Here is a 72089-nt window from a genome sequence, read left to right on the forward strand (position 1 = left end):
ACTCCTTCCCCCATCTGTCCTGTCCCAGCCGGGTACCAGGATGCAGCTCCCTTGATGAGCACAGACAGTTCCTCAGTCCTCCGGGTACAGAAGCTGTGACTGCTCACAGAGAAAGGAAACATATTAAAGAAAGAAACTGCTGCACTAGTCGTTTTCCAATTCCCCACTCAGAGAGCTGGCTTCTTTGGAAAATAGGTCACTTAAATGAAAAGCACCTTTATTACAACACCACGGCAGCAATGGCTTGGGAGACACTTTCACACCAAGCCCCTGTCTTCAGGCACCTAAAAACAATGACGTTCTGTGGCACCTTTAGAGACTAACAAAAATATATATAGCATCATGAATTTTTGTGGGCACAACCCACTTTATCAGATGATCAGCTGGAGAGAAATAATGGAAACTAAGCATTTTATAACAGGGAAAGGAAGAGAAAAAACCCTGTCAATTGCAGGACCAATGCTAATGATGCTAATTAAGCAGGCACTTAGACATTTCTGGGAAACTGACCCTTTGGGCTGCAATTTCTTATGCTTCTCAGCCCACAAGGTGAATTTCAGAATTGTTCTTTTTAGGAGTGAGCTGAGTGTGGGGAAAAAAAGTGTTATACTTATATTCTTAGGTGGCTGTTGTCTGGGAAGGAGCTAGTTTTCTAGAGGAGGAGGGTGGGACATTCTTCTAGCAGGGATGGGTCAGAATTCTTGGATAAGTCAGGGCTAATGCTTCCTAGACCCCTGTGAGACATTTGCTTTCCTCATGCACCTTACTGTTGGTTTGAGTTTTCCCTCAAGACAAGAGCCAGCATGTCCATGGGATTAAGAGGGGTGTGAGGAGATCAAGGTCATCCCAGGAAGAACTGACCCTGATCCATGAGAATCTTCATGCATGGAGGTGGCCAAGGTATGCAATGTTGGGAGCACGTGGCCATTAGGCTGCTGGGCAAGCTGCTAATGCAGTGGTCCCCAACGCGGTGCTCGCGGGCACCATGGCACCTGTCGGGACATTTATGTGCACCCGCTGAATCATCTGGGCCGGCCCTGCCCCCAGCACATGGCACATGCGCGGTGCTGGCCCCGGGCACGTGGCGCAAGGGTGGTCCCTACCCCGGGCGCGCGGCACATGTGCAGTGCTGGCCCTGGGCACGGGGCATGTGGGCAGCTCCTGCCCCGGGTGCACAACGTTGGCCCCGGACATGCGGCACATGTGCAGTGCCGGGCCTGGCCCAGGCACGCAGCACATGCATGGTCCTGCCCCCGTACGCCCAGCTGCCCCGAAAGGTTGGGGATCACTGTGCTAATGGGAAGGGTTTCTGCAGCTCAGCACAGGGGGTGGGTGGTAGAGACATGGAAGGGGAAATCTCAGTGTTGATCTTTGAGGGAGGGAATTGGGCTGGTCCACATCTGAGTTCACTCCCACTCAGCATTCAAAGGGGCAAGAAATATTTCTGAAGCCTTTTGGGTATTTGGCTCACTCCAAAGCAACATCATTTCTAGGACATCAAACTGTCTCCGGACAGTAGGAGGTTCTGGCATTCAGGAAGCTATTTGGGAGAGAAATCTCCAAGTGCCAAGTGTCTGCAATCACATCAAGCACTGACATGGAACACAATGTTCTGCCTGCGTTTTAACTGAGTCCCAGAGGTCTGGAGAGCCAAACAGTGTGACCGGATCTTTTCCCCAGCTCCTCCATCTCAGCCTTGCTGGACCTGGACATGTTGCTTAGTCTTGCCTACTTCCTCTGTCCCCCTCACACCCACCCAGCAGCAGGAGATTGCTGTTATAACCTGTGCTGTGGGCGGTCTTGTGGATAGAGCAAGAGTTCAGTCTACCGGTTAGAGTTGGGCCCAGGGTAGGCAGCGTGCAGAAACAGGCCCAAGGTCAGTGCCAGAGGCTCAGAAGCCAAATGCCAGAGCTGCAGGGTACCCATAGCTCAGAGGCAGAGCCAGGAATCAGACCAGAGAGGTGGGCTATGTCTAGACTGGCATGATTTTCCGCAAATGCTTTTAACAGAAAAGTTTTTCCGTTAAAAGCATTTGCGGAAAAGAGTGTCTAGATTGGCCCAGACGCTTTTCTGCAAAAGCACTTTTGCGGAAAAGTGTCCGTGCCAATCTAGACGCGGTTTTGCGCAAGAAAGCCCCAATCACCATTTTTGCCATTGGGGCTTTTTTGCGCAAAACAGTTTTCAGCTGTCTACACTGGCCCTTTTGCGCAAAAGTATTTCCGGAAAAGGGCTTTTGCCCGAACGGGAATGTCAAAGCATTTGCGCAAGAAGCACTGATTTCGGACAGTAGAACGTCAGTGCTTTTGCGCAAAATCAAGCTGCCAGTGTAGACAGCTGGCAAGTTTTTCCCGCAAAAGCCGCTTTTGCGGAAAAACTTGCCAGTCTAGACGCAGCCATAGGAGTCAAGTGCCAGATTCAGAGGACCAACCAAGTCACAAATCAGTGTGGATCTGAGGGTCACTCCCAGAGAGCCAAGCACGAGAACCAGGGGTGGAGCAGAGCTAGGACTGGAGCAAGCACACCTGCAAACATGATACCAAAAACTGTTGCTGAATTTAAAAATTAGCCAGGTGCCCTTCTTGACCAATCAAAGGGTGCAGTTAATCAGAGAGCCTGCTGCAGGCCAACTGTGCTTGCTGGGTTGCCAGGAGACTGAGTGTTGTTGTAGGCCCTGATGCCCCACAACTGCATGTTTAGGGTAGCTTTTTCTGGGGAATAGGACCTAGGGAGAGAGGGGGTTCATAGGGAAGGGTAGCATGGACCATGGGCTAGGGAACAAGAGCAGGACAGAAAATGAGAAGGTAGCAGGCTGGACAGTGGATCCTGGGAAGAAATGAAGTGGGCAGGAAGGAGGACCAATGTTCCTTATAAACTGTGTGGCTGTAGAGCTTCACAGGTGATTAATCAGTCCCACTCAGTGAGCCTCTGATTGGGCAGAGCTGATTAATCACCTGTGAAGCTGTGCTGCCCTGCAGCTTAGAAGGAACACTGGGGAGGATGGTTGTAAAGAGGGCTGTGTGTGTATGGGGGCAAGATGGAGGTACAGAGAAGTGACAAACCAGTAGCCAGGAAAGGGGTCTAGGGAGAAGGCAGGGATGAAGGAAGGGGCAGAAGGAAAATGGGATTGAGGATTAGATCACAGGAAATGTGTGAGTTGAATGAATGCTTAGGTTAACTGTCCATTAGTCTCTGCCTGCGTGCCAGCACCAAAGCCTTACATGCCTTGCTTTTGAGGTGCCCTCCCATGGCAATGGAGCTTGCCTTCCTACCACTGTCCATGGAAGAGCTAAATGCCTAGCAATGAGGATGTGCATCCAGACAACATTCGCAATTACTGCTGCAGTTGTGGAGACAGGCAAGTAAGTGTAATTTACATAGCAAGAGCTGAGAGATAGATGGCTCTTTAAACCAGATCTGTCATTCCTAGCTCTTCCCTTCCTCTCTGTCGCTTTGATGTTCCTCTTTGAAGAGCTCTCCTCGCTTGCTATTCCCTGCTCCCTTGGTACTGCTCCATCTCTCCAGATGCCCTCTTTGCCTTTGCTGCTGCACTCCGTTACATCTGCCTCTTGGCAGGAAGGACGTAGAACAAATGACAGCTGGCACCCTGAAAGTCAATTCAGGCAGGGGCTGTGGGGTACTCTGTTAGGCACAGCAACAGGGGTTCAATGTAAAATCTCATACGGCAGCAAAGAGTACAACATAAAACAGCTATGCTAATAATGCTTAAAAGTTCAGTATTGCCATACAGTCGTTACTTTTAACGCTCACAACAGCCCTGAGAGGTAGGTTAGTATGTGTCGGTTTCTAGCGGAGTGCTCCAAGGATCGGTTCTAGGGCTGGCTTGGTCAAAATCTTTATTAATGACCTTGATGAGAGGATGGATTTGAGCCCTCAACAAGTTTGCGGATGACACAAAGCTAGGGGGAGAGGGAGATACGTTGGAGGGCAGGGATCCAGAGTGACCTAGACAGATTAGAGGATTGAGCCAAAAGAAATCTGATGAGGTTCAACAAGGATAAGTGTAGAATCCTACAATTGGGATGGAAGAGTGCCAAGCATCGTTACAGGCTGGGAACCAAATGACTAAGTAGCAGTTCAGCAGAAAAGGACTGGGGGATTACAGTGGATGAGAAACTGGCTATCAGTCAGCAATGTGCCCTTGTAGCCAAGAAGGCAAATGGAATATTAGGTTGTGTTAAAAGGAGCATTGCCAGCAGATCTAGAGAAATGATTATTCCCTTTTATTTGTCTTGGTGAGGCCATATATGGAGTATTGCGTCCAGTTCTGGGCCCCTCACTATAGAAAGGATGTGAATGCATTGGAGAGGGTCCAGCGGAGGGCAACCAAAATGATTAGGGGGCTGGAGCACATGACCTATGAAGAGAGGCTGAGGGTTTGGGGCTTATTTAGTCTGCAGAAGAGAAGAGTGAGGGGGGATTTGATAGCAGCCTTCAACTTCCCGAAGGGAGGTTCCAAAGAGGATGGAGAGAGGCTGTTCTCAGTAATGACGAATGGCAGAACAAGGAGCAATGGTCTCAAGTTACAGTGGGGGGAGGTCTAGGTTGGATATTATGAGAAACTATTTCAGTAGGAGGGTGGTGAGGTACTGGAATGGGTTCCTTAGGGAGGTGGTGGAATCTCTAATGTTAGAGGTTTTTAAGTCTCAGCTTGACAAAGCCCTGGCTGGGATGATTTAGTTGGGATTGGTCCTGCTTTGGGCAGGGGGCTGGACTTGATGACCTCCTGAGGTCTCTTCCAGCCCTAGGATTCCATGATGTCTCCACCCTACTGGAGAAGAAACTGAGTCACTTATCCAGGGTCACACATGAAGTCAGTGACAGAGCTGGGAATAGATCCCAGGAGTTCCTGATTTTTCAGCCTGATTTTCTCTGTCCTCTATACCCACAGTACCCTGGTACCTTCATTGTGTATGGCACCTCAAAGAAGTGAGTCAATGGAAGATGAAATGAAGAGTAAATAAGGAAGAAAAAATTATTCCAGTGGCTGAAAATTGCTAAGAGATGGTTAGTCAGTAAAGTGGGGATAGGTATTCCAAGTAGTATGAGATACCCAGAAGGACGTTTATGTACTGGGAATGGTCCGCTTACAAGGCAGGACAAAGGCATCTGACACAAAATGAGCAGAAAGGGAGCAGAGAGAGGTGAGGATGGTTGGGTTATGTTCTCTGAAGGCCTAAAAAACCAAACGCGTGTCTAAACATGAAAGTTAATTTGGATTAAACTAGGGTGTGACTAAAGCATAATAAGTACTCTAGAGTAATTCCATGTGTCAGCTAGATTCTTACATGGCTTGGGAGACAGTGAAGTTACTTGAGGGTCGGGATATTTGAATGTATTGTAACAAAGGAGGCCTTGTCTAAAATTTTAACTAGTCTAGTTATGCAGGGTTTTTATTTATATACTAGCCAATAGCCCATCATAAGACGGGATTTTCTGGTCTCTCCTCCATGTCCGTGTCTTTCTCTCCTCCTCCTACTGCCTCCTCCCCCCCACCTCTCCTCTGCCTCCTGCCTCTCTCTCCATCTCTCTCTCTCTCTCTCTTCTCCTCCCCCTCCTGCCTCTCACTCGGGGGACTGAGGAGCCCAAACAGCTGCTTGCTCCCACGAGGCGGCCCGGCTGAGCGGCGCAGAAGTCAGCCAAGCACCACGGCGGGAGGCAAAGGGGGGCGGGGCAGTGGTGTTCACAGCCAGGGGTGGGTCCTAGAGCCACTGTCATGCTGCACTTCACCGCCCCACACCCCTGTGCTGCATGGGGAGCGCGAACCCCGAACAGCCGCTTGTGCTGCTTGCTCCCGCGCGGCGGCCCGGCTGAGTGACACAGAAGTCAGCTAAGCGCCACGGCAGGAGTCAACAGCGCTGCCCAGAGGGAACAGCCAGCATTTCAGCGTTACAGTCTCACGGACATTGAGCTACTATATATATGATATATGTCTGTAGCCCTCTGGGATGGCACAATTTTTCCAGATTAAAAGAGCAGCGTTTTGTTTAACTTAAATACCTTCCCAAGCAAGGCACTCTTTTAAAAAGGCACTCTTGTTCTGGAAAACATACAGGGAGTTGTACCAGTATAAAATATAGCACTTAAAATCATACCTTGGGTTATACTAAAGAAAATGTCTCGTGAGACAAGGTCTAAAATAGCGTGACAGCATTTTGCAGCCAAAAGATCTAATTCATTCTAGGAATGTGTGACTAATAAGAGGGACCGTAATCTGGACAGTCACACTAGGATAGCCGTGTGCTTATGTGCTTAGCAACATCTAGCTGGCTCCCAAAATAATTTACATCTGTCCACGATGAAAGCACTGTTCTTAGCACAATAATAGCCATCAGTACATAATTATAAATTAGCAAAATCATTGCTTCTAAAGTTAAAGCATCCTAATGCAGTAAATGGACCATGAATACTGTAATCCAACCAGACACTTCACAAGCATTCAGTCTTGGACCATATAATATAATCCCTGGTCCACACAAGTTCTAATGCTAAGCCCCTTATGGCAAAGACTATGTCGTCTTGTTGGTTTGTCCATACAGAGGCTACCGTATGTCTGACAGTACAGCATTTTCAAAAGTGGCCTCTGACTTTATATGCCAGGTTCCAGGCATATTAAACTTGGTCTCCAGTGGTGCTGAGCATCTGATGATCCCATTGTCTTTAGCTGGAGTTGTGGGCACTCAGCAGTTCTGAAAAATACAGGTCTGTGTTGCCTCAGGACGACCACCCAAAATAAGAGGCCACTTTTGAAACTGTTGGCCCATGTAAATAAATAACAATTCTAGGCTTATGTAGCCCTAGTTAATTTTGCTATGGGACATTTGTAGCTTATGAGAAAACATCGTTTAGTTCAAACAGCAAATCAAGAACACAGCTCCTTTGTGGCAGATTTACAGGTGCACCATATCTAGCACTTCAACATTTTTCCCAACTGGTAACTTATATGTGGAGATTGGTTTGTTTATTTGTTTGTTTTTTAGTTCTGCAGAGGGAAGTGAGCTGTTCCACTTTAATGACACCCTTGCCCCCATATAATTCTATATTATACAACCCTGGGTTCCCATTTCTTACACTGGCAGCTCGCTGGAATTCTGAATGGTTCATGTTACAGAGTGGGTCTGGGAGCCATTTACTTCGGCTGAACTGTGTCCTGGAAAGTCTGTTGTACTGTATCTTTTTATCAGACTTGGGTTTTGATTAGGGATGTAAACGAGTAGTCGACTATACGATTAAATGATAAGCCTAGGCTTAATGGTTAATCTAGTCGGCTACTCTCATCCCCCCCTTGTTGCCTCTGTTTCGGAGGGGAAGCAGGAGCCAGTGCCACCTGCTCTCTCTCCTCCCCCTGTGCTACTGCTTCTATCAGAGTCAGCAGGCAGAGGAAGGGGAGGCTGCCATGAAAAAGCCTCAGCCAGCATTGGGCCCAGGCTCACTGAGGACAGAGGCTGTTTTGTGGCAGCAGCCCCTCTCTGAGGGGATGGGGGATCCACGCTTCCCGGAAAAAGAGACTGCTGCACATCCCACAGACCAGCCTCTGTCTGCAGCAAGCTTGGGCCTGCCATGGAGAGAGGCTGGTCCCTGGCAGCAGCCCCTGTCTGTGGGGAGCTCAGAATCCCTGAAAACAAGAGCTGCTGCTACCTCATGCTGCTGCCCCTGTATCAGAGGCAGCAATGCAGGGCAGCAGGCAGCCAGTTTGCATGGGGAGCTGGTTTTTAAATTGCCTCCCCTTGTGGACTGGCTCCTGCCTGGCACCCCATGCTGTTGCCTCTGATGCAGAAGCAGCAGTGTGAGGTGGCAGGGGGCTCCATGGGGGTGGTACCAGAGCACACTGGCTGCTGGCCCTGCCTTCAGAGACTATAGAATTAATTGAGTTACCTGACTATATTCTATTACCCACAATCTAACATCCTTAGCACAGCTTTCATTACAAAGGCAGTTTGATCTTTTGTTGCAAGTGAGCCACTTCCCGTCTTACTCTGTCTCATGGCCCTGTGTATTGGGCACCGTGCATCCCATCACAGGGGAGGCCAAGATTAAATGAGCAGTGTTGCTCTGGGAACTATTGGAAGGTGCTCCATCCATTAACCACCAGTAGGTTGAAAGCAGTAAAAAGAATGGGGTGCCCATGTTTACAGCATAGAATTCCGTGTATGGTCTCATCATTCACTCAAGGCTATTTACACTCAGGGATTGCTTTCATCATATAATCCGCAAACATAAGCCATGTGCTGGCTGGGAGTGGGCACTCTCAAACTAGTGCAGGTGCAGCAAGTAGATTCAAGCCAAAATACTGCAGCTGGTCTCTAGTGTCAATTTAGCTGTGTGTGCCTGTCCTCCAGCAGGGCAAAGGTCAGCACCGCAAAACAGTTGGTAAACGAGATGAGATGAACTGCTGTTGCTTAACACTCGGGACATTAGCATCCGGAACAATGGGCTAAATTCTTTCCGTTATATCTAGGCAACCTCATTGCCACCAGGGAGGGGGTGTGGGCGTCACAAAAGGCAGAAGCTGGCCTTGTGATGTCACAAAGGAAAGTGAATGTTGCAGCATGTCAGTGCAACATCTTATCTTACTCTTATTCTCGAGGGTCAGTTGTTTCATTTTAGGCCCAGTCCTGCAGTGGGATTAGAGTGAAGCTTCATTGTCCCAGAGGAAGCTCAGGGAGAGATTGTTCCTCCAAAGTTACTCCCCAGCATGGCACAGATCACACAGGGCGTCTGTGTGGCACAGCATGGAATTTCACCTGGGTCTCCTCTTAGTCCCAGCTCAGTGCCTTAATTGCAGGGCTATTCTTCCTCTACTCTTCTGTCCTGCCACTTCACTCTGGTACATAAATCCTCAAGTATAACATGTGTCAAGGCTGTTCCCCCACTCTGACACTCGGAGTGCAGAAGGTGGTGGCCCGCAAGAGACCTTAAATACCTTGCCTCTCTCAAGCAGGAGTTTTGCCTTTTGCAAATGTGCTGGTGCAAAAGACAAACCTGCTTCCCCTGAATATTCATTGAAAACAAATTAAAAAGCTGGGAATGTTATCAAAGCAAATCCATGTTTCTTGGTCAAGCAAAAGCTCCCAAACGCTTTCTGTGCATTATTGCCTTGCTCTAGTCTGCAGGCCCCCTGAGAAATTAATTTAGCCTCTGCCATTGCAGACTCTATTTGACTAGCAATAAGTACATCTTGCTATACAGTTAGTTCTGGTTCAGTAGTAATTGCTTATGCGGTAAAGCTGTCTTCTCCATAAGCTGCTCTCAGTTCATCTCATCTGACATATACCTCTAATGCCATGTAACAAATTCGCAGAGAGTAGCAGTATATTGGTCAGTAGCCTCACACCCGCTTTCTACTGCCACATTCATTTTAGGCATGAAAAATTACTGAAAGCTTCAAATGCAATAGTATTATGGGTTGTCAGGAACAGGGAATGTGTAAACTGCTCACTGCCCTTCAGTACACAAAGAAAGCACCAGCAGAACTTGCCTGGGACTTGGGAGATCATCCCACAGTTATAATGGGGCTACAGGACCAGATCTTCAGCTGGCATAGAGCAGCATAGCTCCACAGAAGTCTGCAGAGTTATGGAAAATTTTTCACCTGAGAATCTCGCCTACAATTTTCTAACCTAAAAATCCAGTTAGTATTGGGCAATGCAGATGCACTAGAGTACGGCAGATATGCACAGCATCAAACAGCTAAAGCAGATTGTTTATGCCAGGAGCACCCAGCCACCAATCAGAATTGTTCTCCTGTCACCTTGACACGGAAGCACCCCACTTGGGCAGGAGCTAATGCATGTCAACATATCAAAGCTGGGCAAAGCATCACAGCAAGCAAGCAGATTTTCTTGAGAGCTGGTCAAGAAGGGGCTTTCCTCTGATCTCAACCAGTTCCACCAGTGCTCCACACTTGCCCCATAAAAGAGGAGAGGACGAAGGAGGGGCCATGTCAGTGGCCCTGAGGAATGAGAGAGGAAAAGGAGGGGCATGAACATCATCAAGAGATGACAGACAACTGGACAGGGGACAAGGTGGAGCATGACTGACTGACTTACCTATTGATCAGCTCATTGTCTTCTACATGAGAGGACACCAAATAGTCCTAGCATTTAATGTGGTTGGAAGGACTCCCCAACCAAGAGAAAAGTCAGGAGAAGAGGAGCATAGTGAGGAGAGACTGCATCTCTGCTGTCATAATACCACATGCTACCCAATAAAGAGCTTTTCACAGGGATCAGGAAACAGAGGGTTCTCCTTTCCTGTAGACCTCACTGGGTCCACAGGAAGGAGCAGATTGTTCTCATGGTTTCTCCACAAAGCCCCTGATGCTTCCAGTCACATTCCCTGAAGATCCTCTCACATCTACATCAGCTAGATTTTCTTCCTGAAGCCTTTAGGGGACTGGATTTGGGCCAGAACAGGGAAAATTGAAAATCTGGGGAGCATTTCCCTTTTCCTGAAGACTTGCTGAGGTGAACAAGAGAGGAGAGCTCTCCATGAGCTGTGGGAAGCTAATGACTCCATCCCTTCTGCAAGCATTTTTGTTGAAAGGTGTAGCTGGACACAGCACCTCTCCACCATTTGCTCTTTCAACTGCAGTTTGAACAAGGTTCCTGTTATGCTTAGTAGCTGCGGGAAATCCCCATAATGTTAGATGCTTCTTATAACCACATTGCCTTTAATAAATCAATTTTATTCATACTCATGAATATGTAACTGTCAATGTAGGGAGTGCATGAGGAAGCATGAATGAGAAACAGCCAATCATAAACTAGTATAGCATATGTTAGCTTTTATGGCCATGAGGAAGGATCCTGCAAAGTGCATAAATTGATGTGATAGGCAGTGAGGTGGGGGTCTTTCTCCTCAGCGAAGATGTAACAGCATGCCAAACTCAGGACTGGAATGGAAATAGTAAAGCCATCTCGCAGATCCAAAGGGCCTTTTGGGACTCTAGTCTCCTCATGGCCAATCTCTGAGAAACTGTCACCTGGCTAGCCTCAGCCCTCTGTGAAACTGAAACTAACTCTCACCCTGCTTGCAGCCTGCCTCAAAATTACCAGCATGAATGAGATATATATGTATGAGTATTGATGTACCATTAAGAATTTGTACAAATAAGCCTCAGTGCTGCTCTAGTTCACCATTTGTCTGGACTTATTCATTGGCTGATTCCAAGGGCAGGTAACACAAGGTTCTCTTGTTTTCATTGGGAACTTTAGAGGGTAGGGTACATGGCAAGCTCTCAAGAGAGCTATAGCTATGTATCATCAATTTATATGTAGCCAGAGAGCTTTTCATTCCATTACAAGTAAAGTTAAACTGGCACAACTCCCTCAAACAGATGAGGACTCAGTATCCAGCAGCTAAGTGACTATCTACATTAATCCCCTCTTCAGTTACTGAGATGTTGGCTAATTAACTGAAGAGCTTCAGCACTAGAGCTCATCAAGGGAAGACAAGGAAAAACATTTTTACTTCCTTTTTTAAAATTCCTTTTGCTATAAAAAAAGGAAAAGAAAAGTCAAGAAGTTCCAGAATTCCACTTTAACCAATCTAGTTTTAGAGTCTAATACCATGGACCCTTTTTCTGATCCACTTCAAAGGAGATAGTGTTGTGACTTTTGCCCTTTATTCAGTACATGTAATGTGTGAAGGATCCACATGGGTGTTAAGGAGTCCACATGATCATATATACTCACTTTAATCCAAGGCCTAACTATGTCTGCAGGCTTCTGATGGATTCCAGAATACAGGGAACGCCATTAGAGGTCTCACAAATGATTTAAAGCAGGCCTGGGCAAAATATGGCCTACAGGTCGGATCTGGCCTGCCAAGCCACTGGATCCAGCCCATGGATGCTGGGGGGAGCCCCAGACAGGCTCCCCACTTGCCTCGCCCCACCCACACACTGCTCAGAAATGCAGTACTGAGGTGGTGTCACTTTAAAAATTGAGCCCGGAGGGGAGGGGAAAAGCTTTAGGAGCAGCTCCTGCCCCCAGCACAATCCCATTGGCCAGCTTCTGGCCAGCTGTCCAATGGGAGCTTCCTGTTTCAATAACAGGCAGCCACGAAGCACAAGGGGCTCGTAGTTATTCACAGAGCACATGGCTGCAGCCTGTGCGGGGGTGGGGGCAGGCAGGGAAGCTGATTCAGGAACAGGCTGCTAGCCTTTGGCACCCCAGCCTTTCCCTTCCCCAACCCTCTGCCTCCCACTCTTACCGCTCTTCTCCACATACCCAAATTCTCTGCCCCCCTGCCTGCACCCATACCTCCTCCCAGATCCAGCACCCTAATCCTCTGCCCCAGATCACAGTCCCCTCCTGCCCTAGCTCACAAACCCCTGCATCCCCTCCTGTACCCTAATTCCCTGCCCTAGGTCACAATCCATTCCCCTGTACTCCAGTCCAGTACCCCAAGTCACAACTGCCTCCTTCACTCAAACTCCCTCCCTTACCACCAGCTCCCTTCTGTACCTAACCTTCATCCCAGAACCCACACCTCCTCCATTAATATCATGGAAGAGTGCGGCCCTCGACCACTTTCCAAATTCTTGGAGTGCCCCCCCCATCAAAAATTATTGCTCAGCCCAGATTGAAAGGGATACAACATAATTCCTCTACATTACAGATAGAAAAATTCTACCTCACTCTCTGAGCTGGTCTTCCCATTTTGAGGCCAATATGACTTTTTTTTATGGATTTCCAATATGAGGATTAAAGTCAGGCGTATAAGAGAAACTCAGTTGCAATCTTTACTCTGGAGCGAGTACCCTTGCTTCATATCTATGCCAATTGTACTGAAAAAATCTGACGCGCTAACTGTATAAGGAGCACCCAGGAGTCTGCTTTTATGAATCAGTTTTCCTTCCTCATACAAATGCAGTTTATAATACAACCTCCACTTATTGATGTAGTGACTTTAGCAATAAATGATGCATGAACTATCTGAAGAGTTACTGGAAAGAATCCCTAGGTAAGCTCTAGGGAAGAATTGTTGTCTCACTAATGGAGGAAAAGCCTAATTACTTCCTAAATCAATTAACCTGAAAGGCCAAACTACACACACACGGCTAAGTGCGCACATGGCAGTACTCACAATAGTACATAAACCCATAATATACATAGCCACACTCATTGCCTCCTCACATGTTCACTGCTGTGTTTATAGGCCATGAGTTACACTCCCTACTCAGCACACACTCACTTGCCCCTTGTTTGTGCCTCTCTTGTGTACAGACATAAATACATACTCACTGCTGAGCGTGTGCACACACAGTTACACACAGACATGCACATCTAAGTCCCTGGTATGTTATGCTTGCTCCTCTGTACCTGACTCATAGTGACTGAGATTATTACAGCTCACTGCTCGAGAAGCTGGCTTTTTAGCTCAAGCCATAGAGACTAGTGCTTTCCACTCTGGGGCTATGTCTACACTGGCACGATCTTGCGCCAGAGACATGCAAATGAGGCTAAGTGTGGAATATTGCCGAGCTTCATTTGCATATCTAATGAGCTGCCATTTTGTAGAAGAGGCTCTTGCGCTAGAAGGAGCTGTCTACACTGCCCCTTCTTGCGCAAGAAAAACCCTCTTACGCAATGCTGCTACGCTGATTATTTTCAGGAATAATGACATTGCGCAAGAGGGTTTTTCTTGCGCAAGAAGGGGCAGTGTAGACAGCTCCTTCTAGCGCAAGATCCTTTTCTGAAAAAATGGCGGGTCATTAGATATGCAAATGAGGCTCAGTGATATTCCACGCTTAGCCTCATTTGCATACTTCTGGCGCAGCAACCCGCCAGCGTAGACATAGCCTGGCTGGCCCCACTTGAAGCCTGCATATCAGCCAAGATGGTGCCATCATATACTCACATATACTGCCTCTCTAGTCATGCTTATGGCACTGCAAAGGGATTACTGGTGCATGTGGGGGAGAGGTGTGTGTGCAGGGAGGGCCATCCAGGGGGACAGGGAAGCATGCAGAGACACCCCATTTAGCAATTAAAATTTTGGCAGAGACATGAAGGGGTGATGTATTTCCTGAGTGCTACCACAAGTCATCTGTGGCAGTGCACACTTGCCAACAGTCATGACTATCATTAAAAGTAAATGGGCAGTAAACAGAAGTTATCTCCATTCATCCTGGGGAGCTAAAAGGAAGTGTTGGAATAGCAGTGAAACAAGTAAGCATGAAGATGGCTTGTCTAATTGTCCTTTAGCAAGTACATACCATCCTGAGTTATAGACCATTGGAAAGCCCAAAGGTCAGCGTATCTCCATCCTGCAGGAGTAACGGTAGTCCGAATTAGGGGCTTTAGTTCGAACTACCTAGTCCATGCCACGTGTAGACGCGGGCAGGGGGTTCGAACTACCGGGCATTTAAAAATGGCGGTGCCTGGGAACATGCAAATAAAGCCCGGGATATTTTAATCCCGGGCTTCATTTGCAAGTTCAAATGACTACATTAGCCACCCTAGTTCAAACTAGGGTGGCTAGTGCAGACATACCCCAAAAGAATGAGAGAAGGGTCATAACAGATACTAAGTGAGGAGGTTCTAGGACCATACGAGTGTTAGTGTCCTATCTGGTGGGGGAGAAGGGGAGGTTTTTGGTGCTGGAGTAGGTCTTTGAGAGGGAATAAAATAGAAAGGGGGAGGGGCAGTGTAGGAGCTGGGATGGTTGTCTAATAGAGAGCCCCAGAGGTGGAGAGACTGGGATAGGCTTGCAGCCTCACACAGTATGCTGTCATTCATCACCAAACACAACGGCTACGTCTACACTGGCCCCTTTTCCGGAAGGGGCATGTAAATTTCACCTATCGTCGTAGGGAAATGCGCGGGGGATTTAAATATCCCCCGCGGCGTTTAAATAAAAATGTCCGCCGCTTTTTTCCGGCTTTTAAAAAAGCCGGAAAAGAGCGTCTAGACTGGCCCCGATCCTCCGGAAAAAGTGCCCTTTTCCGGAGGCTCTTATTCTTACTTTGAAGTAAGAATAAGAGCCTCCGGAAAAGGGCACTTTTTCCGGAGGATCGGGGCCAGTCTAGACGCTCTTTTCCGGCTTTTTTAAAAGCCGGAAAAAAGCGGCGGACATTTTTATTTAAACGCCGCGGGGGATATTTAAATCCCCCGCGCATTTCCCTACGACGATAGGTGAAATTTACATGCCCCTTCCGGAAAAGGGGCCAGTGTAGACGTAGCCAACAGGACTGACCTCGCAGCTGAGTAGGGAATTTCCTTCAGAAATTTGCAATTGAAACATCCTCCCAGCCTTTCACCCCATAACATTAAAGAGACAATAAAAGACAATGCAGACCATTGTTTATGTAGGGGCTACACTATTTTGGTTCAGCATTACAAGCCTCCTGGGCACCAGTGGTGTGTCTGATGGTTGGAGGGATCTTCAGGAGGCAGATGGGGATGGGCTTGGGCTCAGGTTCTGGGCCTGCCACTGCTTGGCTACAATTACTGTACCAGGTGATGCACTGAGTGAGTGATACAATACCAGTTGTCTCATATCAGACCAGTGACCTCCCTCTGGTGGGTAGCAAATCCACCTGTGTGTGCACAGTGAGGAACAACATCCTTTTGTGTTCATAGTTCATTGCATTGTGGTCTGGCATGCTTTGGCTTGTTGAATAGCATCATCCGGGGAGATATAATTCAGCATGACACGAGGTGCACTAACATGAATGGGAAATGAGCCCTGCTTTGCCACCGTGATGGGCAGAAGCCCAAAGAGAGCGTGGTACAGACATCTCTCTCCTTGTAAGTGTACAGATGCTGCTGGAGAGCTGGCTCAGGAAAGACAAGCTAACTAGTGAGCCCTATTCCCAGTGCTGTGGCACTGGCGTCCTGGCAGGCACCGAAGGCAGCTGAATCGCTGTATTATAATTTCAAGCTCCATTAGAGAAACAAGGGGGTAGCAATCGATGCTTGCTGAACAGAAAAGAGCAACACCTGAGGGGGAAGAAATGCTGCTCTCAAACTCTTATGGGGTCATTACAAGCATGGAAGTGATTAAATGAAACCCCTGAGAATGTCTCTTTGAATCTAGTGAGCTTTGTTTAGTCCAAGCTGAAACTGACTAGCTGAAGTCTGACTACACAGTCCCAGCTGAGGTTCATGGACAGATGAAAACTCCGGTTGGAGGATTAACATTGGGTTTCCCTCCCATTCCAGCAGGCTGTCCTCTGGCTGGATATCCCAAGCCCTACAAAGAACATCCTGCAAGGAGTTTGGCAGGTTCTTGCTCTTACCCATGCTTGATTGATCCAAGTGTTAAACATGTCAAATGGTTTGCACTATAGAAGTAGAAATGGCCCCAGAGAACATGCCCTGGAGTGCAAAATGGGACATTTGTGATGCAGGCAACCATTAGAAATGAAGCCAAAGCAGCATCATTGCCTTGCACAGGCACAATAGGGTTTCTTAAAGGGAGAGGGGACAGCTATATAGTGATGGGGGGAACCACAAAAAAGTCTGGGTTACATTTGGGTTTTTTTAAGTCACAAAATTCCACTGTTTCTCATCTCACCCTGTGATCTTGCTAGCACTTGTAAACTAATCTGGGGCGGAGTGTGTGTGGTGGGGGTATCATTTGAATGGGAGACAAAGGAAAACCAGTTTGCTCCAGGATGTTCTGTTGTTAGTTTGATTCCATAGGTAGGACTCTTCCCTTTGATTCAATACTCAGCAGAGACCCAGCCTGCTAGGAGGGGCACTGTGCTACTGTGGAGCGGCTGTAGCACACCAGAAATGTTGCTGGTCATTAACAATCCCATAGCAAATGTTTGACACATAATGACGTTAGCCTTGGTGGTCAAATTCTAATTGTGTGATTGCATTTTTCTTGCATCAAATCCCTTTGCCATTTTGGGTGCAATCCAATTCCTAACCCCTGCTGTTTGTTGTAATCCCTTGCTGCTTATGTCTGAGCTAGACATTATGTGCTTCAGGACAGAGCCTTGCTTCTCAACTTGCTGTGAATGCTCCCCCACACGAGTGGTGCTATACCAATAACAAAGAACCATGATGGTGGGAGGCAGGGTTTGCCATGTCATTTCTTGAACTGTGGTGGGGTGCTGCTGTGTGCTTTAAATCAACCACCTTTTGCCTCTGGTAGTCTTGGGTGATTCTGGGGTAGTGGTGGTGTAAATTAGAGCAGCTTCAGGGCAGCAGCTTTGCAGCCTAAAGGCCCATTAGGGAGCCATGGGAAGCAGAGAATAGGCAGTGTGGCATGCTCTGTCCACACCCTCAGAATGCCCTCTCTCTCCTCTGCCGTGCCCTCTATGTGGGGACAGACAGTGGGTTTCATAACACACTTAAAATGACCCTGAGAGGGGGATATTCCCTAGCAGCCACGCCCACCAACTCTCTGCCCTCTTTGTGCTACTGGAGCAATGTAAGGGAGAGGCTCACACTGGGGAATTGAAGCTTAAATATTCATTTGAGACCTGCTCCAGTTTTGGAGTTCCTATTAATTTAGAGATGGGTTTTCCTAAACTAATGTCATGATTTCTAGGCCATCTTTTTATGCTGCGAATATATATATAAGACCAACATCTCTTGGAACTCTTGAAAGGGGGGAGGGTTAAATGTAATTAAGGGGCTGCCTACTTGTTTTCAGAACTCCCGCCCTTCAAGGAATGGGTGGGCACACTCTGGGGAGATGCCTTATATAGGCTGTGGGAACTTAGTGAGAAAAAGCAAAGGGTCGGATTGTAAACTCATGGGTGAAAGTATCACAGCTGACTAAGAGGTTTAGACACTCAATTTCTGTTAAAAGTAATATCCTATGCTATGTGCATGCAACACTCAGCACAATTGCATGCAGAACCTGATGGGGGGGGGTCCTGGGCACTACTATAACAAATAAATAATAACAACAATTCTAATAAACTGGAGTGAGTGCTTGCAGGGGCGAGAGCTCTCCCAGGTTTTATAGTGAATAGTTTATGTAAAGGGGAGTGAGCATTAAGAGCCCAGCTGTCACAAACCAGACCAATTAGCTGGAATACCTGCCTCGTGTGGGTAGCAAATCTGGCTGCGTGCGTATAGCTAAGAATGGCATGCCTTTGTGTTGGGGGTTCATTGCATTGTGTTCTGCTGCTGTTCAGCATATTGAATAGCATTGCAGGAGGTGACATAATTCAGCGTGACACTAGGTGATATGAATACAGGCAAACACTACTTTGCTGCTGAGGTGGGCGGGACTCCAAGGAGAGCATAGTATGATAGACACCCCCTCTGTCTGTGCGTAAACACAGAAGTGCATATAATAACAGACACCCTGCAGCGTCTATTATGCAGCTATTTACAGCACTACTATTCAATGCTGCCAATTAAAATTGTTTCAGATTAAAATCTCTTTTCCCTTTTTAGGCTCCACAAATACAGCCCTAGTGCCTAATGAGAGTTGCCCGAGGGCTGTCGTTAAGCAATAAGGCACAACAGGGGTTACTGGGAGGGCACAGGGATGAGTTTACAGGGCTGTTGCCAGGAGGTTGCTGGTTTGGATGCTTGAGTTTGCAGTCAGCCTGAAACAATAGTTCTGAGAGCTGTGAAATGGCCTACCCAGCTCAGGCGCTCTTGACTGTGAAGAGAAATGTCAGCACTGTTACCACCTTTATGACTAGTCCCGTGAGCCAAAATGTTCTGCTCATGGGCTTAGCCATTGTTACTGGAGGCAGTGGTGGAGCTAGGTGGGGATAGCGGTCGTCTACCATCAGTTTAGATGGGAACATTTGTTATAAGTGGGAGCATGATGAAATGCCGTGCTGTCTTGCCTTCACTCCTAGGCCTGATGCTCCAGTACCTGATGCTACCACTCACACCGGCACGAGAAAGTAGAATGCTGCCATTTTGGGCTGGCAGCATTTTGCCCCAACTTTGCAGTCATGGTGCAAAAGGCTGCATAGCAAGGGTGATTTTGGCCCTGGAACTGGCTGCCTTTTAAGTGAGTTCCCTCCACCCCTTCCCACAAGCCAGAGTGAAGGGTTCAACACAAGCTCTATCATGTTGTATTTTGTCCTCTGGCCACTAGAGACCACTCTTGTGGCTACTAAACAGCAGTGGAACAGTATCCATTCCTCCAGTGCAATTTCCCCCACTTACTGCAATATGATGGGGTGCCACAATAGGAGAGAGAGTGAATTATTAGAATTATTCAATGTTAGTTGGTATTACCATAGTGCCTTAGAGTCCTAGTCACGATTCAGCACCCCATTGTGTTAAGTGCTATATAAATACAGAACAGAAAGACAGTCCCTATGCCAAAGTGATAGAGATGCAGCTGTGTTAGTCTGGTGTAACAAAAGACAGAACTATGTAGCACTTTAAAGACTGACAAGATGGTTTATTAGGTGATGACCTTTTGTGGGCCAGACCCACTTCCTCAGATCAATATGTGGAAGAAAATCGGCACAACCATATATACCAAAGTGATACAATCAAAAAAATGAATGCATGTGAAATTGACAAATCAAATTTTAGAAAAGAGTGGGGGTGAGAGGGGAAGGTTAGTTTCTGTGAGGTAATGACATTGGGGTGATAATTGGGGAAGCTATCTTTGTAATGGGTGAGATAATTAAAGTCTTTGTTTAAACCCATACATAAAGTGTCAAATTTAAGCATGAATGATAATTCTGAAGCTTCTCGTGAAGTCTGGAGTTAAAGTCTTTTTAATTTTTAATAATAGAGATTGCCTATCTCCTAGATCTTCTCCTGGAACTGGAAGGGACCTTGAAAGGTCACCGAGTCCAGTCCCCTGCCTTCTCAGCAGGACCAAGTACAGGCAGTCCCCGAGTTACGCGGATCCGACTTGGTCCGACTTATGTCAGATCCGCACTTACAAACGGGGCTTTCTCGCCCCGGAACTTGCAGGCAGCGGGACCGCCCAGAGCGCAGCGGTCCCGCCACCTCGACCTCGACGTGCCCCTGGTCTGCTGGGGACCGTCTCCAGCAGACCAGGGAGACATGGAGCAAAGCCCCAGGCCTGGCCTGTGGTAGAGCGCTGCTGGGTTGGTCCAGCAGCACCCCAGCCCCAGGCATCCCCAAGCCTGCTGCTGCTGAAACTGACCAGTGGCTGACTACAGGAAGCCCCTGCCCCCCTGCCCTGCCCCAGGGTTCTGGGAATCAGCTGCTGATCAGCAGCAGCAGCAGACTTGGGGATGCCTGGGGTTCTTAAGTTGAATCTGTATGTAAGTCGGAACTGGCATCCAGATTCAGCCGCTGTTGAAACTGATCAGAGGCTGATTCCAGGGGAACCCCGGGCTTCCGGGGGGGCAGAGCAACTCTGCCTCTGGCTTCCTGTAGTCAGCCGCTGGTCAGTTTCAGCAGCGGCTGAATCTGGACACCAGTTCCGACTTACATACAGATTCAACTTAAGAACAAACCTACAGTCCCTATCTTGTAGGTAACCCAGGGACTGCCTGTACCATCCCTGACAATTTTTGCCCCAAGTCCCTAAACGGCCTCCACAAGGATTGAACTCACAACCCTGGGTTTAGCAGGCCAATGCTCAAACCACTGAGCTATCCCTCCCCCTTTGAAGGGATATGCATGTTTTAAGGTCATTGAGGGAATGATTGGTATATATGGTTGTGCCAATGTTCTTCCACATGTTGATCTGAGGAAGTGGGTCTGGCCCACGAAAGCTCATCACCTAATAAACCATCTTGTTAGTCTTTCGAGTGCTACATAGTTCTGTCTTTTGTTTTACCTGTGCCAAATGACTTATGAACTATAAGACAGAGACAACAGGGCTATGTCTACACTGGCAGCTTCTTGCGCAAGAACATCTGTTCTAGTGCAAAAACTTGCCTGCTGTCTACACTGCATGAGCGTTCTTGCGCAAGTAAATTTACAGTACAGCATTCTCAAACAGGGCTTCTTCCGGAAGAGTTATTCCTCTCCCGATGAGGAATAAGCCCTCTTGCGCAAGAGCTCTTCCACAAGAGGGCAGGGTAGACAGGCAACATGAACTTCTTGTGCAAGACGCTCCTATGGTTAAAATGGCCATCAGAGCTTTCTTGAGCAAGAGAACGTCCACACTGCCATGGATGCTCTTGCACAAAAGAACATCTCTTGTGCAAAAGCATGTGCCAGTGTAAACACACTCTCGTGGAAGACTTTTTGTGCAAGAACTCTTCCGCAAAACAGTTCTTGCACAAGAAGCTGCCAGTGTAGACGTAGCCCAGGTGTCTGGAAACAGACAGCTAGGGGAGTACAAGGAGACGATGAGACAATATTGGCTAGCGCTATAGGTGGTGGTCTCAGCGCAAGTGTTCCCTCTCAGCTTCAAGGCAGCAGAGCTTCACAGGTGATTAATCAGCCCCACCCAGTCAGAGGCTCAGGGCTCTGTGCAGGGAGCTGACTGACTGAGCGGGGCTGATTAATCACCTGTGAAGCTCTGCTGCCCCACAGCTGAGAGGGAACACTGCTCAGCACACTAGCTGGCTAAGGGTTGGCAACTTGTTTTGGGGTCATCACAGAAAAGAAGAGTTTTAAGGTGTTGGATAATGAACTAGCTTTATGGATATTTCTAGGGAGCTGTTCCAATGTATGAGGGCAGGAAGTGAGAAAACATGAAGGTGCTTATCTGAAAATTTAATGTGGGTGATCATGTCCCAACTGGAGGTGGGAATCAGTGTTTCAGGATGAGAACTAGGAATGCTGATTAGGTCTTTAAGGTTAATAGAGACAGACTGTCTGTCTCCCTCTGCTCCCTTCCCCCTAGGGGAAGAATCCTCTTGCAGCCTGAACTGGGGTAAGTGTGTCTGTGTTCAGGAAGGCAGCAGATGCTTAAATTCCACCCACTTTCAAAAACATCTTCCTCACTCCACTGAACCAAGTGAACTGCACCTATACTAAAACACCTCTGAGTGGCAGAAGGCTGCATACGCAGCCATCTGCTCTTTGACTAAACAGGACACTTCCAGTTCCAATGCAACCTCTCTCATCTACATTAATTTCACTTGAAAACATGTCAAAGCAGAAAGTGTGCTCCTGGGCTTTCAACTCTTAGTGGTGTCACTGGAGCAGGTGATTTAACCACCTGGGAAAGGCAGTAAATCCTCCCTAACACTGTTAAAATAACAATAGTTGATAGTTTGCCCATATGTCTGCTAGGCACCAATACGGGAAAAAAAACCTATGGTCTCTGCCCAAGGAACTGAAAAACTAAATTTCAGAGGTGATGTAATAAGGGGAAACAAAGAAATAGAGAGAAGATGGGGGCAGGGAGGAGGACAAGAGCTACATGGTAACAGGGTGTGCTGGCCCTTTAAAGCAGACTATAGGCCCAGCACTATTATGTTCTGGGATTTCTGACTAGCAAAGGTAAATGTTTGGAGTTGCAGTTTCAAGGCAGATGGGGGGGTGGGTTAGAGGCTGCAGGATGGAATGCTGGGAAGGCAAGTTTGGGAATAGAACCAACCTCTTCCCTTGCTCTGAGATTAAGTTGAGTGGTAGTGTTTTGTTGTAATGTATTTTGTGGAGAAGAGGTTGGTGTTCTAGCAGAAGTCTGACTAGTTATTGAAAGAGCCTCGGAAAGCTAGGTTGCTGGAAAAGGAAAAGACAGGATCGAAGGCTGATATTGAGGCTTTTTGAGAGGAGGTCTGGTGGGGAGAGTAAGAGTTTGGAGCAAGTGGGGCAACTGGTGGTGATGTAAAGAGCTTGGGAAATGCATCAGGTACTTGTTTCCTTTTCCTGCACGCCCCCCCCCCCCCCACACCAACCCCTGTAGGTACCCAAGACTAGAGCGTCTGCCTGAACTTCTGGAATTAAGCTTCCCTCTGCTCCCCTGTAACAAGTGGGAGAAGAGAAGCTGTGATAACTTGGAGAGAGAAGTTGTGACCCACTAAAAGAAACTGGAAGAAGGTTGTTTGGACTCTTGTTTGGACTCTTACTTTGTCTGGATTCTTGTTACACCTCAGGAGGCAGAGTCCTTTGTTTAGCTGAAGAGCGAGATTCTTACCACTAAGAGGGAAATGGAAACACATCTGTAACCCTTCAGAGCAAAGGTAAGTGAAAAGTCACAAACATCACTGAGATTATGTGTTTGCTGAGTGAAGGCTGGATATATATGAAACACACACAAAGTAGAAGACCTCCTGCAGTCACCTTTGATCTCTGTACTTTTCACTTCATATGTAGGAAAAGATTTCAGGCTGCTTTAGAAGAAACTTTGCCAGATTTTTCCAGTAGCTGTATGAACTCAAGCAGTACTAAGCTGTAAACAGGGCAACCTTGAGACAGTGCAGACCTGTATAAACAAAACAATGTTTGATTCTTTCTTCATAATGGCTAAGTGATTCAGGAATTTCCCATAGTAAGGCTTGATCTAACTTAAAAGTTATGTTGGAATAGCTTCATAGGTCATGAAACACCCCCCCCCCCCCCTGCCAACATTGCTATATCAACAATACCCTAATTGTAGACACAGGTATGTTAATGCAGGAGTGTTTCTGTTTCTGTCAACACAGCTAAGCTAAGTTTTTCCAGTTACAGACTAACTTGGCTACCTGTCTGAAGCTTTTGGAGAGGTGGTGATTCTACACCATCAGAACTCTTTTATTTTATATTTTTTCCCTATCAGAGCATACTGAGTTTACTCTATGGGTGTGTCTAGACTATGGAGGGTTTTTTTTTAAGTAGTCTTTTTAAAAAAAAAAAAAAAAAAAACTTCACCTGCATCGAGACTGCCATCATGTTCTTTCAAAATTAAATCGAAAGAATGTGGCTTTTTTTTTTAAATCAGTAAACCTCCTTTTCCCAGGAAGAATACCTTTTTTTGAAAGAGCTCTTTCGAAAAAAGACTTTTTTGAATGCAAACAGGGCTTTTTCAAAAGAGAGCATCCAGATTGCCTTTGTGCTCTCTTTCAAAAAAGCAGATTGCTTTTTCAAAACTCTTGTGGCTGTCTAGACTATCTCTTTGAAACAGGCTTTTTTTGAAAGAGGTTGTAGTCTAGATGTACCAGACTATGCTAATGTAGCTATACCAGCACAGACTCCATAGTGTACACAAATCCTAAGAGTTCATTAGTCCATATGCCTCCAAACACTTAGTCCCCTTTCAGCTGGGTGAGCAGCATCTGTTGGTCCTATTATCACAAGATGATCCCATTCCAAAGTTTGAGTTGCAGAACCCTCCTGGACTTTAGATTGACACACACACTTGTCCAAGCCTCTTTGATAAGCAAACTGCATTCATGAGATCCAGCATCTGCCTAACAGAGCTGAAAATAGCACAGGGAAAGGGGATGTCTCAGCGTTTTGAGTTGAGACTAGATTACATAGAGCGAAGAGGAAACAGAGTGAGCAGAGCTCTTTTTCAAAGCTCAAAAATGGTTAAATATGGGACACACATTCAGAGCAGTTCTTACCTTGGCATTGGGTCCCATACCCTACCTCTTAGCTTTCAGGATAAAGATCTCCAGTAACAGTCTGATCTTTTATTGTACCCTGCTCTGAGGCTCTCAAAGCAACCTAGAAATGGTAGTAAGTTAATGTCATTTGAAGTAGGCTTATTCTAAGTGGGGAAATTTGACCCAAGAGGTTGTGACTTGCTCAAGTGAGTCAATGCCATAATGGGAAATTGAACCCAACTGTGCTGAATTTTCTGTGCTTAACCACTCAACACTTCCTTATTAATCTTGTTTCAGGTCATTAGGGGTGCTTCTACACAGCACCGTAACTCAAAATAATATACACAATTTGAGCTACGCAAATTGCCTATCTTATTTCAATGCTATTTTGAAATCCTTTATTTTGTCATTAACTTCAAAATAAAGCACTATTCCAAAACATCCCTTACTCCTCGTAGAATGAGGTTTACAGGGATGTCGGCATTGCAAGCCCAGAATAACGGGCTTGCTGTGAAGACACGGGATAGCTATTTTGGGATACTCCGGTATCCTGAACTAGCATTGCAGTGTAGACATAGCCTAGATGAGAGCACGCCAGGCTGGAAGGTAGTCTATCCCCTGTTCATGCGCAGGAGTGCTCATTTAGATAGCTGTCCTAGGAACAGGTTTTGCCTTCCTCTGGAGTGTTGAGTATTGCAAAAAGCACAAGGCGAGAGGGATGCTACTGGACAAGATGGACTAATAATCTGATCCAGCATAGTAGATGCTGGGATCCTGGACTAAGATTAACCAAGGGCTTTATCTAATGTGGTGAGGTAGACTAAATATCTGGTCTGTTGGGGAAGGGACAGAATATGAGACTAGTTGATAAAATCTGTGAGTTCTATCATAACAAAACTTTATAATTGACAATGTCTTTCTCTTACCTGTCACCCCGGGTGCAACACTACAATGGAACACACTGTGAACAGCAAGTTTCCCAGCTAGGCACCATATTACAGGTGAGGAATGTTCAGCTAGCGAGTGCTGTAGAATGCAGAGAGGCTATTTTTCACACTGTCTGCCTTGTTTCTAGCTATTACAAAGCGAGACATAGTGAGGAGCTGGCAGATAAACCCCTAACAGGGAGCAAAACTGCAGAGCCAGAAGAGGGCAGGGGGTAGAAGGAAGGTAATTAATGTGTTCTTTGGGATGCCTGAGGAAAATACATTACCAAGAAGAGAATAGCTGCAAAATGTTTTCCATGACAGACAGTGGAGCAATCTGTTTCTGTCTGAGATCTGCCTAAAATGTATCTGCCATGGTTTCAAAGGCTGTTGTTTAACAGACGGGCTGGATGGATGGGGGAAGGGAACTTGTCAGCCACAGAGAATCTCGGGGGGGCCGTATACTTGTTTTTCTTCTCTGTAACATTACATAATGTGAGGCACAACATGTTTGTACAGTAGCTGTATTAGTCCTTGGGGTGAGGGGGAAGGGAAGGAAGTGGATAATTTGAGACTGTTTATTAGACCAATAAATCATTTATAATACACTAGCTTTCAGGCCGGTCCCTTATTGCTTGTGCCAGCCACAGTATAATGGTGACTGAATGTAAAAGAACTCATTGGAAATGGCTTCAATTCATTAACCATGAGCTCTCTGAAGTCAGATGAGGGGGATACAGCTAAGCATGCTGCTTCATGGCACTTCTGAAAGTAGCACAGGTGACTGTACAAGGGCAAAGGGTTAGCTGTCGTATAAAAGAGAATCTGAGTGAACACTGCAGTATGGCCCAGGGAACTGATAATGGAATATATTTGCTTGCATCTCTGAGTCAAATCCAAATGTGATTGGTAATGACCAAAAGGTGTTGCCCTCTGATATCTGCTGGCCTTGATAAAATAATCTTAGTGTCTCAACCCAGCCACTTGTGGATGGATGCACCTATCAGAAGCCACCACTGTTATTTGGTCTTCTTGTTGGCAGTTTCAGTTGGAAGATTGTACACTCCACCCTCCTTCCTGTCCTACAGTCAGTGTGCATGGAGGGTGGGGGAAGTGGCTAGGGCGGCAGCTTGGGAAACATGGGTTCAATTACTCTGCCCTGGCCTTCCTGTGTGAGCTCCTGTAAGTCACCAGTTCTCTGGCCCTCTCTCCTGTGTTTATAAGAGGAGATTCTGAGGTGCTCCAGTGATGAAACCTTTCTGGATGAACTCACCTGTGGGTCTTTACTTCTGAGCAACCCAGCTTCCATGGTGGGCCAGCACCTAACACTGTTCAGACAAAGGGGAAATGCTGAAGATGCAAAACTTGTAGATAGCAGGGTAATATTTTTTTTTTCTGGGCCAACAGGAGTTGGTCTTGCTAATACTGTGGGATCAACACAGTTACAACCACTGCAACCATTTATTTAAGTGAGTTGAGACCAATGAAGACTAAAGGAACTTCAAATAACCATGCTACGTGAAAATGCACCATCATGGCAGATGCAGTACTGTCAGTTGCAAAGTAATGTGTGTTTAGAAGGGGAAATGTGAGCGATACATCTTCTTCACTGGAAGCTGAATCAACTGTAAATACTCATTAGAACCCGGACATCCTTGTGGAACATTCAATGAAAATTTTGGCTCAAAGCAAACAAATAGCAGGATATGTAAGACATGAATTTAAAAATTATACTGAAAATACTGCATTAATTGATGGATGCCTTCCCTCCCCCATCTGAGATACATGCCCAGAACTGATGACTTTACCTCAGAGCAGAAACTGAAGAGGCTAATAAATGACATGAGACATGAGGAGACTTCCATATAAAAAGAATGTGAAAAGACTGAGGGAGTATAGAGCAATACAAAATAAATGGAATAAAGAAGGTAAATCAAGAACGAACTAACTATTTACCCTCTTTGTACCACAAAACAAAGGGGAAAGGAAATATTATTTTACCTGATATGTAACTACCCTGTGAAACTCACTGCTACTAGATCTCATTGCTCTGATCAACAGAACAACAAATAGCAAAGGTAATAAACAGAATATAATATTTGTGTATTTCCATAGTGCTTGTTATCCTCATGTCAGGACATAAATCAGTGGCTAAATGATGGGATTCAAAGGAAAGTTCCCATAATGGGTTTGCTTACATGTTTCTCTGAGGTGTGTGGTAATGGTCATTGCCAGTCAGGACACTGGACTACATGCATTTTTAGTCAGATATAGTGGGGGCAATTCATACATTTAAATTTACACTGGTGTTGTTGGGATGCCTGTCATGTCAGTATCTAAGTGCCATATACAATTAGATGACCATATAGACTACACAGAACTGTTTTGTTGCAAATATTACATAAAGAGTTTGAGATCCTTGGAAGAAATGAGCTAACGAGTATAGTTTTGATTCAGTTGGTATACATACTATAATCTTCCTTAAGTCTGCTGAGAGAACACTGTCTTCTGTGACTGGTAACTGCACTGCAGAATACCCAGGGACTCCATCTCCAGCTGTCATCAGGCTGGCAGGAACTCTGGAAAGGCCTGCTACTCCTGGAGGCAAAATAGCAAATTCCTTCTAACCCTTTCCCTGGACAAACAGCTCTGCAATACATACAGAGCTCACTTGCCTCTCACTTGAGTGCAGTGAATCCTTCTACAGCATCATCACTGTTCTCCAATGTATTTCCTTTAGGAACCTGTTTCAAAAGGTGGCTTCCCATGGGCATTTTGCCAACTGGCCAGAAGTAGATGACAAGAAGATCTAGAAAGAATAGACTTTCTTCCCTGCATATGCCTTTAAAGCACCGGAAGTTTTGTACCATAACGTGGTCGGTTTGTCCATCAGCCCCCCCCTTACTCTTGGTGATGCTAATGTGCTTATGTAACCTACACACCCAGGGTGTGTCTAGGCTACATGGTTCCATCGACGGAGCCATGTAAACTAGTTTACCTGGCATAATCAATGAAGCGCTTCATTAAAATTAACATGGCCGCCGCGCTGTGCCGACAATCAGCTGATCCGGCACAGCGCGGCAGTCTAGACGCAGATCTGTCGGCCTGGGAAGCCTTTGCCAACTGAACCTGTAAACCTCATTTCACGGGGCATAAGGGATCGGTTGGCAGAGGCTTCCGCAGCTGACAGATCCACGTCTACACTGACGCGCTGTGCCAGATCCGCTGAGAGTCGGCATAGTGCGGCGGCCATGTTTATTTTAATGAAGTGGGGATTATTTAAATCCCTGCTTCATTGACTATGCTGGGTAAACTAGTTTATATGGCTCCGTCGATGGAGCCATGTAGTCTAGACATACCCCTAGTGTGGTTACTGAGCAATGCAAGTGGTACCTAGACCATAGCAACAGTTAAGACCAAGAAGCCTCTACATCATGAGCTGGGAGCCAGCTGGCTTTTAGCTCAGAGGGTAGAGGCTCCTATACTCAGCTTCAGAGGTCCCAGGTTCAAATCCACCTGGTGGTGGTTACACTTGTACTCAGCATGCAATGCAAGGTGGGGTTATGCTTGTTTTGTTTGTTTGTTTGTTTGTTTTTTAAAGCAGCAAGTGAATTTAGCTGAGGGAAGCACTTCTAACACCAGGACAGGCCGTGGAAGATAAGGAGTGAACTAGCCATAGTATTTGTGGGCACCTTTCTCCAGTACATTGAGAGGAAAAAAGCAGAGCAGCCACAAAGGATCTAGAAGACGAACTGGGGAACAGGAAGATTACAAGCATCATTGTGGGTAGTTTGGGGAAATGAGGAGAAGAGGAGGGACATTATCAGTGGGAGAATTGGCAACTGTAGTCTTATGAGCCATAGCACCTAGCTGGTCCTAGAAAGGAACAAGAGATGCTTCCCTGACAACAAACTGACTTTGGATGGAGGGGGATTGCTGCTATAGCAACAAGGTGCACAAAGATGGAAGGGGAGATGCTACCATAGGGGAGGAAATAAAGCAGAAGGAAGGCAATAGGTTTTCCAGTAACCAGCCCGATCAGGGCAGAAGAATGAGCAACTATTGGAAAAAGCAAACTGAAGAGGAACTGGGGGAGAAGAGACTTCCTGGGAAAGGCAGAAGGGCAGAGTATGACTGGAGAGGGCTGGGGAGAGAGAAAGGGATGTTGGATGAACCTCTCCCTATTCAAATCCTTAGCAGCATTCCCAAGAATTGTCCCTCTTCCCCCTGGGCAGATCCTGTGATGATTTTTTTTTTTTTTACCCACCCTCCCACACAAACACACACACACCCTGGCTCGCTATTGTTTCTTGAGGTTTATTCATGGGGCAGTCTGTGAATAATAGCCTCCCTGTTGCAGTGCCTAGCGAGCCTCTCTTCCAGTCCCTTCTGGAGTCCATCATGGAGGCCTGCTCCTCTTCTCTGAGGCCAGCCTGGCTGGACCATGCTTTTCCTCTTCTCTCCTTTCCCCCCCCCCCTCCCAACTCCCCATCTGGAGGTGACTAGAAATAGCAAATGAAAGACCAGCTTTGTCCACAATGCTTTCTCACCTGTGGTTCTGCTCCAGGCTGCAAACCCTGCAAGATCTTTTTGAGTCTCAAGGTTTGGCTTGAAGTTAGGTCCAGAAGCAGATGTTAGGGCCTGTGGTTTCTTGTATCCTAGCATCCCACCCCACCTATGCTAGTGAGGAGAGTGGAAAAATATAGGGCTGAGGAATGGGAATTTGGATGGTCTAACAGACTGAAAAATCAGAGGTTTCTTATAAGAAATGAACAGTGAGAGTAATGAGAAGAAGAAATCTCCAAACTGTGAAGAGTATTGAAGAAAACCAGCTGAGGAAGAGAGATAAGAATAAGTGAAATGTAGAGGAGCAGAAGAAATCAGAACATCTGCTAATGAGTGCTCGCTCCATCTTCCCTGGACGACTCCTGGTGGAAGATGGCAGTAATCCCCTGGTTAAAGACACAGGAGGGTAATCTGCTGATGCCACCTACTGTTTCTGCTGTGCCAATGGAAAACGCGACTCAGAAGGATTTATAATAAAAGTAACTGCTCTTCAAATGGAAGAAACGCAGGCCCGTGCCTCTGTCGAGTCAACACTGAATTGAAGAGGTTTTTTTAAAGTTGTAAATTAGCTAATATTTTTGAGCTGTGTAAATGCTGTTTATATTTTCCCCCATCTAAATAGAACTGTGGCCTGTAAACACAGCTGAGAGTCCCTCTTTTTTTTTTTTTTAAATCCAGTCAGAGTTCCTTTTCATTTCTCAGGGTATGTCTACATTGCAATTAAAAATTTGCTGCTGGCCCATGCCAGCTGACTTGGGTTTGCAGGGCTGGGGCTAAGGGACAGTTTAATTGCAATGTCAATTTCCTGGCTCAGGCTGCAGTCAGAGGACCGACATCCTCTCACCTTGCAGGGCCCTAGAGCCTGTGCTCCAGCATGAGTCCAGAGATTGAAATTAAAAGCCCCTTGGGTGACCCCAATGCCCAGCTTATCCAAACCAGTCTGATGGGCTCTGAGGGAGGCTAAGCCTGTCTCTCCAATGGCTGTCTCATTTTCTTGTAACAACCTTCAGGCTATGTCTACACTGCAGGCTTCTTGCGAAAGAACTGTTTTGCACAAGAATTCGTGCGCAAAAGTTCTTGCACAAGAGCGTGTCCACACTGCCATGTGCTTTTGCGCAAGAGCATCCGTAGTGGTGTGGACACTCTCTTGCGCAAGAAAGCTCTGATGGCCATTTTAACCATAGCCCGTCCACACTGCTTTCTGCACAAGAGGGCTTATTCCTCGTGGGGAGAGGAATAACTCTTGCGCAAGAAGCCCACAGTTCTGACGCTTTACTGTAAATTTACTTGCGCAAAAATGTGCATGCAGTGTAGACTCTCCGCAAGATTTTGCGGAAGAACGGCCAATTTTGTGCAAAAGGTCTGCGTGTTTGGTGGTGGCGTCTTATCTCGAGTTACTGTTTTCTCTTCCTGTTCCTCAACAGCATTGCTGATTTTAACTCAGGGGAGGGGAACCTTTCTGGGTCAGGGGCTGCTGACTCACAGAAAAATCTGTCAGGGGCTGCACACAAGTGAGAAGTTTAAAAAAAAAACCCTCATCGATGTGACCTCTGACTGAGAAGGGGAGAGACATTCCCCTAGCACACCAAAGTCTAGGGAGACCCAGGCTAGTAGATTTTTGTGCCTCAGCCCCACGGGGGGGGGGGGGGGGCGCAATAGAGGGGCTGGAGCACCAGCACAAGCTCCCTAATGCTGGGAGGAGTGAGCCTCTTACGTTTCCCCACCCCTGTTTTAACCCAATACACTCAGGCAATAACAATATAATCATGCGGTAACAATACTGCCAGGTCACAAGGTATGCAGGTCCACATCCTTTGTGCTCCAGATTTATGACGGGGGTATATTAGTGACTACACGGGAGAACAGGGAGCCAGGACTCCTAGCTGGTGTTGCCATCTCAGCTGGTCATGCCTACTTGCTTGTCTGTTAGTCAGAGCAATAATATCAGAGAGAGCTGCAGTTACAGTTGATGTTTGCCAAGCATTTTTACAGTTCTTTGACTAAGTGCAATGTATCACCACTTGGCCTTGATCCTATACTACAAATCAATAAGTGCAGGCATGACTTCTAAGGCATGGGAAAAAAATAACTAGATAGCAAACCCCTTTATTACTGACACATACTATTAGTTGGAGCCTGACATTGGTAAGAACATGGTGCTATTGGTCACAATCTTTTCAGGAGAGGTTGATGTAACTGTGGGCCACTGTAGGTTTTAATCTTTGCTATCTAAATGATATCAATTTTGTGACACTTTGCTTGGATTCTCATTCTGTCTGGATTAATTTAGGGCAGGGGTGGGCAAAATCAGGCCCAAGAGCCAGATCCTGTCCACCAAGCATTTCTCTCTGCCTACCCAGCTGATTAGCAGGGTGTGTATCGTACTTACTGCTGGCAGTATGTGTTCAGTTGCCTCTCCCCCACCTTGCTCCCATCCTGCAGCAGAGCTTGCTCCCAGGCCTCCCTGTTAGCTCTGAAGGATGGAGCAAGGGTGGATGGAGGTTGGAGGGAAGAGGAGAGTGTTTGAAGTCAATGTGTTGCCCTGCCCCAATATCCCATCTCTGCAGAGCAGTAGTGGGAAGGGGGCACATACAGCAGAGCTATACATACACATACAGCAGAGCTATTTCAGTCTGAAGCATGGATGGTAAGTGACTCAGAGTGCAGCTCAGGGAGGGAGGAGACAACAGAGCAGGACAGATTTCCTTTAAAAGACAGTACATGGCTTCTCTCAGAAACTTACCCAGCAGCAACCAGCACACACACTCTGTGTGTCTGTGTCTCCCCATGAGGAATAAGCCCTCTTGCTCAAGAGCTCTTGCACAATAAGGCAGTGTGGATGGGCAATAGGCTAAAATGGCCATCAAAGCTTTCTTGCACAAGAAAGTGTCCACACTGTCATGGACACTTTTGCACAAAATGACATCTCTTGCGCAAAAGCACATGGCAGTGTGGACGGGCTCTTGCGCAAGACCTTTTGCACAAGAACTCTTGTGCAAAACGGTTCTTGTGCAAGAAGCCTGCAGTTTAGATGTAGCCTCAAGGAGACACGGATCATTCTGTGTTGCTGCTGAGGTATTTATTTTGCCATCTGACTCTGCTGAAGCAGCTAGAGTGAGATTATGGTTGGTGTGTTGTATAGGTGCTCAGAACTGGATGTGACAGGACTCTTTTTAAGGCCTGTGTTTCTAAGCAGGAGCGAGGGAGCCTAGTTCTAAGGAGACTGCACTCCTTAGGTTGTTGGCTGGCTCTGTTGTAATCTGTGCAGCCACTGTCAGGATATGGGATCTGAGCACCTGATCCATTTCCATCCCACACCATTTCTCTAGTGGGAATAGAGAGTGTGTCCTTAACAAAAATCTCTCCAGTCCTTGGTACTAAGGTGCCTGGTCACCTTGTCTCACTTTAAAAGCCCTTGCTGTACTTTCCTGGATTGCTGCCAGCACTTGGGGGTAAGGTGCCATCTGCTTCTTGCAGGGTTCCTCAGTTTGCTTCATCCACTGACCTCACACTGAATTAAACTTCGATCTTACTGAGGAGACCTAAATGAGTCCTGTTCCCTTTAGTATCTACTAATGCTTCTCCTTAAGCGTCCAGAAAGGTGAGGACAGTATGGAGAGATGTGGACTTCTTCCTCTTTCCCCCATCTTCCTCTTGCCTTGTCCCATAGCACTTCCAACTAGTGATGGGTGAACCTCAATAATATCAGAGTTTACTCTGAATTATTGGAATGTGCCACCAAACTGTGCAAAACTCTTCAGTCCCAGAGCCAGGGGTGCTCAGGGTGTTATCACTCTCTTGGATGGAGTCTCTAAAATGGGCTGGAACTCTCTGGAAACAAGCTCTTTGGTGAGAATTCTGGCGTTTCATGACCATCTTGAAAGAACATGAGAAGAGCCTCTCTGATGAAAACTGTTAAAATTATCCCAGCTATTTTCAAGGAGAAGTTGCAGGCACTACTGTGTAGTACCACTGGCAAGAGCTAAGCATTTAATAGGCTAAAGGAGGTTCTTACCATCTTCCAAACTGCTTTCCCCATCCCTACTTTCAGCTCCTGCTGATTGGCAAAGCAAATATAGTGCTGAACCTGTTAATCTTTCATGCAGAGACTGAGGACTTCTAATAGAGCCACAGCTTCACACGCTCAGTGCAGCCAGCTTTCTGACATCCCAGGCATTGTAACTATCACTGATTGAAAATGGTTTGAAGATTGTCTTTGTTCTGGATCATACCAAACATCTACATTTTCCTAAACAATGAAATTCCAAAAATCTTGTTTTAATGTGAATTGAAAGGTTTCGATTTGATCAATAGGTGAAACATTTGTGTTCTAATTTTCACTTTCTTTTATTTTTATTATTATTATTATTTGTATTTATTTATTAATAATAATTTGTGGCACAGTGCTGATGTAAACCCTCTGTCCTCACATACACTTCTGTCCCTGTTCTGATCTTGTCTCTGGGACAGGGATGAATTTGGCCCTAAGATTAACAAAACAGCCAGGGAATCAGTATGATCTATTGGTAGGGCTTACCAAATTCACAGACATGAAAAACATGTCACAGATTGTGAAATCTGGTCTCCTCTATGAATCTGGTCTTTTGTGCTATTTATCCTACACAGATTTCACTGGGGGAGGCCAGTGTTTCTCAAACTGGGGGTCCTGATCCAAAAGAGGGTGGGGGGGCACAAGGCTATTGTGGGGGGGGGGGGGGTTGCAGTATTGCCACAATTACTTCTGTGCTGCCTTCAGAGCTGGGCAGATGGAGAGTGGCAGATGTTGCTGGGCACTCATCTCTGAAGGCAGCACCCCACCAGTAGCAGTGTGGACGTAAAGATGACAATACCACACTATGCCACCCTTCTGCACTGGTGCTAGCAGTGGAGCTACCTTCAGAGCTGGGCTCCCAGGTTCCTGCAGCTTGAGAATGTTCCTGGGGGTAAGTCTAGCCCAGCTCCGGGAGCAGTTCTTGCAAGGAAAGAGGAAGTCCCGTCCCTCACCAGCATGGCCAGACCAGCAGCTAGAGTCCCTCATACACTAGGAAGCTTCAGCAAGGGATCCCCCTCTTCTGCTTTTCCCTGGGTCCAGCCCAGTGCCCCAGCACTCAGTGATTAAAGGGGGGGGGCTTGGGCTGGCTGTGGAGGGGGAGGATGGCCATGGAACCTCACACCACCCACCTCAAACATAGCACTCTGGGAAGTCATCTATATCACCCATCTACAAGCCTGGGCTTGCCCCCCCCCCCCAAAACTGAGACCCCTCCCATAGTATGCCACTCTCATTTCTGCTCTGATGCTGGCAGTGCTTCCTTCAGAGCTGGGCAGCCAGAGAGCAACAACTGCTGTCTGGGCACCCGACGCTGAAGACAGACTGGCCACTAGCAAAAGTACAGAAGTAAGGGGTGGGGTGATACCACAACCCTCCTACAATAGCTTTGCAACCCTCCCTCCATAACACTAATTTGCCTTGGACCCACACAGAGACAACACGGTAGAATTTTAGATAGCAGTAGCTGAAACTAAAATGCATTATTTTAAAAATCCTATGACCATGAAATTGACCAAAATTGACAGTGAATTTGTTAGGGCCCCAAGTGACATCCTGCATCTCAGAAGTCTAGAATTCTAATCCTGGATCTGTCACTTGCTCACAGCACAGCCTGAGGGAAATTGCATCCCTCTGCCTCCAGTTTCCCTCTGAATTATGGGGCTAGAGGTTGGGGGGGGGCGGTTTGGCACGGGGGATGTATGAATGCATGGGAGTGGGTAGATAGAGGAGCAGCTCCCTGTGCAATGACTCCTTCCCCTGCAACTTAGGAGTCACAAGAGTAAAAAGTTTGGGGGGCAGGAGAGATCTGATCCATCCTCAGTCCAGTTGCTCTTTGCAAGGGAAGAGGAAGTTCTGTCTCCCCTCCCCCTACCATTTACATCATTTGCTTTCCTTTCCAGGTGTTTAGTCTGTATTCATTGCCAAGGTATCTGATCATCTCCTGGGGTATTGTGGGTCTTAATTACATCTTTGCACACCACTTTAAGGTAGTGGATGAAAGGTAGTTCTAGAAAAAATTACTGTAAGAGCTTAGAAAAACAGTACAAGTCCCCAAGTCCCAAGGTATATTGATTGTAGTCACTGGCCTGCCCTATTTACATGCAGACTAGTCAGCCCTCCACAGAGTTTCCTTTTGATCCATCCTCCTGTCTCAAGAGAAGTCCCAACGCTAAATGACAAAAATACATATTTTTTATTTCAAAAGCTGTTACTCCTTGTAACTGCCACCCAGACCTTAAATATCTTGGTTGCCTTGGTAACCCAGTGGCTGACAACCTGAATCCAGTTGCAAACTGGGCCCCTGTCTCTGCCAGCCTTAAAGGCTACGTCTAGACTGGCATGATTTTCCGCAAATGCTTTTGACGGAAAAGTTTTTCCGTTAAAAGCATTTGCGGAAAAGAGCATCTAGATTGGCGCGGATGCTTTTCCGCAAAAGCACTTTTTTTCTTTTTTTTTTTTTTTTTGCGGAAAAGCGTCCGCGCCAATCTAGACGCGGTTTTGTGCAAGAAAGCCCTGATTGCCATTTTCGCCATTGGGGCTTTTTTGCGCAAAACAGTTTTCAGCTGTCCACACTAGCATTTCTGGAAAAGGGCTTTTGCCCGAATGGGAGCAGCATAGTATTGCACAAGAACACTGACAATCTTACATTTGATCGTCAGTGTTCTTGCGCAAATTCAAGCGGCCAGTGTAGACAGCTGGCAAGTTTTTCCACAAAAGCAAGTGCTTTTGCGGAAAAACTTGTCAGTCTTGACGCAGCCAAAGGGTTTTGCACCAATGCTGACTCCTTGATTCTATGGATGCTGTGTTGTTGCAGCTGTCTTGGTCCCAAGATACAGGAGATACAATGTGGGTGAGGTAACATCTGTTACTACAGGGAGACAAGCTTTGAAGCTTACACAGGACTTTTCTTCAGGTCTGTGTAAGCTCAAAAGCTTGGCTCTCTCACTAACAGAAGTTGGGTCAATAAAAGAAATCAGCTCACCATCGTTCTCTCCCTGGTTCTACGTATTAGAGGGAGAGAGAAATGGGTGAGCTTAAAACTCAAGGTATTTAAAACACAGCAGGTATTTCCCTTGAGAAGGAAGCAGTTCTGAAGGTTATCTCCCAAGCCTCAAGGGTAGAGTGGTAAGAGAGAGGCAGCACTTGAGAAGCAGGGCAGAAGAGCAGGAAAATGCTGTGCTTTAACACAGTCAGTGGCTGTCAGAGAAACCAACAAACATGGCCCTTCTCTCAAGAAAAAGAGACTGTCCTGGGGTTCTCAGCAGAACGAATCCCTCCCCCAACCCCATTGTGCAATATGCTGGCTTTGCTGGCTTCCACTCTAGCAATCATTGTGTGCCATGGGCGAGTGAAATGATTTGTGTGTGGAGTGAAAGTTCTCTGTGGGATAATCTGGGTGTACCCTCCTTTCCCCCCCATCTCCTCCAGTCCCCCCCGTGCTGCTGCCTCCGTGCTGGGGCTTGGTGGCATGGAGATCTGAATGAAGCTGATTAGGGTTGGCGTGAGGGGACCAGATGCAGGGGTTTTCTCAGGATACTCCAGGTGTGGGGGAGATTGGGGCTTCTTGGGGTGGAAGGTTGGGCTTTAGATGTAGGAGTGTCCAGGTTGGGGGAGAGGCTTCACAGGGGAGGGTCTGAGTGCTGGGGGATTCCAGATGCAGGGGATGAGGCTTCCTTGCATCAGGGTGAGGGTCTGGGAAGCTCAGTGGGAGGGGTCCGGGTGAGAGAGGGTGAAACTTGGCAAGGATCTGGATGTGAGGAGACTCTGGATTCAGGGGTGAGGCTTGGAGGGTAGCTGTTCGGTGGGTGGGGTGCCTGAATGCACGAGGATTGGGCAGATGGTAGAGTAGGTCTCTGTGCAGTGACTCCTCCCTCTGCAGTGGAGGAGCAATATGGGTAGGAAGTAGGGGTGTGTGGAACTTCCAGCAGCTGAAAAAGTTTGAGAGGGAGAGGGGAGATATGATCCATTCCTAGCCCAGCTGCTCCTTGCAGTGGAAGAGGCATTCCTGTCCTTCCTCTGTTTCCCCCCCCCCCCCTCCCCGGGCTGGTACTAGCAGCTGAGTCTGATGAAGGGTAGGAGCTGTGATGAAATGTGGTCACAGAAGACCCCCTTGGTGGTGCTTCCTGCTGTGCTGATAAAGCTACTGACACTTGCCTTCTTGGGCTTCTCACCCCCTGTCATGCTGGGCCAGATCTTCTGATGTCTTCCAGCTACAGCACAGAGCTGAGACCACCCCACCCAAAGAGCAATACACTGAAATTCCTCAGGTCTGAGGAGAATGTAGTTTGGGGCACAGCTGCGAGGAACCCAGTCCCCCAAGAGAGATCAGAACCCCAAATAAATCATTCAAGTAAGCCCCCTTTCACAACAAGAGGAGGTTGTACACACTGATTGCTCCCCCAGGTAACAATTATTTACACTGGGCTCGATAGTAAATAAAAGTAATTTCATTAAGTACAAGCAGTAGGATTTAAGTGGTTGCAAGTGAAAACAGGCAGAGCAAAGAAAATTACAGATTTAAATTAACAGAAAATGCATAACTAATTCTAACACCCCAAAACTTCTGGCAAACTACCCTTATTTCAGCTAACCCTCCAAGCCAGGGAAGATCTTTTTCCCCGTGGTCTCTAGTTATCTTCTTGGGTATGTCCTACCAGTCGAAGACAAAGAGCCTGAAAACTTTGCATGTAAAATATCCTTCCTTTTGGGCAGCAATTCTGTTTCTACATTCCCCCCTTCAATGGAAAATTACCTGGTCAGACTCTACTAGTTGAGGCGGTCACGTGTCTTCCGAAGACCAACCATTGCTTAGACTTAAAGGACAAAGGAGGCTCTTCACAGGTGGTCACCAAGACATTGAGGGAAACACCCTTGATGGCTTTCATTGGCACATTTAAAATCATAAAGCATACCCTACCAACTATCTCTAACTTTACATTCCAGAGTGATCCATACACCAAAATAAGATATACAGATCATCAGATTGTGACATTACAATTAATAGGTTACATAAGGTATTTTGTCCAAGGCGTCTTCCAGTTATTGTCTTGTGGATAGAAATATGCATTTCATAAAGCATGTGGGGTGGTCTGTTACAAGAGCCACTGGTCAGAGCTTCTCCACCCATCCTCATAGTGATTTACCTCTCTACTAGCTGCTGCAGGCGCCTGAAACAACTCACCCAATTTACTGGGGAGAGGCAGACAACTGCTCTTGACACTTCCCTTCCCCATCATTTTCTGAAGAAAGCAAAGAAATCTGTGGGGAAAATTAATTCTGCGTGCACACACCAAGACAGGACTTCCTCTTCCCCTGCAAGGAGCAACTGGGCTGGGGATGGATCCAGTGCTGGCTTGAGCCATTCTTGTGCCCTGGGCAGTGGGCGCACGGCGCATGCGCGGCTCCGCCTCGGACACGCGGCGCACACGTGGCCCCTGCCCCCCGAGTGCGCAGCGCACGCACGGCCCCCAAGCACGTGGCGCCCCTTACAGCTGTAATCAGGTACACCCCCATAGGTTGGTGCCCTGGGCAGCTGCCTGGCTAACCCCCCCGCCCCCGCCCCTTAATCCAGCCCTGGATGGATCAGATCCCTACCCCCTCTATCCTGAAACTTTTCTAGCAGCAGGAAGTTTCACACACCTCTACTTTCTACCCATTTTTTTTAGGAACAATTTTTATGGTGGGGATGCTGAACTATGTCCCTCCGTTGCTGTTGTCCATGGCTTTCACTGTCCCAGGCTGGGGCCACAATGGGGGCCATTATGGAGCCCTGGGCCAGGGTCAGGAGCAGAGACCTGAAGCCAGCAGCCAGCACCCTGGGCAGCAACAGAGCCCCCAGAGGCAGCCTAGAAGCTGAGCCCCTAGGGCTGGTGGCCAGCAGCAAGCCCATAGGGACAGCAGCTGGGAGCCGCTGGGGCCAGTGGCCAGGAGCCTAGACACAGGCTGGTGATGAAGATGCTAAGCACATAAATTGGGAGTGCTGCAGCACCCTCTGCACCCGGACTTCCCATGCCTATCACGCACATTTGTGCAGAATTCCCCTAGGAGTAGCACATGATTACAGACTTGCTACTGTGTAGCTATATTCCCCAAAGGTTCTGTATCCATGGGGCATGGCCCAACCGGGGGCTGAGCAGTACTGTACCTGCAATAGGAGCTCTGGGCTGCTGTGGGCCATGCCAAGGTCAAGCACCAGAACTGAGAGCAGCCACCCTTTCTCTCCTGGGCTTTCAGTACCCTACATGCTGGGCCCAGGCAATGTGAAGGAAAAAGCTGTCTGATTAAAATGCAGTGGAGAGGGGAAGTAGATTGGGACTGATGGTTCTCCCCCTCCCCTCATTTTGTATGAAATTGATTTATGGACACAAATATACACAACTCTAAGATGCTTTCGATAAAATACCTCGTGTAACCTATCCATTTTAATGTCTCAGTCTGCTGGCTCTGTATATCTTATTTTGGTGTGTGTATCATTCTTGTATGTAAAGTTAGAGATATGGAGTACAGAATGGTTTATGGTTTTAAATGTGCAAATGAAAGCCATCAAGGGTGTTTCTCTCAGGCTATGTCTATACCGCGCTGTTTTGCACAAGAAATATGCAAATGAGGTGAAGCGTAGACTATCTGTGCCTCATTTGCATAATTAATTAGCGGCTCCTTTTTGCGCAAACCCCCCCCTCTTGCGCAAGAGCATTTCTTCATGAAAAAAATGCAGAACAGCTCTTGTGCAAAAATCTCTTGTGTAAAAAGTGGCTGCTCATTATGCAAATGAAGCACCGCAATATTCCGCACTTTGCCTCATTTGCATATTTCTTGCACAAAACACAGCAGGATAGATATAGCCACAATGTCTGGTGATCACCAGTAAACAGCTCCTTTTGGCCTTTAAGTCTTAGCAGTGGTTGGTCTTAGGAAGTCATGTGACCTCCCCCCAACGGGTAAGGGCTCACCAAGTAATTTTCCATAGAAGGGGAGAATGTAAAACAGAATTTCCGCCTGAAAGGGAGGCTATTTAAGGGGCAAAGCTTTTCAGTCCTTAGTCTTTGACTGGCATGGTACTCCCAAGAAAATGTACCAGAGACCCCAGGAATCTTCCCTGTCTTGGAGGTTTAGCTGAAGTCAGAACAGTTTAGGGTGAGTTTGTACTGGGGTTTTAGTGTTAGAACTAGCTATGTGGTTTTTGTTATTTTAAATTTGTAATTCACTTTGCTCTGCCTGTTTTCACTTGCAAGCACTTAAATCCTACTGCTTGTACTTAATAAAATCACTTTTATTTACTATCAAGCCCAGTGTAAATATTGTTACCTGAGGGTGCAATCAATGTATACATCCTCCTTTCATTGTTAAAGGGGGCTTACCTAACTAATTTATTTCAGGTTCTGATCCCATTTGGGGAATGTTTTTCCTGGACACTGGGCCCCAAACTGCATTTTTCTCAGACCTGAAGAGTTTTAGTGTCTATATTGCTCCTCGGGAGTGTTGGGTGGGGTGAGCTCAGCTCTGTGCCTTGTCTGAAGACCAGGTCAATTGGCCCAGCAGGATAGGATGGTGAGAAGCCATAGAGAGCAAAGAGGCGGGTGTCAGTCTCTTTGTCATCACTCCAGGAATCACCCCCAATGGGTCTTCACAGGGACAAAGAAATATAAAATTAATAATTGGACCATAAGGGTCCTGAACTTGCAATGCATTATGTTATTCACTTGCAATGTGTTACTGAGCCACTAAATGCCTCTCAGGCTACATCTAGACTGCCGCCTTTTTTTTTTTTTTTTTTTTTTTTAAAGGTACACAAATTGCACTCTGCAATTTGCATACCTTTTTCCAATTTTATTTATTTATTTATTTATTTATTTTGGAAGAGACTTCTCTGAAATGTGGCCAGTCTACATAGGGACAAATTTCAGAAAAACCTTCTCTTTCAGAAAAGTCCTTATTCCTCATAAAATGAAGATTACAGGGCTTCCAAAAAAGCACGTCTGCTCTTCCGCATAAAATGTCAAGAAGAGCAGACACATTCCCTGGATGCGGCGGTATCCTGGAAAAACTCCATAGTCTAGACATAACCTCAGTATTTTGCAGCATTCAAGGTAAACAAAAGAGACAAAGCTGGAACTCAAACTTTGCATAAGCTTTTTTGTGTTGGTAGTTATTTAAAAGTTTACTATTTAATATGGATTGTGAGCCTACATATTCTGTTAGGGATAAACCAGGCCCAATTTCCCCCCTCAGCACCAGCCAATGATGCTGAATGATTGTGCAGGTTGAGAGATATGTTGCATCCTCTAACAATTGTTGCTACTACATACTTTCTGGCTACGTCTACACTGGCCACAATTTCCGGAAAAGCCATGCAAATCAGGTAAGTCAGGATAGGGAAATCCGCGGGGGATTTAAATATCCCCCGCGGATTTCCCTATCCTGACTTACCTGATTTGCATGGCTTTTCCGGAAATTGTGGCCAGTGTAGACGTAGCCTCTGTGTATACTTTCTCAATGCTTAGTAAGGCACATTGTCTACTGCAGGCATAACAGCTCTAGGAGATGCCACTGGTGAGCTTCCAATAAGGACATTGGCTTAAAGATTAATCCAGCTCTGTAAGTGCACAACTGTGTGTAATATGTGTTTGTGAGAAACACATATTACACACAGTAATATGTGTGAGCAAGGGTGTGAGCATGTGACAATATTTTTTGTTGAGAAGTAGGCTGTGTGGGTATATAGCTGTATCTGTGCTGAGGAAGTAGGGCGTGTGTGTGTATTTTCTCTCTGGGGTGTCAGAATGGCGCTTTGATGACATGAAATGCAGCTCTTTCCCTGACACTAAAAGAACAGGGCTGACAAGCCGCTGTCAGGGAAGTGCTGTCTAACTCCTTTCCCCCCCAATAATTTCCCTGGTAAAACTGCAGCGCAGCGGAATCAAGCGGTGACACAAACCAAAAGGGAATGAGGGTTTTTCTTCTTCTTCTTCTTCTTCTTCAATGAGTGTCTCTATCAGGAGCCACACACACGTACCAAGAAATCTTAAGAGTTCAAAGAAATTTTTTCTAACATTAAAATTGAACCTTTGGAGCTTTCCTTTCTGATTAAGACAACAGAGCCCTGAAGATGCTCCCAGCTTGAATAGCATTAAAGAGATGCCTTGGCTGAAGTGGAAAATTTTGTCTCATGTTTTCCTTTGGGTTAATGTGAAGACAGATGCTTTTGCTTTTCTTCCTGTGTGGCACTGTGAAAAGTCCCCTCCGCTGAAGAAGGATCAAACTATAAATGGAGGTGGGAAAGAACAGGGGGACTGAAATTGTGCAACTTGACCTCATGGCCAAATTATGCTCTCCATTGAACTGGTGAGAATCAGAAATAGGGCCACTGATATCTATAGCATCAATCTGGATTTCCATGTATGTGACTGAGGGCAGAATTAGGCCCTCACATGGAATGTAACCATTATGATTTCCCTGAAATATGCCTAAAAGCCCAGGAAAATCTTAGCCTGCAAAAGGACCTTTTCTGGAGTGGCATTTGTGGGGTGAGGGCCAGGGAAGCTGCTTCTAGCACTAATGACTCCATAAGGATTTTCCACCTGGTGATAGCAACTGAGCCTGAGGCTTGCACTCTGAATTCAATGAGAATTGGGACAGTAGGGCAGGACTTTCAATGGAAAGTAATGTATGCGCTTCACAGAACAGTTTTTAAAAAGGGAGCTTTCCACTTTTCAGCTTCTAATCTTGCTCTGTACGCACAAGAATACATTCCCTTTCCGTGAATGCTACCTCTCTGTATTAGCTTCTCACCTCCTTGTACCCCTTCTTTTCATTAGTGTGATGCTAGCACTTCTGTACTGTGGAACAGGAAGCTATTCTTGGGCTCCAACATGGAAATAAATCCATACTTCTTTATTGTGAATGGGTCCTGTGATGGATTTGGAGCTGCTCTGTAATATTTATGAATGCTGCATGTTGATCTGGTTATTGGGATGCTTACTGCATAAATATGTTTGGTTAGTGCAATAAGAGGTAATAAGGAAAAACAATAAGGATGTGAAACAATGGCTTAAGATACTCTGCCTCATAGCAAATGCTAGAGGGGTGTAAGGAATAGTGCCAGGACTAGTGGCTTTTAAGACTTTCTCCACCCCAGCCACCCAACAAGAATAATTTTGTCCAGAAGTGCTGAAACACAAAACAAAGGGGCTCTCACAGTTCACAAAGGGTTTCTCTCAGGAGATGGTGGGCGTTGTTTTGGAGAAGAGACAAAAGGCATGAGAGAGGCATGCATGCAGACTGCTTTTAAAATCCTCTCCTTTAATGATGTGTTCCTATTGTTACAATAAACATTACAATGCTTTTAAAAATTCTGTCAGATCTCTGGATATTATCTGTCATGGGCAACCAAAGACACGAACTGCAAGTATGGAAACTCAGAGGTACTGATCAAGCTCAGTTGATACCCAGGGCACCACAGCTGAGGGCAGCACTAAGGAGACCATGCCAGTGTAGGTATGTCTCCGTAGTTATCTCAGCACAACCCCATAGTGTAGACACAGTCTAAATCAAGTGAAGAGGTTTTTCTGCCAGTGCAGGAACACCACCTCCCAAACAACAGTAGCTACATCAAGTTCAGGCATGAGGGTTTTTCACATCCCTGACCAATCTAGCTATCTGGCCCTAACTATTGAGTGTAAGCAAGGCCTAAGAGTGGAAGAAGTGTGGAATTCAACCCCAGGAGAAAGTGAAGAATGAAGCCCAATGCCTGAGAGGGCATATTCAGATGAGGGGCATATCTAGGCCTGCAACAGTACTAGGCCACATCAACCTTGAGGTTAAAACTCTAACAGCAAAGATGATTTTAGGCAAGTTCTTGTGGTTTCCTTTTGGCTTCAATGCTTGAAACAGCTGGTTTGCTGGGATTCGTTCTGCCAGACAGTATTGCTAGGCTGCAGCAGTCCAAATCCAGCAACAGCGTCAGCAAACGCAAAACCATTGATTTCAGAGGACTTAAACCCATTTGTATGAATTTGGCCAATGATTTTAACTAAAGTAACCCCATATAACAGGTTATGGGGTCAAATAACCTTACATGCTATACCTGGAGTGGAGCCAGGGATCAGGAAAGTCTAATGGAAGATGAAGTTCATCATGGAAGCAGCAGGTTGGGCCTGTACAAAGGGATGAAGCTGAAAACAGAAGGAAGGTGCCTGGCCTAGGGCCGGCTTTGGCTCCAGCTGCCCAAGAATTGGTCCTGGGAATTTGAGTGGGTTGAGCTGGTGGCTGAGCAGAGCTGAAAAAAACAGGCTGAGAGGGAAAGGCTAGAAGTTATGCTGGAAAAATAAGGATAAAAGCAAAGGATAAGAGGGGAAAAAAGGAAATACAAATGTCTCTGAAGAAGAGGGATGGAAAAGAGAGTAAGGAAAATAATTAATTTATTATTCCTATCAAAGAACAAGCAGAAGATGTTAATCCTTTGAAAATGGCAGAATAGATTAGGTGAAGTATCAGATGTATTGAGTGATACAAGAATTCAGGGTGTAGGCTTTTATAAAATGTACATGAGGAACAGGTCAAAAATCTTCTTAAACAACAATTTTAGGGAAAATAAAAGTAATTTGCCAACTACCAAACTTCTGACAGAAGCAAGCTGGGTAATGTATGGGGTTCCACTAGGCATGACTGAGCATGAAATTAAAAAGGGGAATTGTTAGTGCTATTTGTTAGAGACTGAATAGCATGAGAGGGAGAAAACAAACTATCCACAGCCATCTGAGTAACCTTTAAAGGTGCAATGCTACCTGATATGATTAATATGGTATAACTGAGAAGAGCTTATATAGTGTATTTTGGCCCCTTTGCCATCCTATAAATGTCAAAGTGTTGGGTGTGTAGTGGCTGTCTGTAAGGGAAAGACAAGGTATAGCAAAATGTGAATGGGAACTCTCCTATGAGGAACAGCACTGAAATGCAGCAGTTGTGGAGATAAACATAATGCAGCACACAAATGGTGTGTGGCAGTGGAATGAGCTAGAGAGAGACAGAAAATTAGAACTATTAATAAAATATCCTATGCAGAAGTTATTAAATGATGTTCACGGTGGAATGTGGTGAAGGAGAATACCAGTGAGGGAAAAGAGCAACTGGTACAACAACATGCAATTCAAGGAACGACAGATTATATACGGGAAGAGATAAAGATATACTGCATGTAGGCAGAGAGAAATGAATAACATTTATTATAGAAATAATTAATTGCACTTTACAGACAAGGTAGAAAACGGGAAGAATAAACATAAAAGCCACAGAAATGAATTTGTATATAAGCAATTTCTCAATAGACTGCATTCATGCAACTTTAAATGAAGGTGGCAATGTTGTTTAAACAACAAAGTTCTAAGTTTTTTGCTGGAATGCACATGGTTTAGTGACACCTGGTCAAGAATGAAATAAAACTTTTTGAAATGGGAAACAAATCTGTGATATATACAATGAATATGGTTAGTGAGAACACACGTTTTCAGGATATGATAGAATCAGATGTGACAGAAGTAACAAGAAGAATGGCCTGCATATTTATAAAGGAAGGCCTTAGCTACACTGAAATAGATATACCAAACCTAAATTTTAAGTACAACTCTGCAAAATAATAGTACCTTTATACAAATCTATAATGCTTATCACCCATGTAAAAAATGAGACAATCTAGAATTGTTAGTTAGGTAAGGGTATCAAAGACTCATACATTATTTGTGAAGACTTTAATAGCCATAATGAATTATAGCAAGCAGGAAAACTGATTGTAATGGCAAGTGCCTGGAGCTGTTCATTGACTCGAGCGCTACCAGGTTGTATAATACTGAAGCACCTAGTTAATTTGGTGGAAGAAGCCATTTCATGTTTAGGTCTGGGAATTGCAACAAGCAATATAACAAGTAATTGCAACTGGGAAATCTATAAAGAAGATGGAATGGGAAGTGCTCACTTCCCTATGCTAATTACATATCAAGACCAAAGTAATGTTGAAAATGCTGAAGGAATTCCTACCTGGAACCTTAGAAAAGCAAACTGGGGACTCTTAAAGAGTAAGTGTGATGAGTAGCTAAGTATCAATTGTGTAAGTGATACCCTAGAAGAATTTCATGATAATATAATAAAGGAGTTGTAGAAGCAGTAAGCCCTCGTAAGCAAATTGATGTATAAGACATCCAGACATCCAGTTCCCAGGTGGAATGAAGCTTCCAAAACAGCAAATAAAGAAGCAAATAAGGCATACAAACAAACAAACAAAAAGCAAATGAAAAGCAAGGACTTAATGAACTAAAAAGATGTAAAGCAGTGGAACAAAAAATTATCAAAGTCCAAAATAGAGACATGGAGAAAGTATTGTGAGGAAATGAACAAAGATTACAAGGAGTCAGAGGTATATTAAGTTAAATGAATGAATGGGATAAGGAATAAAATCAAGTTTATCTTACAATAAATGATAAAATTGAAAGTTCTCACTTAGGAAAAGTGGCCATTTTAGCAAAAAAGTTACAAAAAATAAGTAGTGATGCAAATTAAAGTAAAGAATTTTGTGAACAAAAAAAGAATTCTGAAGAAAATTGTGAGCTCTTACATGGCTGGTTAGAATATAAAGATGACACAGAATTGTAAATCCATTGTCCATCACTTGCTGGAGAAACCTCTGCATCTTGGGGTCCTTAAACCATTTGAGGACTTCAGTATCTGAGATATAGGTGAGAGGATTATTCTGGGTGGGGTGGGTGAGATTCTGTGGCCTGCATTGTGCAGGGGGTCAGACTAGATGATCATAATGGTCCCTTCTGATCTTTAAGTCTATGGGTCTACAACTCTCCTGTTAATTAATGGTTATTAATGACCAGGGTGTGGATCATCTCCTTTGTTGTCACTGGAGAACTAGCAAGGTATGACTCAAGGAGTGAAAGTAACTTATGTTTCTTACAGGTACTGTCCTATCAGAACTCACTCCCCTGGGGGGCAGAGGCTGTGTGGGGTTGCAATACAATACCTGTTAAAAAATTAAGAGTGGGTTGGAATGCGGGGGGAGGGGTGGCACTGGATAGTAAGTATTTTGTCCTGGCCAAGGGGATGGTTTTTCTTTTCTTCCACCCCCAGCTGAATTCACTGGTTGTCGATGCTGTCCACCACCATTCTAGACAACCACAATTCAACTCTATACCTCAAGATACTTCAAGACAAGGAACATAAACAATTGGACATTTTCAGGAGGAAAGTATATTTCTCTGACACTCTGCAATTTTGCATTTCCAATTATACTGCCCTCCTTGCAAATTTCAACGATGCAAACTACACCATGCTGCAGGGACTCTTAAACGATCATCCTGTACAAAAGAGTCCGCAAGGCCAATCCATCCCCCAGATGGCACTACCAGTGTCAATGGACGTAGCGGAAATGGCAGCCAGGGTGATAGCAATGGCTATTGTTATGCATCGCACTTCATGATTACAAACATTCAGTGTCCCACGTGCTTTGTGGACAAAAGACAGTCCTTTCGATAGGAACCATTATATCTACACTGGATGAGGGAGACTGGTTCTCAGCCCTCAACCTTCAAGACACATACTTCCATATAACCATTCACCCTTCTCTCAGGAGGTTTTCAGATTTATCATAGGCAGCAACCACTATCAGTACTGAGTCCTGCCCTTTGGACTGTCCACAGCACCATATGTGTTTTCCAAGATTCTGGCCGAGTCTTGCATTACTCAGACAGCAGGGGGTAATCATATTCCCCTGCCTAGATGATTATTTAATCAAAGGTACTTCACAACAAACTCTAATCATGATGGATACTACCTGGGATGTTTTCCCCTGATTGGGCCTGCTCATAAACATTCAAAAATCCACCCTGGAACCTACCCAGAAAATAGAATTTGTTGGAGCATCACTAGATGAAGTAATAGCCAGGGCCTCTCTTCCTCTACATCGGTTTCACACTGTACGCGATATCATAGACACTATGCTACATGATCCCTTTATAACTATTCATACATGCCTTCAAATTTTAGTTCAACATGGCAGCTCCCACTTTCATGGTATGCCTTGCGAAGCTCCACATGTGTTATCTGAAAGCATGGTTGGCATCAGTTTACACCTCCAAATGACCAAGCCTCACCAAACAAGTGGCACTTCCACCACTAGTGCTGATCTCACTGTGATGGTGGACCGGTCTACACAACCTCCTCGAGGGAGTATCCTTTCACCATCCAGATCCCTCCCATGTAATAACTACAGATGCATCCCTCATGGAATGGGGAGCCCTTTGCAGTCATCAGGGCAGATGGTCTCATCAAAAAACAAGGTTACATATGAATATACTGGAGCTCAGAGCATTTCACAATGCCTGCCTGCACTTCCTTCTGCTCATCCGAGGTCAGACCAAACGGGTCCTCATGGACAACACGCCATGTGTGTTTTACATCAACCATCAAGGGGGTGCCCGATCACACTCACTAAGTGCTGAGGTGATTAAGTTTTGAAATTTATTCATGAAAAATGACATCACGCCAACAGCAATGTACATACTAGGTCCGCAGAACATCATGGCAGACACTCTGAGCAGACATTTCCCTGAACAATATGAGTGGGAGCTCAGCCCCAGGATCACCTGATGCCTATTCCAAAAGTGGGGACTCCCAGTGATGGATGTCTTTGCAACACCAACCAACCGCAAATGCCACCGCTTCTGTTCCAGAGCCAGTCAGAGCAAGCATTCTGCAAGAGATGCCTTTACCATACCATGGACAGCTCCACTCCTATATGCATTCCCACAGATTCCCCTGGTCCCCAGGGTGATCCACAAGATATGGGCAGACTGTGCAACAGTCATTCTGATTGCTTATTGGCCCAGACAACCATGGTTTCCATTCCGTCACCACCTCTCAATTGCCGAACCCATTCCCCCCTATTCACTTCTCACATGCTAACCCAACACCATAAGCGAACTTGTCACCCGAACCCTCAAGTACTCAAGTTCACCACTTGGCTTCTCCATGGTTCCAAAATGAAGAACTTACTTGTTCTGAAAGAGTGAAGCAGGTCCTCCTCAACAGCTGCCGTGCCTCAATGAGACACATCTACCAAAAGAAATGACAACAATTTCAGGAATGGTGCAACTAACATCATCTACAACCCAATTCCACCTCCATAGCTACTGTATTAACTACGTCATGGATCTTGGCAACGTGGGGCTCTCCATCAGCTCCATAAGGGTCCATCTTTCAGCCATCGCTGTCTTCCACAACCTGGTGAATGATGTCTCTGTGTTTGCCCATCCATCTATCAAATGATTCCTTTCTGGCTTATGTAAAACACATCTGCACTTATGACCACCTGTACCTCCTTGGGATCTGAATCTAGTATCGGGTACACTAATGAGGCCTCTTCTCAAGCCACTAGTGACCTCATCATCACAGCACTTAGTCAGGAAGTATCCTTTCTGGTTGCGATCACATCCACCAGGTGGGTAGGGGAGATCACAGCCCTAATGGCAGACACACCCTAAACTGTCCTCTCCAAAGACAAGATCATACTTAGACCCCACCCAAAATTTTTGCCAAAAGTTGTCTCTGCTTTCCACATTAATGAACCCATTTACCTACCTACTTACTATCCTAAACCACACAATTCCCCTAGGGAGGCAATATTGCATACCTTGGATGCAAGCTGTGCAGTGGCATTCTACATAGATAGGACAAAGTAATTCAGGAGGTCAAAGAGACTTTTCATTTCTATGTCTGAGCCTCATAAGGGAACACTCACAACACATCTTGAATTGTATAAACATCTGCTACAGGATTCAGAATAAGTGTCCACTGCAAACGGCCACTGCGCATTCCACACAAACGATGGCCACATCAATTGCCTTTTTGCATGATGTACCCCTTCCCAACATTTGCAGAGAAGCCTCATGGTCCTCCCATCACACCTCTGCCCAACATTATGCACTACAGCAAGGACTGACACCATCCACCTCTGTGGGTGAGGCCGTTCTTGCCTTCTCTTGTATATGACTCCAAAACCCACCCTTGCCAACTGCAAGTACTGATCTTTTGTCACCTGAGTGGACCACCCACAGGGACACCACTCAAAGGAGAAGAAGAAGTTGCTCACCTTGTACAGTAATGATGATTCTTCGAGATGTGTGTCTGTGGGGGTGCTCTACTACCTTGCCCTCCTCCCTGCTACTTTTAAGTCCATTAAAGCAGTGTTTCTCAACCTTTTTTATAAAGTACCCCTTTTTTAAAAAAATTCAAGTACCCTCAGTACCTACAGTTTTGCGACACACACAATTTTTTTCAACCATTGCAACACATTTGTTTAAACAACTTAATTGTAGCCAGGTGGGCGATACCATTTTTGGGTGTAAAAAGTACAAAAATAATAAAGTGCTGTAAAACTTTTTAAAAAATCAGTTTTCTTCAAATTTCAGTTGTGTTGATGTACCCCCAGATTTCTCTTGAGTAACCCTAAGGGTACTTGTACAACTGGTTGAGAAACACTGAGTTAAAGGAGTTCTGATAGAAAAGGAACGGATGGGACCCGCACCACATGTGCTGATAATGGATGAAACAGCAGAAGATGGTGACTGCATGATGTGGGAAGGCACTATTAGGCTAAAACTCTCTGATCGCTGGCGCAAGGACGCACCAACACCTGAGTGGAGCACCCACAAGGACACACATCTCGAAGAACCAATGTTACAGCACAAGGTGAGCAATTTCTTCTTTGTTGATTAAGTCATTCCTGTTTTTTGAGGCTCTCTTTTTAATTGATATTATATCTAATCAAGAGTCAGGATAGCAGTCAAAATTAGACATGTATCTCTCATCCAAGTCAATGCTTACAGTATGCTCAACAATTTGGCAGTCAGAATCATCACAAAATTGGATAGTTTGATAGATCTCTCAATTCTAAATTCCGGGAGATGAAAGGCCATTGTTGCTGTCTCTAGAGCAGCCAGCATAGACCTAACAATCCTGACCTCATTTGCTATTTACAAACTCATAAACCTTAGAAATCATATTTGATGGTCCTTTTTTCTTTTTCCTTTTCCTTTTCCTTTTTAATTCCAAATCCATAACTGGAGAGACAACCATCCAGTTTAATTTCCAATGACTTAATATTTGAATTTCATCCAGTCCTTCCTTTTTACCCAAGTCTTTCACTAACCTTTGGCATGTAGGTATTTGTAGCACCCAGTTACTTCTTGTCTACTTAATTCCCCACAATCAACCTTTTTTTTGTACTCTTATCTAAACTATTGGCATTAACCTTAGCTCTAAAGCTAAATCTAACAATTTCACCCTTAAATGTATAGGCATTTGTAATCCTCACATACTACCTGTGATTTGCAGAGTCTGGGCTCTCATTTTTAAAGTGCTGATTTAGAAACTGAATTAAAAATTTGTCATCCCTAATCTATACCTGGTTTCATTAGTGCCACCTACCGCATCAGCAACTTATTCTAATCTGCACTCCAGTTGTTCTTAGTAATATTCTTAAGTAGCTGCATCCTGTCTTTACAGTGGTTTTGATATTATCAATAGCAGGGTTTCTCAACCTTAGTGATATCAGAGACCAGCTTGCTGCTTTCCTAAACTATATCTGGGAGATCTCAGGGACAAGCAATGATCCATGGATTGGTTGTTGAGACATGCTGATCTAAATGACCCTTCCAAGTTAGTTTATTATCATCAAACTTAACTCCTAAAATATAAAATTCTGAGCTACTTCTTTGTTTTCTGTATAAAGATATAGGTTCCGTTCTTCCCCAATCTTACTGTATAAAACTATGGTACGCCCACATCTTGAATACTGTGTACAGATGTGGGCTCCTCACCTCAAAAAAGATATCTTGGCCTTAGAGAGGGTTCAGAAAAGGGCAACTAAAATGATTAGGGGTTTGGAACGGCTCCCATATGAGGAGAGGTTAAAGTGACTGGGACTTTTCAGTTTAGAAAAGAGGAGACTGAGGGGGGATATGATAGAGGTCTATAAAATCATGAGTGGTGTGGAGAGGGCTGATAAAGAAAAGTTATTTATTAGTTCTGTAAATAGAAGAACTAGAGGACACCAAATGAAATTAATGGGGAGCAGGTTTAAAACTAATAAAAGAAAGTTCTTCTTCACACAGCTGTTGTCATCCTGTGGAACTCCTTGCCAGAGGAGGCTGTGAAGGTTAGGACTATAATAGAGTTTAAAGAGAAGCTAGATAATTTCATGGAGGTTAGGTCCATAAAAGGCTATTAGCCAGGGGATAAAATGGTGTCCTTGGCCTCTGTCCATCAGAGGCTGGAGAGAGATGGCAGGAGACAAATCGCTTGATCATTGTCTTCGGTCCACCCTCTCTGGGGCACCTGGTGCTGGCCACTGTTGGTAGACAGGATACTGGGCTAGAAGGACCTTTGGTCTGACCCAGTACGGCCGTTCTTATGTTCTTATGTACTGTTTGTGAATATTATTCCCTTGGTTTTAACAAGTGAAAACATAAATCCCCAAGTACCTCTGCATTCTGAAACCCCTCCTCAGGTCCCTTATTAGTTCTCCCACAATTGACTTATCTTTTGAGTCTTGCATGTTCAACCTGGCTAGCACAGTTGTCCACAAATAGAGCAAACCCCATTTCTGATCAAATGCTCTCCAGGAAATCATCCAGCAAAATGTTTACGAGCCCAAACCTGTTTATACTTCCATACAGAGAGCCATTAGTAAGTTAATAAATATTCGACAAAGCTGCCCCTACCCTGACTACTGTGGTTCTGTCATTTAAAGTCTTTTATCCACCAGAACATTCTTCCTTTTATTTCCCTTATGGTTAGTTTATACAGAAAGCCTTCCCTTCGAAAAAGACAGCTTTTGAAAAATCTGTATTCTACGTGATTTGGGGTTGGGGTGGTGTTTGTTTGTTTGTTTTGTTTGTTTTTGTTTTGGTATTTCTGTTTCTAATCTTACACAACTGATCATCTTGTATCTTCCCTTCCTGTAACCACTTTTTACATAGCTTATAATTTCAGTTTTTCAAAGAATGCTTTTAATCTCTCATTTATCATTCTTTTCATGCTTTTCCTACACATGATGTAAGAACAAAAGGTCTACATGTATCAGGTCTTGTGCATAATTTGCCAGATTCTCCTATCAGTGTAACCACCACTTGCTTCCATTTGGCCAGCAGTATTCCATGTCCCCCACATATTATTAATATAATTTCAATACAAGTCTTAAACTCCCTTTTAGTAGATGCTGTAGCATTGCATTACATATGCTATCTTTTCCTGGGGACTGCATTTTTACTTTTATCTATAGCTTTTTTTTTTTAGTTCCTATATACTGAAATTTACATTCACGTAAGATAAGTACCACACAATGGGGATTGTTCAACCCTGTGACTCAGCAAGACCCACCAAACATGTCTGGGCTAGTTTCTTTCCAGGGACATGGACTACAAGTATAAAATAAGAGACAGTAGCATCATGGTTTTACCTTTCTCCTTCCCCACCTTTGCTGGAAGCAAACAGAATGTTGAGGAAGACAAAGACTTAAAGGGCAAACCTGTGTATTGAGGACCATAACCTACCTGCAACATCCAATATGTTAATGTGGGCTTCTTTATTAATGTTAGACTTTGTTAGTAATCAGTTAAGTTGAAATGGTTTAAGTTGTTTGCTTGTGGGTTCACCATTTTGTTCTGTTTAGAACAACAGATGAACCTCCATTTTGATTAATCTTCTTCCTTGCTCGTGGAGCAGGTGGGAAAACAGGGAAAGAGAGAGAAAGTGATGCTAGGCAACAGGAGTGCATAACTAGGGGCAAGAGCGGCCCGAGGCCGGCTGCAGCAGCTGGCGCCCTAGACGGGGCAGCGCAACCTGCACCCCTGCCTGCACGGCTGTCAATGGCCGTGATGCCATCACAGGGCGCCCCGGCACCCCATGACGTCATCATCAGGCACCCGTGCCAGCAGCGCCCTAGGCAGCTGCCTATCTCGCATAGGCTCATGGGCCGTCGCTGACTAGGGGGCGCTCAGAGTGCTTGGGGCTCTCTTTCTTCAGCCTGCTTACTGACAGGGTGCAGTGAGTGCTGGTCAGAGAACTCGTCACTGGCTTGGAGTGTCAGCTGTGAGTAAGGTGGGGTAACATCAGACAGTGTATTTGATTACTGGGGAGCACACTCGCACACACGGCTCATCGGATTAGACAGGGCTAACACACACCCGAGACGGCGCAAAGGGGCTAGGGTGGGTCCTGAGTTAGGGGCTAGCCTAAGCTCCTACTGTCACTGAGTCGTTTCCGATCCCTGCCATCCAGAGAGGAGACTTGAAGCCAGGTTTCCCTGGAGCTGGGTAAGACAGGATGCCTAACACCGGCTACCCTCCTCTGTGTGCCTGCTGTTGTGTGTGACTCCTGCAGTTTCCAGACCCAGTTATGCCCAGCTATTCTGTCCTTCCCTAGTCCTTTTTACCTTCCCTATCCTATAGGTAATAAAGTTTAGTTTCCTTTATACTTTTGTGTGTGGACTCCTCATTTGGTGCTGTAATAGACGGGTGAAAGGGGTGAGAACCAGATAAGAGCACAGGTGGATCTCTCTGGAGTCCTCCTTTCTCTTGCAAGTGGAGTGAGGAAAAACTGCTTAATCCAAATATTGCTCAGTTTAATAAGGTTCAGTATTTAGATTGCACACTCACTCTTACTTTATTTTCTTTTGTAGAACAAAAGGTAGGTAATAGTTACCACTTATAATCACTTGAAAATCTTTCTGTATTATATTTTACTTAACATGGTGTGTTTTGGTAGAAGTGCTTGGGAAATCTCAGCTCAGTTTACAAAATGTGTGTCTTCTCCGTATCAAAATTGGGCAGGCTGGGTAGTGAACTTACACTGTTCAGTCTTCTGACCCAGGTAAGGGGGTCCAGACCTGAGGTGCCAGGCTTGGGGCTTAGGCACCAGCAAGTCTCCCTTCTGGGCATGAATTGTGAATGACTCAGGGAACATTCATACAAGTTAGCTGGGTGTGAGTTGTTCATAGGTTATTATACTGAGTGATACCAGCACCTGAATGGGTTTGCTGCTTGTCACTAAGACAAGCATTGTGAGAGACAGCCTAGACTGGACAGTTAAAGGGTACAAAGGTATCTCAGTTCCAGATTGTACCCTAGGGATCCCATGACAATTATTTTCCTTTTTAAGGATACATGACTGGGTTAGAGGATATAGATCTTTGCTTTGTGCATAAACTGGGGTGGGTGACAGTCAGAGCCTCACACACTGAGGCTGCTGTGCCATAAAATGGGAAGGGAAGGGAAGGGAAGGAAAGAAGGAGGTAGGGAACAGTCTGCATCATTCCCTGGGAGAAGGGATGTTTGTTTGGGGCTATAGAGACTGGCAAGAAGTCAAAGAGGAGAAAGAGTGTACTCCCTAATGTCTAGACTACATCCCTCTTTTGAAAGAGGGATATAAATTAGACAGATCGAAATTGCAAATGAAGACAGGATTTAAATTTCCCATGCTTCATTTTCAAAATGGAGGCCATGCGTTGTTTCATCTAGACAGCGGTTTTACTTTCGAAAAGCCCTTTTTTGAAAGAACATGTGGCTGCCATTATGCAAATGAAGCGTGGGAAATTCAAATCCCAGCTTCATTTGCAATTTCGATCTGTCTAATTTACATCCCTCTTTCGAAAGAGGGGTGTAGTTTAGACACGCCTTTAAGAGGTGGGAGTTTGGGCCAGTAAATGTGAGGGAGAGGGAGAACTAGAGATTAGAGCTGAAAAGTGGGAAGGAATCCAGAGACATAGCAACATCATCTGAGATCAATCAGGCTGGAGTTAGAGGGCATAAGATCCCTGGACTGGAGTATTGGGCAGGCCCAGGTTCCGCTGGGAAAGTGGCCCAGTGACTGGCCTTGGATCAGAAGACTATCTGGAACGGTATGGGGACAGCCAGTCCAGTGGGACTTTGATACCTGGGAAGAGAAGGGCTGGACAATGACCTGGCCAGAGGGTTGAGTCCCAATGTGAGAGCTTTTCAGAGAGAGACAGGGTGAGGTGAGGGGAACCATCAGAAAGGCAGGTGTTGGACTTGTCTAGGGATTAGTTCCTGGCCACAAGGAGATCCCCCATTGGTGAGTGTATCCTGTGACAGGCACACACCTTGATAGGGAAAGTACAACTGGGCTTGTGGCTATAGGGGTGGGAGGAGGAGAAGAGATTGAAAGGTCCAGGGGCTCTTAAAGGGCTTGTCTTCATGACACAGTGGATTAACACTGCAGCAATTGATCCACCAGCAGTCAATCTCCAAGCACCCTCCTGTCGACTCCGATACTACACCAGGATGAGAAGAGTAGCCAGAGTTGAGAGGAGAGCAGCCCCTGCCAACCTTAGTGCTTAGAAGACATTGTGACAAGTACATCAACTTCAGCTAGCCTATTTGCTACTGAAGTTGCATAGATTAGATCCATGTAGTCTAGGGTTTAGAGTAGACAAGGTGAAAGTGACAAATAAACAGTACAGTTAATCAAAATAACTACAATAAGCTTTTTACAAGCTACTTGCTATTATTCTTTTATCCTTTCTTTCATTAGGAACAACTTTTCATCATGTGGAAGGATTCATTGCCTAAATGCCAGCCAAAGCTTACTTTAAAAGAACACCCCCCTCCAGCAACTTACAATTAAGATACCACATACTCCCATGGCATTTAGTTTGGGATCAGTGCACATCTTGGGCAGCTGAGTATTCTTGGCATCTGGCCTTACAATGCATCCAAAATGTGCCCCAATAACTACTATAACTCTTCTCATGGTTTATGTCTATGCTATAGATATATCATAAAGGGATGCCAACTTAAATCATACTTTAAAACAAATGTTATGGGTTTGTTTCTTGTAATATCTAGGATGACTATAATCAGAAAGGGAAAAGATGTCCTTTATTGTCATATTGTACATTTGACAACTCTCTAGCTAGGATTGATTTCACAGTTTTTCCTTAGATAGCAGAGTTTCTAAAACTGGAGGTCGGGTGACCCTTTAGAGCTGTCCAGTATTTATATCTGTTCAATATATAAAGATGTGTTTTTAACATATAAAGGGGGAGGGTTGCACTCAAAGCTTTGCTGTGTATGCAATACAGAAGTTTGAAAGCCACTTACTGTACAGTCAGTTTTCTAGGCTCTTTGTGTAGGTCTTTTACATGGCGATTAAGGGTGAGAAAAACATGTTAAATAAACAGGAAAAATGTAGTGGTATACCTACAAACTGGCAATAGGACTGAATGTGGCAGGGTTAGAACCTCAAGGACTTGAATCAGGGGTGGGTTTTTTTTTGTTTTTTTAAATTGACTAGCTTTCAAGTTGTCCCTTTAAGTAATGTAAACACGAGCTTTGGAAAGGCAAAAGCTTCATGTCTCACTGCACCCTGGAGGCGTAAAAAGGCCACATTTGCATAACTTCTGAATTCTCTAACTCATTTGCGATGAATCTTTCCTTCCTCCCCTTTCTCACTTATCCAGCTGCATTTGGTAATGAACATTAAAAAGTCACTAGAAGTAATCCAGCTGCCTTAGTCAGTTCACAGAGAGAATGACTTTGTAGCTCCTCTCAGTCAGTCCATTAATTGCACATAATAAGGCATTTAATGACAGAAGGGTGGTTGATGAGCCATGGCTGAAATAGCAAGGGCTTGCCAAGAGCTACATTTTCTTTATCAAGAAAAAAAGCTGCAGAGTCCTGACAATGCAGAGGAGACTGGAACCAGGCTAACTCCACAGGATTGGCTGTTCCATAAACCACTGGTGACAAGGCTGGGGTCTGTGGGATCCTAGCCCCCGGCATCCAGAGCCCCTGGCTCTGAACACGGTAGAGCACAGCATATTGGCATGATGAAGGTGGCCTCCACCTGGTCCATTTTCTATATGCTAATTCAAGCCCTCAACTCCTGGCAGTTTGCTAATGTGGTCCTTGGTTGGACAAAGTGGAGCTGCTCCTGCCCTGCAAAGTGGAGACTGAGGAGCTCAAAGTAAGTGAGACATCGAGGCTTCTATCCCCAACTAGGGAAAGGGAGTAGGCAGAAAAAGGAGAGCTTATTATGGAACATCTCCTCCAAACTGATTTCATGCTTTTGGCTATTCACAAACCAATCTATTCAGTGGGGGCTTGATCAACCCCATTGGATTCCGTGGAAAGACACATGCTCGCACACCCTTACGTTCGGCAGGTATTGGATCAATTCTCCGGGTAGTGGTGTTTGGTACGCCCTTAGCAAGCTGCTGTTAGCCAGAAATGGGCAGAGGGCAGGAGCCAGGCATGTAAACAGATTGCAGTCTCCCTTCGGTGCAGTCAGTCGGAGAAAAAGGGATACTCGTTCAAGAGAGCAGATTCTGCTGAACCCAAAGAAGGGAGTGCAGATAATGAGTGAGAGTGCAGGCAGATGGTGCTCGCCTTAAAGGCAGGGGGTCACGTGCAACAGTTTCATTCCCTAGTTCCCATAGCAGTGCTTCTGCCTTTCTCTCTCCCGTGCCCACTCTGCACTACTGCCAGCCTCACAGAAGAATTCCATGGGGTGTTATTTCAAAGTGCAGAGTCATGGTTTAGCTGCATCGTGCCTACAGATTTTAATGGGGGAGAGGTGGATGAAACCCAGCATTTACTTTGAAAAATCTTTCCCTGGGAGTTACTCAGAAGGCTGGAGCAGTTCCTGTTTGCAGAGGAGCAGCTGGTAGATGTCTGCAGAGGCAGCTTTTTGCTGCCTTATGAACTTTAAATGCGCCAGGGATGGCCAAAAGATGGGACGTTCTTATCTGCACAGTCCTCCAAATATCTGATCAGCCCTCAAGAGGACGTACAGCCATCAGGCCTCAAGGCCATGGGCAGTGGGTGAAGGTTGGGCTAGGGGAGGCAAGCCTCCAGCCCCACCCCTTCTGCCTGGACCCCATCTCCACAGTATCAGGGGGAGGAGGGGCAGCACGGGGAAGGAGGGCAGGCAGCACATGGCCCCAGCAGGCATTCTGGAGGCAGAGTATGGGTGGGGCCAGGCTGGCAGTTTGGGAAGGCAAGCCCTTCCCCCGTCTAGCATACCTGCCACCCCTGTGCCCAGCCATGTTCAGTTTCTGTAAACCACTCTATGGCTGTAGAGCTGACACCATTTCCTGAGCCAAAGGGAGGAGTTATAATTGGTTAAGAACTGGATGATTAACTATTTAACAAGGTGATTCATTGCTTCAGCTGAGGATAAAGACAGACAAGTAGAAGGAAGGGAAGGAAAGGCCAGAGAAACTCAGGACTTCAGGGAGGTAAAAGACCTATGTTGTAGGGAGCAAAGACTCATATAGCACACTGTAAATTAAGCACATGGTGATGAACCTATGCAGGAGTGTGAGAGGACTGTTTGGGGTGAGGGATTCATGTGGGAACCGTTAGCTTGGTAATTCTATCCAGTGGACAAGGGGCTAGTCATTGCAGGAAATTTTCTGAGAACTTGGGGATTGGCCCAGCATATAACATGATCAAATGCTCTTCCTTGAAATTCCTCTGCAAATCATTGCTTTCATCCTGTCTTCTATCAATAGCTTCTTCTGCAGATTTTGTCCCTGAGTGTTAAGTCTTTGTATCGCCTGACCTTCTCTTATTGCACCACTATTCCTCCCATGCCCATTCCCCTTTCTCACACAGGCTGGTTGTGTCTAGACTGCACCCCTTTTCCGTAAAGGGGATGCAAATTAGACATATTGCAATTGCAAATGAAGCGGGGGGATTTAAATCCCCCCGCTTCATTAGCATAAAAATGGCTGCTGCTTTTTTCTGGCTCGGAGCTTTGCCAGAAAAAAGCACCAGTCTAGACGCGGATCTTTCGGAAAATAAAGCCTTTTCCAAAAGATCCCTTATCTTTAAGGGATAAGGGATCTTTTGGAAAAGGCTTTATTTTCTGAAAGATCCGCGTCTAGACTGGCGCTTTTTTCCGGCAAAGCTCCGAGCCAGAAAAAAGCGGCAGCCATTTTTATGCTAATGAAGCGGGGGGATTTAAATCCCCGCTTCCTTTGCAATTGCGATATGTCTAATTTGCATCCCTTTTATGGAAAAGGGATGCAGTCTAGACACAGCCACAGTGTTTAGAGTCATCCCTTACTATTTATTCCTAATCTAAGGCCAGATCCCCCTAAATGCTGAGCACCTGCACAGGGAGGCTCAGAACTCTAACTTCTATGGAAGTTGAAAGTGCTCAGCACCCTATGGGTCTGTCTACATGCGGCAGTGAAACAGGCATTCAAAATAAAGCCCTATTTCGAACTACCTGTTATTCCTCCTGCAATGAGGTTTAACAGGTAGTTCAAAATAGGGCTTTATTTTGAACACCCATTTCACTTCCGCGTGTAGACACGGGCAGTTATTCCGGGCTTGTAAATTTAAAAAAAAAAAATGGTGCCCGGCTGGGAAGATGCAAATCAAGCGCGGGATATTTAAATCCCAGGCTTGGTTTGCAATTCTGAATGCCTACATTTGCAGCCCTATTCCGAAATAGGCTATAAGTGTAGACATACCCTATAAGATCTGGCTCTTGGAGCATGTCTATACAGCAGAGCAAAAGTTGAATTAAGCAACGCAACTTCAGCTACTGCATAGCTAAAGTCGAAATAACTTAATTTGTTTTTTGGCGCTGTCTACACAGCAGGAAGTTGAAGGAAGAACGCTCTTCCCTTACTCCTCGTGAAATGAGGGTTACAGAAGTCAGAGTAAGAAATTTGCTGTGTAGACATTCTCTTTATTATTTCAAAATAACGTCAGTGTAGACATACTCTTGGAGTGTGAATTCTGTGGGGGCCGGGACCTCCCCTCTGTTTGTAAATTGCCATGTACAATTATGGTGTTGTAGAAAAAATAACTTGGGTAGATCCAGGACAGCAAACAACTGCTGTAATGCAAACTACAGCCTGTGTGTGCAGGAGGGAGGATATGCCAGATATGTCAAAAATTCAGTCAGACTAGAGGAAGATACTGAAAGAACACAGGACTTGGAGGCAGAAAGAGATTGAAGACCATTAATCTCCATCTGTGCAGTCAATTCCCAGCCTGTGTCCTAGGGGATCTTGCCACCAAACCAGCTGTCTGGGGAGCAGAGGAGTCCCATTCAAACTGACACATGGGCTTTGGTACCTCTTGGAGTCGGCTTCCTAATTCCGCTCTGCAACTGTTCCACACAGGCTGCTTGATGGCCTAAGGAACGTGGACTGGCAGAGGGCCCTCTAACTTGCCCTTGAATGCCATGTTTTGTGCTCAGGGCTTGGAGGCATGTGTGATCCCTTGTTACCATAATGAAAAACTATAAACATGCTGTTTTCACTGCTGCTTCTTCCCGTACTCTGAGGGCAACGCACCCAGGCTGCATGTGTGATCTGCACTGGCAGAAAACTCTGCATCTCCTGCACCCGTCTTGGGCACAGGTGCTGGAGCTAATGGTTTCCTCTTGGCTTACACAGGGCTTGTGGTTTGGTTCAATGGCTCTCAGCAGCACCCCCACTCAGAGCCAGCCTGTCTGTAGGATGGGTTGGGGCAGTTGTCACAGGCTCCTCACTTTATGGGGGGCCCAAAGTGGCCGCCCCAATTGTCCTATGTACGGGACAATCCCCCATATTGAGGTTAGCCCGTGGGGCCCAGGATAGCCTCCGATTTCCTGAGCAGCCAGGCCTGGCGTGGCAGCAGGGGTTGCGGCTCCCACACTCTCCCAGGAGTCTGCTCCAGGCCTGCTGACAAAACAGGGGAAAGGATGCAGTTGCCCAGAGGTACGTCAATTCAAAAGGGCCCAGAGCTCCTGGCCTCCACCACTGTTACTGCAGCAGCAATGGCAGCCAGAGTCCTGGGCCCTTTAAATTGCTGCTGGAGCCTGGGGTGGCATGCTCCAGGCAGCTCTGTGGACTGGCTGGGGGACAGAAGTGCTGAGGGTTGGCTGTCCCAGCCCTGTCCCTTCCACCTGAGGCCACATCTCTTTTTGGAGTCCCCCCCACCACACACACACCTTGCTTAGGGGCCTGGAAATTCTGTCAGCCTCCCTGACCTGCTCTGCTCTGCCACCATCTCCTAGCCAGGTCACTCTGCTTCACTGCAGAGGGCACCAAGTTCAATGGGGCGCAATGGGGCACCAAATGGTGACGCAGAATCATTGAGGGGTTTGGAAGTGGGGGTGCCGATTGCATGGGTAGCCTAGGGCACCAGTTGCTGGCAGCTAGTCTAGGGCCACTGCTGGCTCCACTTACTGTTGCCGCGGTGAAGCAGAGCAACCTGGCTCGGAGATGGGGGTGGAGTGGAATAGGCTGTTGGGTCATTCCACTTCCCCGCGGCTCCCCTACTGCCACCCCATGCTTGGTTCTCGCCCCTGCCCCTCCACAGTCATCTCCTGACTTGCATCTCTTCAGGGAGGGGGTCTTTGAGGAAGGGGCGCAATGGGAAGAGAATAGGCAAACTGGGAGTGGAGTGGGGTTTGGGGAAGAGGTGAGAGTGGTGGGTGGAGCAGGAGCAGGAAGAGGTGGGGCTTGGAGCAGAAGGGGATTGCTCCTTGACCCCCTAGGGATAGCCCTGCCCCCTACTATACAAGTTCCAGTCTCCCCGCTCCTGTGGGTATACAAGGGCCTGTTGAGAGCTGCAGATCCCAGCTGTCTGCAGTGAACTATGTAGCAGCTGTGCTGCTCTTGTAGAAAGCTCTCACTGCCTTCTCTCTCTAGCTTGTATGTTGTTCGCTGTTTAAATGCTTGACGAGCATGGAGATAAAATAGGGGCACAGAGCAAAGCAGTGTGTGAAGCCCTGCCAAGGCATTTGTCTTACAGCTTTTAGCTTCATTTTGCTCTCCTTCGTCTATACACTTTGAAAAGTTTGGAAAACTGTCTTCCTCCAAATGGTTCCCCCTTCCCCTTCCACAACATCCTGTCCATGGCTGCTTTTCACATTGTTTCATTCCTCATCTTAAAAAAATCTCCTTTGATTTTCATTCCCTGAGAATGCATGGAGCTGAAATTGACAAATGTGGCTGATTTTTATTAATAACTTCCGCTTACATCTCACCTAATGTTTTCCTCCAGGCAATCTGCACTCCTGTTCCAAAGTGTTCTGAGAAATGTGCATGCTTTATGGTAGATGGTGCTGTAGAGATAACTGGGGTGTTTTTAAATATCTAGTGAAGTTCCTTTGTTGGGATCGAACATAAGGGGCTATATATTTACATACATAAACTTCCTTTGGTTTCTTTATGTAATTGACTAAAATCCAGCTCAGGTCCTTTCTAACTAGATCATGGAGGTACAATGGGGTCAGGTTTCCTCCTCCACCTTATTCTTAGTGGAAAAGCATCCTCATCAACCCCAAAAGCACCACTATGATTGGTGACTATGTTCAAAAGGGCCCAGGACAAAACAGTGGGATTCTGTTTTCTCCCCTAAAGATGTGTCCTGTTGTGAGCACCAAGTAATCTAAACCCGTGACGGTAGGGAGAGTCTAGGGTTTGTTTTTTACAGAATGTTTAATCTCCTCTCTTAAGAAGCTTTGTCAGCACAAGAGGAATAGAAATTGTGACTACTCAGGCTTGTCTGCTATTTCATACTGAGGGCTCAGTTATGACACTCCGATCCAGAGCCACGCTGGGAGGAAGATAGTGTGACCAGACAGCAAATGTGAAAAATTGGGATAGGGTGGGGTGTAATAGGCACTTATATAAGAAAAAGACCTGACTATCAGACCTTTCCCTAGAATATTGGGACATCTGGTTACCCTAGAGGAGGGCAAAGAAGCCTCCTGCCCAAGTAATGCTGGCTGGAGGTGTTACTTTCTCTAGTAGAGAAGCAGATGAAGCACCTCCAAGGATGAGTCTACACTGCACCATTATTTTGAGATAACTAGTATTGTTTTGAAATAACAATGCGAGCATCTACACAGCCATTCCATTATTTCAAAATAATTTTGAAATAACAGACAACTTATTCTGAAATCTGTGTAAACCTCATTATACGAGGAATAACGCCTATTCCAAAATAGCTATTTTGAAATAAGGTGCGTATAGACACTCCACTGCTACTACTTCAAAATAGCCCCTCACCAGGGTAATATGCTAATCTAAGTTATTCCTCCCGAGTGCGAACACCCTATCCCCCATGCCACGCCAGAACCCACCCCACCACCTTAACTTCAGGGCATCCCTTATCCTCCCCAGTGCCTCCTGGTGCTCGACATTGAGATAGCACGTCTGCATTAGGGAAGCCTGCCTCGGACTAATTTTGAGGCTTCCCTGCAGTGTAGACATGTGATTTCAGAATAACTATTCTGGAATTGCTTATTTCGAAATAGCTATGCAGTGTAGACGTATCCTGAGAGTGCTCCCCCAGCTTCACAGTTGGAAAAGAGAAAGAGCACGTTCTCTGCCTAGGGCAGACCTTTAACCAACTTTCTAATATGGTAGTTCTCAACCTTTTGCATTTCTGTCTCTCCGACCTAGCTGGAGTCCCTACTACATATCAACAGGGATGTTCACAGTCCTCGATATCTGAAATTCCTTTTGTGACAGTGACCACAGCTTCTGTGCTCAGAGTTTAGGCAGATACATTCCAGCTGCCAGCAGGACAGAGCCTTTAAAAGGCTTCTCTGCACCTTCTTTCCCAGGGGCATCAGTCAAATCCTCCAAAAGCAAGATTTGCATGGACTAGGTAGTGCCACACGTTATCACATTGGCTAGAAGTATCTGCAGTATTCCAGAAAATATCCTTATTAAAAATAACTGTTGTCCATGAAGCTGCCCTTTTACACCTGATGCTTCAGCCTGCCCACCTCAGAAGTGAATATGAGAGTACAACTTGACACTAACACTGGCTGTTCTTTCATTTTGTTCCATGTGACAATGGGAGGTGTCAGCCTGTTTGTGCCTAAGTTTGTTCATACAAACACCGTATGCTGCTTAGTATTTGGATAACAGAACTCATACAATCTGTTTGCATTGTCTCTCTGCTCTAGAGTATGTACATGTACCCAAATTGCAAAACTCAGCAAACAGTTCTGCTATCGAATGCGTCCACCTTACCATCCTCTCTCTGCACACACCCATCCCCCATGCTTTCCTGTGGCGTGTGACCTGCTGGTGGTGCCCAGGGTGAGAGCAGGGATAAGAAGCCGTCCTGGAAAGGCCAGCCAATGCTGAGGGTTCCCCCAACACAGACATGGTGTCCTCAGAAAGTATTCCCTGCCTCATTCCTCTTCCACCAGGCTTCTTGCCCCAGCGATGATTCATTCAGCTGCAGTCAGTTTGTTAATCATGTGTGGTGATAAATAGTAAGAGACAGGAGTTTGTCACGGATACAAATCAGCCTAAATTGACCTCATTTCCCACTTAGGATAATAAGCTTAGAGGATAAATTCTCCTTTTGCAGAGTTTGCTCCTTTGCTGCTGGCCACCTTGTCAGTTATCAAAACCATCCCTCCCCTTGGAGCGTCAGGCCTGATTGCAGCTAAGTAAGGCTTGGAGCTACCTTGACAGGCTTTCCCCCAGCCTAGTGTATTGTTCATCTGCTTGGAGTCCCCCACTTCCCAGCCCATTGGTATCTTTCCCTGTATAAATCTGTCTTTTCACTCCCATCTCATCCCACAAGCTGTACTCAAGATGGCTTCCTGCTACTCTGTCTGCCTGTTCTATTTGGTCTGGACCACAAGGCTCCTGCCTAATCACCTCAGCTGACACCCCAGCTATATACAGCAGCTTAGATTAGGCCTTTCCAGAGCTGCCTATAACCAGTGACTTACCAAACAGTTTCCCCCGCACTGGCTCTTGCTGGGCACTAAGCAAATGTGCAGCCATGACATTTTAATATGTTCATAAATGTGGCAGGAACCGATATTAAACAAATGTGTTGCTGTCTTGAAGTTGCTGTCCAGAGCCAGCCTTGCATTTACAAAATGTTTCACTTGTCGTTGAGATGTAGCTGCTTCTGGGTGGGAATCTGGCAGCTGTTCAGCAATGCATTAACATACAGTCATGTTTATGAACAGGAATATGGAATGGTGGTCTTGAGACTAAAGCCTTGGATTGGAATTCAGGTGATCCAGGCCTGGTTCCTGACTCTGCCACAAACTTCCTGTAACTTAAGCAAATTGCCCTCATCTATGACTCAGTTTCCCTGTCTGTAAAATAGGGGTAACAATCTGGTTTGGTTTTTGGCTTGCAAACTCTTCAGGGTGGGGGATAACTCTTGGGGTTATGTGCACAGTGCAAAGCAGAATAGAGTGGGCCCCAATCTTAGTTGGAGTGGTAGGGTAGCCAAGTCTCAGGCTTTCAACTGAAAACTTGGTTGAAAAAGCAACTGAGGGAGGGGAGTGAATGGTAGAGGAAGAGAGGGGGGTGGAGTGAGCAGGGTGGGGCCTCAGGGAAGGGCGGGGGTTAGGGTGTCCAGCTTTGTTCAGTCAGAAAGCTGGCAACCCTGAGAAGAGCCTTCAAGGAACTACTGTAATACAAATAGCAGCTTAGACAGTAAGTGACACTGGTGCTTTGCTTATTCACTGTCCTTTCTCTGTTCACGTCATGTTTCTATGCTCTATCAGTTGTATCTAGTGAGACAGTTGTACAGAATAAGCACAAGCCATGGAAGCCATACCTCCTATTACGTTGTCTAATTATCTTGCACTGAAGCACCGTGCTATGAGTGCCCTGCAGAGTTATGTAAACCCAGCTGGGCAGGCTAAACTTAGATTCTGTTGCTAATTCTTTACCCATCCTTGCCAAGAATAGGCAGGAATATTTGGTGGCTCTTTGAGGGAGGAAGCAGGGATCACTCTTGGAGAGGGGTAGGAAGGCTCTTGCAAAACACCTGGGTCTTACCTTTCTTATGAAAACCATAAGATTGAGTGTCTTTTTTTCACTCCTGTGGAAAGGGGTTGCATAGCTGTGAGGCTGTTCTCTGCAAATTCAGAGTCCAACTGGTTTCATGCTAGTTCTTGGTAGACCCATTGTTCCTTAATCAAGCAACCAGTGTTATAAATCTTATCCCTGAGGGAAATGTGTTTGGTCCAGATTCTGCCTACACTAGGAGTGTTAGCATATAGACATTTAAACTATTAACCTATAAACCTGGCTTATCGGTTAATCCAGACGACCATGTGCAACCCTCACTCTCTGCTAGGGTTGCCAGATGGTTTCAACAAAAATACCAGACACACTAGACATTACATCACAATCTATATTACATCTTATTTAGAAAATACCGGACATTTATATTTTCTCAATTTGTTTCCTGAACAGAAAGCTCAAATACTGGACTGTCCGGTTCAAAACCAGACACCTGGCAACCCTACTCTCTGCTGCCTCCGTATCAGAGACAGCAAGAGGGAGGTGGGAGCCAGTGTCTGTGGGGAGCCAGCTTTTAAGCCAGCTCCTCGCGTGTGCTGGTTTCCACGGAGCCACCTCTCCACCCCTGCCTCCCACAGAGGGAGCATCATGGGGGTGCAGGCAGGGGCCGGTGTTTGGTGGGAGCTGAGGCCCTCTGCCACAGAGGCAGCAGCACAGAATGGCAGGAGGCTCCCGGGAGTGGGGCCGGGAGCCAGGGGCACACTGGCTGCCGCCCCCACCCCTGGGGAGTATTTTAGTAATCGTGTAACCATTACAAATTGTTGCGGCTATCTGATTACTAAAATACATACTATTTAACATCCCTAGTCTACACCAGTGATGAGTGTTTTATTTCCCCAAAAATGTTCCCACCGTGTCTAACAGCAGTAGACATCCTGATGTCTCCTGATGCTCCTTCTGAGGTGTTGTTTAGGCTTGTGTAAAACAGTGTCAACAGCTAAGGGCCTTCCACTTCAGAAGTCTAATATTGTAAATGTAAGCTATGCCTGCTTGATAGAGAGCTCTGTCTCACTCTAATGGTGGGTAGGCCACTAAAGAGGGTTGAGTGTGTTACATAAATGAGTCAGTCTTTAAGCTCAGGTACCAGAGGTTCACCTGCTAGCAATATTAGAACAACTTGGCTGCATCTAGACTGGCAAGTTTTTCCGCAAAAGCAGCTGCTTTTGCAGAAAAACTTGCCAGCTGTCTACACTGGCCGCTTGAATTTCCGCAAGAACACTGACTTCCTACTGTCTGAAATCAGTGCTTCTTGCAGAAATACTATGCTGCTCCCATTCGGGCAAAAGTCCTTTTGCACAAAGCTTTTGCACAAAAGGGCCAGTGTAGACAACTCAGATTTGTTTTGCACAAAAAAGCCCCGATGGCAAAAATGGCGATTGGGGCTTTTTTGCACAAAAGCGCGTCTAGATTGGCACGGACGCTTTTCCGCAAAAAGTGCTTTTGCGGAAAAGCATCCTGCCAATGTAGACGGTCTTTTCCGCAAATGCTTTTAGCGGAAAATCATGCCAGTCTACATGTAGCAGTTCAGTTTCCCCAGTGTAGAGAGGGCCACAGCTAATGTAAGATTAAGCCATTGAAGGCTTTGAGAACAAAGACCTCCCAACCATTGCTTCATCTGGTATCATATGGTAAGATCAGCACTCTAGCAGGATGTGCTCATGGCAAGCAATGTTGCTGAGCAGTATGCCCTGCTCCACCTGGAGTTGTTTTCAGTGCCTGGGGTTCCATTCCCAGCAGGGTTTAGATTTGTGGATAACTGTGGTGAAGCCCATGTCCTTCAAGGGAGGTGAGAAAATACTATTTTAGCAGCTGTTGTTAACTGGGTGTCCAGTATCAATGAGAAGTGAAGAAAGATCCTGAGGCAGCAGGAAATACTGCTGGTCCCAAACTCTGGGGCAATATGGCATAAGTTCATGTTCTTTGATACTGTGACAGAATGGATCAATTTTTGGCTGCGTCAGCATAGCCTGAAGGTAAGTTTCTGGGTTCCACCTTGGCTGATTATGGCCCACTTAGGCTGAGACAGCAATAGCCCCACAACAAATCCCAAACCCCTCACCACGAGTAGGCACTGTTGTGTTTGGAAGCATTTCCATTGCTAATATCAGTGTCGCTTGAAAGTCAATGAGAGAGAGGGTTAAATCATTGGGGATCTTCACTACTGTTCAGCAAACCGCATTGCCTTTGCCCCCTTTTTGATCCAGGAGAACCAGAATGGTTAGTTTGGCAATGCCTGAGGCTTTCTCAGCAGCTTTCCCCGTGGCCCTGAAATCTGTGCTTTGTGATCTTACTGAAGATAAAGCTTCTTTTCTTCAGCTGCTGTCCCTAAGCTGTGCCTTGGCTTCCCTTTCTGTAAAATGCAATGGGCCTGTGCATTGTTCTTTGTGATCTTATTAAAGATAAAGCTGCTTTTCCCTACAGAAGGCTACTGAGAACCTGGTGAAATTCCTATACCGAAATACTTATCTAATGAAACTATTGTTGCAAAAATCCTGGAGGAGACCCTAGATTCTAAGAGACAAAAATCATCTTAAAGTCTAAATTGTGACTTTACTTGGGTGCAGAAGCCAAAAAATTTTTAAAGTAGCCTTTGATGGATCTGTTTACATATTGGGGTGCCCAACTTAAGATACCTTGAGCTTTCTTTTTAAAGCTGCTGAGCAGTGTTCCCTCTAAGCTGTGCAGCCGCACACCTTCACATCTAATCAATCAGCCCCACCCTGAGCCTCTGGCTAAGCGGGGCTGAATAATCACCTGTGAAGCTGTGCTGTGCGCTCCTTAGAGGGAACACTACTGCAGAGCATCCACAACACCAGATTAAATGAATAGGTGGTGTAGGTGTTTAGACACATAGGGCCTGATTTTTCAGAGGGGGGTTGAAAGTGAAGTGACACCATCATAAAACTGTAGTGATGAGGTGGTTAACGAGGCTTCTGAATTCAGAATTGCCTGCTCAGAATTATTGGAGGTTCCCCTAGCTCTGTGAACTAACTTTTCAGTCCCCAAGATGTTGATGTACAATGACAGGACAGCGCTTCTGTGGGAGTCCTGACTCCTGCTGCCCATGCGGCGCATGTTCTGTGATTAAGCAGGGTGCTCTGCTTTTACCTGCAGTTTAGGGAGTTACTGATTTTTCATTTCGCCCATTAAAGGAAATTTTAAAAAAATACAGCACATGAGTGTTCTAACACAGGTATCTAAAAATCATGGCACCAGCTATTTATCTCCACACGGGGCATGTTAAAAAGTTACATTTTTTAAAATGAGGGAGATTCCTCTATTTGAGTTTATTATTTGGATTTGCACAATCACCTGATATGTTCTAGGCACTTTCAACGTGCAGAGGAAGAGCTTGTCCCTGCCCCGAGAAGCATACAATCTATCACTGGAAATAAACACAACTTAAGCAAATCTAAACTAAACTGCTTTTCTTTTTTTATGACTTGTCTAGGGATTGCGAATACCACCAAACAGTGAGCTCTCATGGTAGTTCAGATGGCCAACTATCTGGCCTTGCTGCATATCTCGACAGCGTTACCTTTGCAATTACTAGTCTGGTCTGTAAAATAGACTCAAAGGAGTTTTGCTTCTGATGGTTCATATAGTAGGTAGTTGAATTGGCTTAGCAGATCTCAAGCTTATAGTGATTGCCTTGCATGTGCACATGCTTTGGTGTGTTTGCCCATTGGTCGCTGGGGTTTTCAGTTGCAAGAAGATTCAGCTTGATTGTTGTTCCTTTGTTTTCAACAGCAGGAACAAACCTAAACCCTTTTGAAGCACTCCCTGGGTGGCAGATAAAGAATATTTATGAAAACATGTTGGAGCTGATTGACCTTGCCTGGGAGAATCCTCTCTGTCCTTGCAAGGTGCTGATCTCTTATCTCTGCCTGGAACAGCACTTGCCTTCAAGGCCTTTCACAATCGTGCTGCTCCCTACTAATCTGTTCCAGTCTCTTACCATCTTGCTCCTCCTGCCCTGTCTGCTTGTAAAAAGAAAAAACGTAATGGTTTGGTAGCACCTTAAAGAGTAACAAAACATATAGATGGTTTCATGAGCTTTCGTGTGCACAACCTACCCACTTGCCTCTCCCACAACCATTTCTCACTGCCCTTACCACGGGCAATATCCTCACTAGATTAAACTACCCGGCTCTCCACCTCAAGCGCCACTGCTACTGTGTGCTGTGTAGTGAATGTAAGGGGGAGCACAATGATCTGGAGTTTATTTCTCCCACCTCCTCCTATCTCCTTGCTTGCTAGCTGAAGAAATGAGAACTGGTGATG

General features: G+C 45.8%; 1 long non-coding RNA gene across 1 annotated transcript; it reads left to right on the top strand.

The window, feature by feature from the left end:
* Positions 1-22364: 22364 nt before the first annotated feature.
* LOC142826907 (uncharacterized) lies at positions 22365-27548 on the top strand. Its single transcript, XR_012901166.2, has 4 exons — positions 22365-22701; positions 22946-23032; positions 25348-25377; positions 26710-27548. It is a non-coding gene; the product is annotated as an uncharacterized LOC142826907 (long non-coding RNA).
* The last annotated feature ends 44541 nt before the right edge of the window (positions 27549-72089 follow it).

The sequence above is a fragment of the Pelodiscus sinensis genome, chromosome 1 (assembly GCF_052426305.1).
Source record: "Pelodiscus sinensis isolate ZL-2025 chromosome 1, ASM5242630v1, whole genome shotgun sequence".
In the NCBI taxonomy this organism is placed as follows: domain Eukaryota; kingdom Metazoa; phylum Chordata; order Testudines; family Trionychidae; genus Pelodiscus; species Pelodiscus sinensis.